This window comes from Mytilus trossulus, chromosome 14, assembly GCF_036588685.1.
Source record: "Mytilus trossulus isolate FHL-02 chromosome 14, PNRI_Mtr1.1.1.hap1, whole genome shotgun sequence".
In the NCBI taxonomy this organism is placed as follows: domain Eukaryota; kingdom Metazoa; phylum Mollusca; class Bivalvia; order Mytilida; family Mytilidae; genus Mytilus; species Mytilus trossulus.
In genome coordinates this window covers 14537812-14609900 of record NC_086386.1, presented here as the reverse complement: position 1 = coordinate 14609900, position 72089 = coordinate 14537812, and the positions used below count along the sequence as shown (strand labels likewise).

Below are 72089 nucleotides of genomic sequence, written 5' to 3'. Positions count from 1 at the left end.
AGAAACGAGTAACATGGTACCAAACCTTCTACTTTTTTCTGAAAAAAATAGTATAACACCACAACATAGAAAAACACACTATAAAATATCAACTGGAAGGCTTAACTCAATCAAAAAACGCAAATTAACACACAATGAACGAATAAATATGATCTTCGATACCTGAATGCATGTTTATAGTTAATAGAATTGCAGAGTTCAGTATGTTTGTTGGTTTACTTTTTTTATGTAAGGGAGTATTCTTTATTTTTGAGGCCATCTGTAGCCCGTCATCGGCCAGTGTCAGAACTTTCTGATTGTGAACTGGCGCTTTTTTGTTGTTCATTACTTTTGTTCATTACTGTTGTTTCTTTGACACACTTATTATCTTTCACTTCAAAGCAATAAAATTCTGAAATGGCCTATATCTGTACTCGACTCTACTGATTTGAAACCCGACCAGTCTGAATTGGTCTTAATTTGGCTGAATTTCACTCGATATTATTCTATCAAAATCTTAACCATGCTCGAATTTATTGATTTGTACTGAACTTTTATCAACGATTTTGAAAATATTCTGTACTGTACTTCTACATATCAAGTTCTCGACCTTTATTTCAAGTCGGGACCATTCTCGATCAACAGCCTGAACAATTCTTTACTAAATAACCTCTCTTTTTTTAATTTAAAATGTTTAGGCAATTTTCTTTTAAAACAACATGACAACGTTCACAATAATAATACAATAACGATATGAACATTTAGATTTGTGCATATATACATGATCATCAGATTTTTCGAATCGAGATATATAAGTTATCTAATTGTTTCACAAATGATATCGGATATGTTCCTTACGTCGTAACTACAATCCCCTTCCCTTTCATGAATTTGACCTACCGAATTAGACTATTTACCGGATTTGTAATCACATAAGCAACACGACGGGTGCCGCATGTGGAGCAGGATCTGCTTACCCTTCCGGAGCACCTGAGATCACCCCTAGTTTTTGGTGGGGTTCGTGTTGTTTATTCTTTAGTTTTCTATTTTGTGTCATGTGTACTATTGTTTTTCTGTTTGTCTTTTTCATTTTTAGCCATGGCGTTGTCAGTTTGTTTTGGATTTACGAGTTTGACTGTCCCTTTGGTATCTTTCGTCTCTCTTTTAAACAAATTTTTGTTTTAGATATAAAAGACTTTCTTTTTCATAAAACAACACCTGCATTGATGGTGAAAAAGATTATTTAGGTTCTTCTTGTTTAGCTTTTTATTGTTTTTTTTATCGTTTCTAAAAAAAACTTATTTTACAAAGTCCTTAAATATGAACTACTTAGGTTAAATACAATAGCTATATTATATACCTATCTTTTTAAATTAAGTAACAGCAGCAAACAAAATTACTGCAATTGTTATCCTTGCATCAGAATTATTGATACTAAAAAGGGATAAAACAAAAAGCCAAGAAACGATTAGAGAAAAACTATAAAGAAATACCTCCTGCTTGGAGCACAATCATAAAAATGATCACATCTGGTCAAAGGGTGATAAATTGTATATAATATCAATAGAAAAGTGAACTATATACTGTAAAACTTAAATCACAAGGACTTTTCAGTTCACTAGATAAGTAAAATCGAATTTACTTTTTATCTGTAAAACACACATGCACTGAAGGTCATTAAACCTTGTCAGATAAACTCATCATAGATACAAGGATTCAACTTTGTCTTTACGCCAGACACGCATGTCGTCTACAAAGACTCACCAATGAAGCTCGAATTCAAAAAAGTTAAAAAGGCAAATTAAAGTACGAAGTTTAAGATTATTGAGAACCAATATTCCTAAACGTTTTGCCAAATTCACCTTAGGTAATCTATTCCTGAGGTAGATAAACCTTAGTATTTAAAAAATCAAGTTTTGTAAACAGTTAAATCATCAATATGACCATATCAATGATAATTCTTTTCAGAATAGAAGTGCTAATTACTGGACTGTTGATATCCTCGGGGAATTTAAACTCAACCAGCAGTAACAACGACTAACTTATCATAGGTACTAGAGTAACGTTTGTATTTACGCCAGACGCGCGTTACGTCTACTTAAAATAGTTAAACAGGCTAAAAAAAGTACGAAGTATAAGAACATTGATGACCAAAATTCCTAAATGTTTTGCCAAGTTCACCTAAGGTTATCTATTCCTGAAGTAACAAAAGTGTTTCTTATAAACTACATCTTTAATTTTGACATAACTCAATTAATCCACCTTAATGATTACTGCAACTTTGGAACATTCATCCTTTTGTAAAGGTTAGCTAGGATTGATATTATATTAAATTACTAGTTTTACAAAAATGGTGTCATCATTATTTTAATTTATATTTAGCATATAGAAAATACCCATATACGAACCAAATTAAGACCTTTTTTGGTGTTTTATGATAAAGTTGATATTTTAGGCCATTTTGTGCCATAAGTGAACCTGGTCGAGTATAAGTCAAGTAAAAATGATAACTACTAAAAATACAGATATAGGTCATTTCAGACTTTTACTGTTAAAAATAATAATTTATGACTAGTCATATAAATTTGAAAACGTTTACCTGCATAAAAACCCGAATTAATCCAAGTGAATACCATCATCAATAAGTAGGTAACACAATAGATATGATGACCTGATATATCGTGCTAAATGACAAAGACAAGAATTCACTATTTATATATGATATATATACTGATAATAATAAATCTTAAGATAATCTCCAAATTCCTCGTTAGTCAAAATATTAAAATCCAGGAGTGTTCGCCTTCATCATTGACCTAATATTACGAATTAGATTCCTACGTATGCTTTTAAGATAACAACCTATATATTTGGAAAGTATTTCGTTTTGTATGACAAATATTTCGCAATGTTACGACACTAAGTAAAGATATGAGAGTACTCATATACAAGTGTGATATCCAACATGAACATTTTTATTGACAATCACAACTTGAGACTTTTTTTATCAGAATCAACTTAACACCTATTATAAATTCAAACATTTGAACAGAACACAATACCACTTTGAATTAGTTGTATTCGTATGGTTTCAATTTATACATTGTTATAACAATTCTGAACAGCAAAACCTTGTATTTTACTTTTTTAAACCAGTGTTGTTTTAACTGTGTTGAAAATGTATTTTTAATAATATTATTCCGAAATGAAAAATAAAACTTATTTGTTATAATTTTATAACTTGATCTTTATTTAAAAAGACATTCTGTTTTCTTTCCAAAAAATCTGGGTCTGATGAAAATCATATAATTAACAGCGCAGTGCTAAAAGAGATGTAATCAACAAAGATTTTAAGATCCCAAAACAGATTTTGAAATTACAAGTAGAAAAAAACAGACTCAATAAATTAATGTCGAAAGAAAAAAGACGAAACATATAAATACACCCAAGTTACTTTTGAGAAACAGAACCCGCTACATTCGAACATCTATACAGATGTTTCGGGCGAATTAATAATTCCTGTTTCACTTGTTACATCCATCAAACGTGTTACAATCCAGTATAGAAAAAAATCCGGCGAATGGTCAAAGATCGTCACTCTATACCAGTTAGTTAATGAAATGACTTTTCTGTTATATTCGTGTGTTATGGTAAATATTATTGAAAGCCCAGTTCATTTATTACATTTTAGTTTGGGTCAACGAAATTTATACGATATATTTGGTTTACAGCTTGCTTCAGAAGAAACACCGACGTAGCTAGATAATACAATTGATTATCTACTTACTACCACAATTTGATATTAAATAGTAATATATATTTTCATTGTTATTAATAAATGTTATATCAGTATTACAAATTTAATCTTGAATTGTATATAAATCCTACTTCTTTCTTATTTTGGGGATATTTTTTAAAAATTCAAATGTGACGTCACTTTATGCGTTAAAGTCTTTGGCTCACACGGCTGTGTATTTGTTTGTGCTGTTTTATGTTGTTTAATGTTATGTATCCGTTTAAATTCTGTTGTTAGTCACCACTTCGGTTTAATAATGTTTATGTATTATATAGTCAGTCTATAAAATTTACTGTTTGCAAAAATATAAATTATTCCAAATAATAAGGATGACTTTTTGTTATTATCCCAGGCAGAAAACCCTAGCCGTATTGGGCACTATATTTTTGAACTTTTGGCCCTCAGTGCTCTCCGACGTTGTACTGGTTAGTCTTGTTCATATTATTCGTGTGTTTCTCTGTTCTATGTGATCTCCCTTCTATTTGCATTGTAATATTGTCATGTAATCTTGTCATTTTAATGTTATATTTAACATTGCCATAAAAGCGGAAGTTTTGGCATGACACAAAACCAGGTTCAGCCCACCATTTTTTTCTTAAAATGTTCTACACCAAGTTTAGAAAATTGCCATTGTTATATTAAAGTTCATTTCTGTGTGTGTAACATTTCAATGTTGTGTTTCTGTTGTGTCGTACTTCTCCTCTTATATTTGATGTGTTTCCCTCCGATTTAGTTTGTAACCCGGATTCATTTTTTCTCAATCGATTTATGAATTTCGAACAGCAGTATATTACTGTTGTCTTTACTTATCCTCCATAAAAATATTATCATTATATGTTCAAATTCTTTGTTCATATTACCAGATTCGTCAACATTTGGTACAAGTATTTTGTTTTTCTACATAGTGCCTTTATTGGTCTATTGGTGGTAAGGGTATCATACTATCCTTTCATTTCTTTAACTATGATATAGAAATTGGAAGAATAGCCCTCGCATTTACATTACGAAACAAAGCGAGGGTAAATCTTGTTTGATTTATTAATTTAGATTTTATAAACAATGAATTGTCATAATTAGCACACCATATGGATTTAAGACAAAAACTTATCCTGCTTCAAAAAACTTAACTAACACTATTTACTATGAAGACATGTGAATTCTTGTAGATATGTATAGTGTTTAATATTGCATTTAAACGAGAGAAAAAATAACGAGTGAATAGTCGAATATCTCTGAGAAAAAGACGAATAAGATTTTACAAAACGGATTAACATTATCGCCAATGAATCAATGTCTCTTGTTGTGAGAACTCTGATATTCAATGATATACAAAACAACAAAACAACAAAATTGTAAAAGATTGAATAGTCATTTAATAAATTTACTGTTTGCAAAAGTATAGATAATTCTAAATAATAGGGATGTTCTGGTACCTAACAGGAATCCCTGGCCGTTTTTTGCACAACTTTTTTTGAACTTTTGGTCCTCGATGCTGTTCAACTTTGTACTTGTTTCGGCTTTCAAACTTTTGTATTTAGGCGTCAATAGTAAGTCTTATGTGAACAAAATGCACTTCTGGCGTATTGAAATTTTAAACTTGTTGCCTTTTGTTAGCTAATATTCGTGTGTTTCTTTGTCAATCATGTTCTCCTTTTTATTTATATTGCAGTCCTATAATGTTGTGTTGTTATTTCAATATTATAGTTCACATGGCCATAAAAGAAGGAGGTTTGGCATGCCACAAAATCAGGTCAACCCACCATTTTTTTCTTTAAAAATGTCCTGTACCAAGTCAGGAATTTGGCCATTGTTATATCATAGTTCGTTTCTGTGTGTGTTACATTTTAACGTTGTGTTTCCGTTGTGTCGTTTGTTTTCTCTTAATTTTAAGTGTGAATTCACATTACTATAAGACGTGTCACGGTACTTATCTATCCCAAATTCATGTATTTCGTTTTTATGTTATATTTGTTATTCTCTTAGAATTTGGTCTAATGCTTAGTCCGTTTCTGTGTGTGTAACATTTTAATGTTGTGTCGTTGTTCTCCTCTAATATTTGATGCGTTTCCCTTAGCTTTAGTTTGTTATCCCGATTTTGTTTTTTGTCCATGGATTTTATGAGTTTTGAAAAGCGGTATACTACTGTTGCCTTTTTTTAGAAAGATAGAAGTAATTAATTAAACAGAAAGGGTTCGAGGGTTTACCAAAAAAATGACAAACTGACAGACAGGATACAGAGAATAATTATTTAGGAGAAAATTTAAAAGCAATTACCCAAAATAATGTAATTTGGAAACTATCTAGCTAGGGTTTGAAATTATGGACAGATGGATGACAACACTATTTTTAAGTAAATGCCTTTAAAATTGCCTCTATACAAATGACTACCGCAATGAACTGGTGTGAATGAATGAGGCAAAACAAAAATAAAAATCGACAGGAAAACGGAAACCAAATGATTGACAATAACAAGAAACTGAACAAACAAATCACATAAAAGAAATTACAAATAAAAGCAACCAAAATTATGACACAACAGCCGAATACACAGATTCCTCTTAACAACAAATAGTCATTATAGAATAAAACACGTAACTACAAAATATCAGGCCTAAGAATAGAAAAAGAAGAAAAATATATGGCAGAAAACAAAATAAAAGAATTTAGTAGACTCAGAAACTAACCATACTGATAACTAAGCTCAGGGAAATACAAGTCAGAAAAAAACTGTACATAAATATATTCACACACACAAAAAAGTAGATCTGAAAGTACGAACACCACCAACATCACCAGACCAAGATTGGAAAAACAAGGCTTCAAAATACGTGGACATATAGTTGTTAATTTCTGTGTCAGATTGGTCTACTGTGGAGATTAGTCTTATTGGCAATCATACTACGCCATCTTTTATATATAAAAAAAAATAATCAATTAATTAGCATGTATCTTTCATCTTAAAATAAAAGTGAAGAACAAGAAAACAGTGGTATTGTATATAATCTTTATAATCTTTTTGATAATCAATTTATCAAGTTTACAAAAACATAATAACACAAAAGCAATTTAAAGGGAAACTTCGCAAACAAATGAAAATTTTATATTATGTTTATTCGATATAAATAATCATAGATTTGTTAAAATCATTGTTCAATTCTTCTAGATGAGTGATTAAAATCAAAATCAAAATCCCACTATCACTTCTCGACTTATCGCCATTTTGACGGCATCTCCGATACAAATTGTCACGTGGTGAGTATATTTGAATAAAATATCTGAATACCACAAAGCGAAAAAACAAGCATGGCATATCGTATATTCAGTATCAAAATGACTTGTCAAGCGTACGGATGTTCAACTCGGATGTAGTTCAGTGTTTCGACATTCATGATTTTGACAGATTTTGTTGTTTACAAGTAGTATTTTAGTAAACGGGTAAAAAGGTCACAGACAAAAAGTCACAATAAATTTGTTGATAATTTTTGAATATATACAAGAAAAAAATCTTCAAATATTATATTATTTATTATATTTATTCAATTTAAGTTTATGAACTTGTTTATAAGCCTTAAAATAATAGATATTTGATTTCAATCATGCAAGGGGGGTTATATTTCTTGGCACAATGAAGCCATAAAAGGTACATAGCCACTTCGGCATTTTGATTTTATAACAATCATGTGATGTCATTTATATCAATTTAATAAATTCTGTTTAAAACTTGCTTTAAAAATAATATTTCAGAACAAACCAAAAAAAAGAATTAATTAATTTATACGTTTACTCGTTTAAAGAAAAATAAACTCGAAACTGAATTATATATGACGTTTTGTTTTGTGACTTTCTGTAGTATCACAAGTTCAATGAAGTATAATTTTTTATTAGGTGCAAAAAAAACGTATGTGTACCAGGGACGTATATAGAGGGATAGGTAACTTCTTAACAGTCCTTGTGATAAAAAAAATATGCGGAGAATCATTGGAGAAACCACACTGTACACCTTAAAACTTTAAAAGTTGATGATGGATTTTAATGAAATAATGATTTTCTTAAACTTAAATGATTCCTACATTGATAGAATTAACTATATGAGTCCTTGTGTGTACATATAAAAATAAGAATTACGTAATACATTTAAAGGTTCATTTGCTTAAAATAAGAATGGTTTAAAAATAAGACTTTATTTACATGTAGTATAATTACAGATGCTGTTTAACCCCCCTCCCCCCCCTTTCCCGCCTTTTCCATATTGCCCCATAGAAAAGGTTGAAAGGGTGATGGGTATATGGGAGCGTATGTCTTCCCCGATTCGTGTGGAAACGGAAACTTAATAGATCTTACCACCCCCTTGTTATGCTTTTTATTTGTCTACTAGGTCAACCCAGTTGCGTGGTCCTACAAGTAAGGCTAAGCAGTTTCGGGATATAAAATGACGACAGCTAGGCTAACGAAATTTGTAATGATTTATTGTCAATTGTATGAGTAATTTGTCTTACTATATTTATGATAGGAATACATCTAGTGGGTGGACACTAATTTGGAAGTTGTTAAAGCATATAATTATTATAATGATTTTTTCGAAAATAATATGCAAAAAAAGTCTTTTATCTGTTATAAATTTTATTCATTTCGGGTACTTTACTCTAATATGAAAACCGACGATCTTTCGAATTATTGCCAGAGGTCGTGTAATAGTGTCACATTCAGGTATTCTAGATACTTCCTGCAGGCTAATAAACTGGTGACATTACACAATTCCGGACCCAGCTGTTTTACCCAGGTGTGCACAGGTAAAAGTGCCATCAAAAATATAGTCAGGTGTATTATACATCCTGTTAACAATGTATGCCCCTAATATGAATACACAAATCCGTCCAAATATGAAATTAAGAGTTTGAAATTTATATCCACAGGCTGAATAATTCTGACATGTGCAAAGACAGAAACAATAACACCGTAAATGAATAATTTTGACTTCGGCTTCAAAATTAATGTGTAGAAGATTATCTAGTACTGTACACGTACCATGTAAAATGATTTCTTTTTGAATTTTCAATTGTACAAGAGATTTACTTTTCGGGATGGATCCAGTCACATTAAAAAGGAGGGTTCCAACTACATGTCTCACTTCAAATGCATTGATCGGCCTAAAAACAAGGGGGGGGGTCCAACCCCGAAACCATTCCCTCTGGATCCACCAATGCTTTTGTACACAATAACTTTCATTATGTTTTGTCAGATTGTTTTATTTGCTTATCAAATGTTTAATTTAAGTTATGGTCTTGATTTGTAATGAATAATTTAAGAAAAAGAAAACTTCATCATTTTACAACATTGTTGGGAGTAAATCCTAGAGAATTTAACCGAGAATTATGGATGACTATCTTATACTTTCTTGTCCTATTTCCGATATAAGCGGGCGCATTTACGAAATATTTTGCACTTAGGAAATTTGCGTTTACTTGTATGTGAAGAGACAAGCATGCGCAATTATGACACGGAGATGATACTTAGTTTGTGGTTGTCTCTAGATACGGTATTCGTTTGTCTTTCTGTACATGTACATTCAATAATTCAAATGAGTTGTCATTTTTTCAATATAAGGTTTTCTTACAAACTTGTTGCATTGTGTAGTAGCATGATACATTTCCAATGTTCAGTTTTAATGTCTTGTTTGTAAAAAGGCAGAAGGTACCAAAACGGGAAGCCATATTTAGTATTAAAAAACACACTGACAACGTCATAATAAAACATAACCAATAAACGATCAAAAGACAAAAAAAAACAAAAAAACAGATAAAAAACAGATCATCGGAAACTGGTTTAGGTTGCCCAACAAGAACCCCACCAACATCTCGGGAGGATCTCGTGTCAAATGATATCAACGCTCCGTGGTACTGTGGTATACTAAACCTTCATGTTAATATATACAACAAGCAACTCTATAAAATTAGACCTCAAAATTAAATAGTACATTATTAATACACAAATAATGAAATGAATCTGAAACATTCTGTGAAAAATTGTATTGGTTAATCGTGAAAATGATTTTATAACTATTCAGAGTCTGAATTGTCACTTTCACATTCTTTGAATCCTTCGTATACCCCATCCAACGATGGAAACTATTTTCTAATGACATTAACTACACAAGCCGGTAGGGTTATTCTGTGTTTCTTGCCAAGTGGTTGACCTTTCCTGACCCAACACAAAAACTGACGATAAGCCATAAGCCTGCTTTGTCTGTTAGTATATATAAGTACGTCTGGAGCTCTCCCTCTATGGCGCTTGTATCTCAGGAAACTTATGTAGCTTGTTTCAAGAACAACGGGGTTTAGACAAACTATTCTAAAATCTGTATTTTCAGTGACACATTCACCCAAATTCATTTTTTCTTCTAATAGCGTAAATTCGTGGCAGCAGAAACACTCCGCCGGCAATGGCATGACTATACAGTTTTTTACATGAACACCAATTGGTGTCAAACTTGCAAGGATTATTTATAATATCCTGTTGTCTAGAAGTTTCTTCAGCTTCAACTTGTTGGAGTTCTTCTTCAGTGTACTCCGGTTCTAATATGTATCCAAATTGACCACACTCGTCAAAATTTGTCTCACTTTGGGAGCTGGATACATAAGAACTTTCACTCTCTGAACTAGACATTTTAGCTTATAGTATAGATTTATTAAAAAGGCTTATATATCAAACTTTTTTTCTTTTTACAAAAACAACCACGCTCCAATCATTAGAAAACAAGGAATTGAGAAAAAGTTAATTGATAAAGTTAATTTGACGTCTTTTAATCTTGGCTAAATATTAGGTAGAAGTTAAAAGTTACATTAGCTTGTGTATTTATAACAATGGTGATTCCATTATTTGAATTCAAGGTTATCCAAACAAATCTCTGGGTATTCATGTTAGATTTTGAAGGCCTCGGGGTTGAAACCATACACTGATTGAAATAAAATAGAAAGCTCATTGCAAGATTTAATGGTTCATTCTGGCTATTCCTACATTTTGAATTTTATAGGTAAAATAGTAAAATTTTATGTAGGAGTTCCCAGATTTTTTCTGTAAACAATGGGATTAGTTAGGATTATGTTGTAACAACATTAAACTAATGAGATCTAATGAATCAAGGTAAATGCAGATAATTCTTGTAGAAAATAAAGAAAAAAAATAATTTATATTACAATCTTTCATAAATAATATCATTTGAAATATGTTCCAATAAGACAAAGTTGACCTTTCAATTTTCTGTCAATATTTTTGATATTCTCGTTCAAATAGCTGAAGAATTAGTACGCGGAATTAATCAAATTATTTTGATAAGGACGTTTCTTCCTGAATATTTCGCTTTGAACGACCCAATTATATAACTGCAGTTGGTAATTATTATCTATTTCAAAAATTCAAGGTCGCCGATTCTTATTTTTTTTATTAATTCATTTACTCGTGTTTATAAGGACATCATTATTTATAACTTTATTCAATTAAATTAATTAAGTATTTCTTATTTTTTAACAAGAAATATTCAGCGTTAATAATATATTTAATTAAACTGAGCTCATGGAAAATATTAAGATTCCCTCGTTTATCATTCATACAAAATGTTGTTCACACCTAGAAAAGTGAACCGTGACGGCTTAAATTCACCGAGTAAAGATCAAAAGATACAAAATGTTAATCTTTTAATTAACTTGAATTTACCCACGCATTCAACAGGTAGTAACTTTATGTAAGTGTCAAAGTACAATACACATTGTATTTGCAGGCCGTATTTGCACACTATGTAAATGTACTAGCAGCACATATTCACTAGACTGACGTAAAAGGTAAAAAGTACAAACATGCATTTTTAAAATACTTTCAGTTATAAATGTTTGTTCAAAATATTCGTCGGAAAAAAAATCATAAAAAAATATTTTATACGATTCACTTGTATCACTTTAATCATTACAGAAAATATTAAAATATAAATCGTACATTCTAATTTCGAGATGAGCGCTGTTCCATCTTTATTATTAGTTGGTTAATAGCTACACCAAACGTCGTCGATGCGCTTTAAATAGAGTTATAAGATGATTAACGATTAAGATTTAAAATGAGATTATTTTCACTCCCGGCATGCTTAAAGACTTAAACTACGTCACATAAGTCAGGAAGTTTGAAGAAATGAAATTAATAATTCTTAATTTTCTCCTTTATTAGATTTCATATCAAAATAAAACTTGGTGAATATGTTTTTTATGGTAGTTTGAACATAATAAGATGAAAAGTGAAAAATCGCGAATTATCCCTTTAAATGTTATAAATGCAAATACTATCTTTATTAATTAACTAAACAAATATTAGAATTGATGATACATTTTAGCACTTCCATTACAATAGCAACATGTGTACTGTGTAATTCCTTCCCGTTGCTGGAGATATTAAAATCATCATTGTTTTACAACTCGAAAATTCCTATATATAAACCATTATGTATTGGTGTCCTAAAAAAGCACTCAAAATAGAGATAGGAAGATGTGGTGTGAGTGCCAATGAGACAACTCTCCATCCAAATAACAATTTAAAAAGTAAACCATTATAGGTTAAAGTACGGCCTTCAACACGGAGCCTTGGCTCACATCGAACAACAAGCTATAAAGGGCCCCAAAATTACTAGTGTAAAACCATTCAAACGGGAAAACCAACGGTCTAATCTATAAACAAAACGAGAAACGAGAAACACGTATATATTACATAAACAAACGACAACTACTGTACATCAGATTCCTGACTTAGGACAGGTGCAAACATTTGCAGCGGGATTTAACGTTTTAATGGATCCAAACCTTCTCCCTTTTTCTGAAACAATAGCATAACATCACAACGAAGAAATACATACGATAAAATATCAATTGGCAGACTTAACTCAATCAAAAAAAGTAAAAACACGCTTATAACAGCACAATCAAAACAAATAAACGACACTTTTTGGAAGATATGATTTACACAGCATTACAGAACTCGTTGAAAGTACTTGTTGTGTTTGAGGATATAATAAGTAAAATGTGTTTGTCTTTTTAATCAATGTGGTCAAATCTATAACAACAAAAAATATAGCGAAAACTGCCTTGCTTTAAATTTATTGTAGTTATTGTCATATTTTTTTCATAGCTATTTTATTCCAGATGAACATTAAACTGATTATGATAAGGTACATTTCTTTACACATTTGAGCCGATGCATTTGTGCAAAATGGATTTTCCTCTAGTTGTAATTTCATTGATTTTTCATAGTTCATACTTATAGTACCACTGCAGTTCGAAATCTGAATCAGCGATAACATACATCGAGACATTGTAGTTGATGTTCTGTAAGAATAAAAAAAGTAATAAGATTACAAAAAACTGACATTTATATGTTTGTAATTTCATAGATATGCAATAACTATTTTAGTATGGAGGTCCAGCAAACTGTTTTATTTGCTCATATTTTTTTTGTCCTAGGTGTGTTTTTGCATCCGATTGGAACCTGATTGTTTGTTTTTGTTTAGCTGATACTTAATATAATACCAGCTGTTTGTACATGTATTAATTCCAACGAGCAAACAGTCCATCATGGTATTTGTCAACACTCAAATAGAAAAACGATTGAAAGGTTTGTTCATGTTCCTTCAGTTGAAACATATGTGCAGCTACATATACAAGACATCAATCGCTCAATACCTTCTGACCACTTCTGTATTAATAACTACGAGTAACGTGTTTGTTCACTTGTAATGACTGACAGATTCACTCTTAACATGTGTGAAGCTAAATATATACGACGTATATCTGTTAATGTATAAAACGTGTATTTTCTGCCATTCATTTTGTACCTTGGAAATCTTAATTCGAACAATCAAAATTTCTAAGGTCATTTCTTTTACGGTTACGTAATTACCAGTTAAATAAAGCAGTGTTGAAAATTAGTGATGTCTAAGCTCTTCTAAAAAAGAAATAGTGTAGCTATTTCGAAATGATAAAGTAACACTGTTGCATCTAAAACTCTTTCTTGTAATGCAAAATTTTTATTACGGGTGTCGACTTTGGTCAAGCATGACTGACAACTGACAACTTTCTATACAAAATTAAGACGTACTTATTCAATCGATAATTTGTAGGTAGGCTGGTACATGTATGTGGTATGTATCAAAGGTAGCAAGATAGATATTTTGAATTTTCACAAGACGTGCGTTTCATCTACAAAAGGGTCATTCGTGACGCTAAAGCAAATTAGGCAAATAAAAGAGATAAAAAATTCCTAAAGTTTTGCTAAATACAGCTAAGGTTATCTATTTATTTCAAGTGAATACCAAAACTTACTAACGTTTTGCTAAATACAGCTAAGGTAATCTATTAATGGCATAAAAAACCTTAGTGTTTCAAAATTTTAAAGTTTTATAAACAGTTGATAGATGTACTTACTCGCAGATGTCACTATCTTTATCCTTTAAACCATTTATATAAGGTGTACTACATCTATCTATAGCATCTGGTTCCATACTACTGTTTATCAAACAAGACTGTAAATCTTGCATTTCTGTTATGATAAATGATAAACAAGTAAAATCACAAAAGTACTGAACTTGGCGGAAATCAATTCGGAAAATCCATAATCACATGACAAAATCAAATAACGAAACGCATCAAAAACAAATTGACAAGAACTGTCATTTTCCTGACTTGGAACAGGCATTTTCAAATGTAGAAAATGGTGGATTAAACCTGGTTCTATAGCGCTAACCCTCTCACTTTAATGACAGTGTCATCAAATTCCGTTATATTTACATTGATCCGTTAAATAAATAGACACAATAAAAAAAATAGTCAAAATATTGGTACACCGGTCATCATCGTATAACAATTTTAAAAGGAACAATTTAACAGAACACAAAAACATCTACTATTTACATACACATTGATTGATTTGAGTGTCTGACGTGGATAAATGTGTTTCCCTTGGTTTTAGTTTGTATCCCAGATTTTTTTTCTCTCAATCGATGTTTGACTTTTGAACAGTGGTATAATACTGTTGCCATTTTCTACGTTGAAATCCTTCAAATCGTCAGAAATATTTGGGAATAATCTGACAAAAAATACGATGAATGTAGTATAGATAAAAAACACTAAAAACTTCGTAAAAGATACAACAAAAATATATTTTAAATCGTCGGAATAATCCGGGAATAATTTGACAAAAATATAACAAATGTAGTATAGATATGAAATCACAAATAACTGCGAAAAAAGTATAACACACATACTCAACTCAGTGCAACTAAAAACGCCCATTAAACAGAAAAAATATAACACTTACAATCAACGGATCAGGTGAGAGAAAAAACTGCAATAATCCTGACTTGATATGTGTATTTTCAATAAAGAATGGGTCGTTTAATCTGTTTTCATAGGTATCTAAATCTATGACGTGTATGACAGTTGTGAAAATGTTAAAAAAAAAAAAAAAAAAGTCTACAGCTGATAATGTCCTTTATTATAGAATACATCCTTTATCTTTAATCGTATTTTTCCCACAATACACATGTACATCTCTTGGTTTTCTTTTACCGATTTCGTATGGTACATTTTTCCTCGATATTCTCATTTCCTTGTGTTATGTCGTAAAAACATTTAGTAAGCATGTTAATATTCTTATTATTTTACATACAGTGTATCACCCCCACTCTTGTATCTTCATTTTATAAGAATATAGAAATCAAGTATTTTACACAAACAAGAAGATATATAGCATGCTAATAATTCATATGCTTACCCTCCTTTTGTTTACAGAATTTTTTAAAGTCTTCTGCAATATTATCAGGAGATGGAATTTTGGAGACAAGTTTTCCCATATAAGAACAATGGTTCAAGTTATGCTTCGTAAAGCAGGTTGGTAAAGTAGCGATGCTTGTCTTGCTGAAACAAATCAAAGTGTTATTGATGTTACTTTGCTTTCCTCTTATAGTTAATATGTTTTCCTTGGTTTTGGATTGTGACCCGGATTTTTTTTCTCAACCGATTAATAAATGTTGAACACCGGTACACTACTGTTGACCTGATGTACAGAGGAATACTATGTCATTGGTATCTTCGTTGAATGTTTTATTCGTTATTTTAAAAGCACGAAAACAGAAAAACTTATTTTGTTAAAATTTTAATTTTAATCTGATTTGTCGAAGAATTGTTTATTTGCCAAAAACCTTATTGTATATTTAATAAAATTGCAACTGACGAACAAGTAATTGTATTTCTAATGTTTTATAAGAATCGAAACTAAGAACTGACATTACCTGCACAACAATTCAAAGATGTCGCCTGGAATCGTTTTACCAAGTCCCATGCAGGTTAGAAGATCACAACAGTCTGTACAAGTATAGTTATCTGGATATGGTATGGCATATAACGTCGTTGGCAATGAATGCGTTTTGTCTATGGCTAAGAATACTATCAGACATATGCTTCCTAATCAATATAAAACAACAAACTCATTATAATTAACATGATTCAAATTTTGAGTAGTTCACGATCAAAGAGCAAATATACACAACAGATATATCAGTAGGGCATAAAAGTATATATTAAATACTGTTTAAAAAATGTCTCTTTCCTGACCTGAAGATAATTCTTATTCAACCAACGTTTGCTTCATCTAAATTTGTATTTGTCAAAACTCGATATTGAAGTCAAACTTTCTTGTTTTCCTGTGAAATTCTGTTTGTGCCGTCATGTAAGGTACACCAAGGACAACATTCGTTTTTCCATAGAAGGCATGGCGCATGCACATTAACATGCGGCGATGATAACCAAGACTTCCTCGTTTGTTATCAGTAGAATAACTTAGGGCAATGGCAACCAGTTCAAGAATCATTTAACCCTCTATCATCAGTAGTATCAATACTAAGACAACCAATAGTTTAATTAAAACATACCATAGAATTCATTTTATAAGAATGTCCTGTACCTAGTCAAAAATATCGCAGTTTTTATCTTTTAGTTAGCTTTTATGTATTTTGCATTGTCGTTTATTTTTTGTTGCACTTGTTGTTCTTTCGTTAATTTCCTCTTGTTGTGTTTTATTTGGTTTTAGTTGTAAACCAGATTTTGTTTTCTCTCAATCGATTTATGACTTTTGAACAGCGGTATACTAATGTTGGCTTTATTTTTAGAATGTTTGAATTTTGTCCTGAAGATTTATTTTGCCTTGTCATTTTTTTTAATTTTGAATAATTTTGTAAGCCTTGGCCAAATAACCGAATAAAACATCGCTCAACGTGATAGTTTAGCAAATTTTCAGATCTAACATTGTTGGGTTGATGTTCAAACGAGTTGTATATATTCATGTATATATGTTATATTAAATACGAGCAACAGCTTAAAATAGAAATTAATTACTTAGTCACATAAATTTTAAAAAGTTTACCTGCATGAAGAACATTATTAGCCTTGGAAAATGCCATCATTATAAGGAAGTTGTGAAAATAAATATGATGACCTGATATAAACTTATCAAATGATGGACACAAACTATCACTATAGTTTCTAAGTACAATGTTTATATAAAGTTGAACTGATAATAATGTGTTAGGTCATCACCAAATTCCTCGTGAGTCTGGATATTTGAAATCAGTGCGTGTGACCTTTTCGATGCCTACTTAAAGATAACAAACTACTTATTTGGAAAGTATTTCGTTTTGTATGACAAATATTTCGCAATGTTAAGACACTAAATACAGATCTGAGAGTACTCATATATTAGTGTGATATCCCACGTCAACACTCTTATTGACTTTGAGATAATGAACTTGTGTATTTTTTATCAGAATTATCTTAACACTTTAGGTGGATTCAAATATTTGAATAGTAACACGGTCGCATCAAATCATCTTGTTATTGGTCTTATACATTGTTATTACAATTATGAACAGCAAACAACGTTCATCTTCTATTTTAACCCAGTGTTGTTTTCAATTTTTTGACTTTTTTTTAATGCTATTATTTTCGAAATAAGAAATGAATCTTATATGTTATAATTTCATTATCTTGATTTTAATTAAAAAAAGAAATAATGTGTTCGAAACATTATCAAGATACTACAGAAGGAAAAAAAATGCTAGTTTAAATTCTGTATTGCGTAAGGTACCAGATTGATCAACTTACGGAACTAAATTCTTTACCCGTAATTCAAGATCAATTATAAAAGTTTAAAATGCAAATCAGTGCAGTATTTGTACACTAGATAGATAAGATACCACAGACACATCACACCCATATCAATGTGGAAACGTTTCACTGAATATTTAGTTTTCTGTGTGTGTGTGTGTATGTGTCACTTTGTTGATTTACTGATGTTTAGTGAACCTTGTTGTTCCTCCTTTTGAATTCAATGATATAGAACCCGGAAGTAAAATCACGCATTCACATTACACAACTTAAATTTTGACAAAATACTCGAGTTTGTATTCTATAAATTGATGTTAATAGCAAGCCGAGATTCTTTAAATCACACGTAATTAATTAGTACGCCATTTTAACGTCATAGCTTCAAATCCTAACATTTTAAACACATGTAGACTAAATAGTAGATATTGCATGTAAAAAACGAACGAAAAATCGAAGGAATAGTCAAATATCATGCCTACAGGTAGAAATAAGTTTATGTAAACATGTATAAAGAAAAAATATAAACAACGAGGGAAAAAAAAGTTGAAATTGTTACGTTAATCGGAAAATGCCAGTGGTTTAAACCAGGATTATGATAGTTGATTTTCTTTATAGTTGTTCTGTAAGTTCATGTAATCCAGTCATCAAGTTTGGCTAAATTTATATACTGATTGTTCAATACAGAATTTTACAAACCTACAAAATATAACATTATACTAGTCGATATTCAATGTTTACAACTCCCAATACCTATGTATAATGACAAACTGAACTCGAGGTCTCAATATTTGTTTTGTTTTTATAAAAGATGATTAAAATCTTTTGCCTTTTTCAAGAATGTGTAAAAATCAATTACTTTTGTAATGATATACCCCTTTTAAATTGTACAATATTATTTTTCAGATAGACTAATGAATATTTCATTCTTCTTATATGAATAAATAATCAATGAACGATGTATTTTTCACACAAGTTTACTGTATGTCTATATGCAGCGTGTTTGACATAAACGTATTATGTTTTTTAGAGAACTTATTTGGTAGCATACCGTATATTTTACAATTCCGTATGTAAAGACTAACAACAAATAAATAAATCAGTCGGCTCTGATTAACTTCTGATCAATTCAGACGGCGTCATCATTTTGCCTTATCAACTGTCAAACGAGTTTGCCACTGTTTCGGAGTATTCTACAGAAAAGTAAGTACAAAAAAGTCAAAAAGATTTTCAATCATTTTATCATTGATATTAGTTTTTCATTCATTTGGTGTAAAATTTCTGATTAATTGTGTTTTAGACAACTACTTAAACAATGGATAAAACCAAAATTGCAATATAAGCTATAAAAGGCCACGAAATGACAGTTGTAAATACAGTACATACAGTTTAAACTGACAGCCTTGTGTCTGTGCAAAACCAAAATTGGGAAATACAGCAATAAAAACAACTACTGTATTACATTCTCCTCAATAAAGACAGGGTTGAACATGCTTGCTAGTGCAACAACATGATATGTACCGTACAGTAGGTACGTGAATAGGACAACTATCAACACACCAAAGGACAACAATGAACATGATTAATGCCTTCAACAATGATCAAAATCAACACAGCATCAAACAAAAAACACTAAGCTTTATATTTTACATTTAATAGCTGACTATACAGTATGATATTTTTTTCATTGAGATGGATGCCATACAACCACTTCATTCGAACTTTGGTGGATAGTTTGCAATCATATCACATCTCCTTATAATACACCGATTAGATTAAATGAAATTCATATTTAACAACAAAACAAAACTATATATGCTGAAATCATGTAGATCTGACTTACTAAAGATTTCAAATAGTCATTTTACCTTTCGTTTTGCCTTGTTTCTGATATAAGCACTTGTAAATTTTATCGAATTCAAGGCGACTTTCAATATAGTGGGAGCTTTAGCTAGATATCAAACCAGCTTTAATCCACCATTTTCTACACATGAACATTCTTGTACGAAGTCACGAATATGACAGTTGTTATCCATCTGTTTGACGTGTTTGAACTTTAGAGTTTTGCTTTTTGATAACGGACATTCCGTTTTTAATTTTTCTTGGAGTTCAATATTTGTGTTATTTAATTTTCAGTATATATAAAAAAAAAAAAAAAAAAAAGGGATGAAAAAGACAAGAAATGATAAGGGGTGAACTATAAAAGAGGGACGAAAGATACCAAAGGTACAGTCAAACTCATAAATCGAAAATAAACCGACAATGCCAAGGCAAAAAATGAAAAAGACACTTAGACAAATAATAGTACATACAACATAGAAAATTAAAAAATAAGCAACACGAACCACATTAAAAAAACTAGGGGTGATCTCAGGTAATAAAGGTATAAAGTAATACTTCATGCTTCGGGTTTTTGTATTGTTCATCTGCAAGATTCAAACTAAAGCTATGGAAACATTAGCAAAACAGTCTGTGACTATAGCTAGCACCTAAGAAACTAAGACTATACTTGGTCAGTTTTACTATGTTAAATATAGCTCTAGTTAGAACATAAATGGTGACTTCATTTGACGGTTTAAATTAATACTAGAATATACAGTACATTGTAGTTCATCGTTATCAAAATATATAAAACACAAACTTATTTACGTTAATGTAAACAATTATTTTTCTGTGATGATATGTTTTAATGGCGAATTAGTATTTTCAAACCAACAGCATAATATCTAATTCTATTTTAATTTGTTTTCAAAGGCAATGAAATGGAGAATGATCTTAGCCATATTGTATCAGTTGCAATATTTAGCATACTCACATTACAATGGAGTTTCGACCTCTGTCTGTGAAAGTATGACACCAAATCACTCATATTTACCACAAGAGACGGGAAATCCTTACACGCTTTCTGTAAATACCACAACTTATACCAACGGTTCAGTTATTTCAGGTGAGATTTTATATCTTTAATTACAGAAACAAGTTAAAAAATGTCTATGCGGTTTTCATGTCATTTTGTCTGCTTAGCTTAAACAACAAAGGTGACTTGAATACTGGTATATTGCAATGTACAGCTAAAACAATCCTCCTCTTTTAGATTATAATTATGACAAATATGTATACTCGGTAACTTTACCAAGAGGAGGTATGGTATTTTAAATCTTTTGGGTCCAGCCAAACAACAATAATACTTCATAATCTTTTGAAACTGTTATATAGGAAACACGCTGTACTTGCATTGCTATTTCTATAAAACAACTACTCGAAACTTGAAGACCGTACCTACAATAGTTTACTTCTATTATCAGTTTATAGTATCAAATGTACCAGGATTATAATTTAGAACGCCAGACGCGCGTTTCGTCTACATAAGACTCATCAGTGACGTTCATATAAAAATATTTGTAAACCCAAAACAGTACAAAGTTGAAGAGCATTGATATAAATTGTGATGAAGAATTGTCTCATTGGAACTCATATCACATCTATCTTTTATCTGTGATTATTTTTCTTATTTATCTTAATGATCTAACATAAACTATTTAAACACCAGTTGAATATTGAGTCGTTATAAGTAAAGCAAGTTATCCGAATGAAAGTAATTACCGTTAAGGCTGCTGACTTTGTAGTATAAGCCATTCATCACATACATTTATCAAAAAAAAATTGTTTCGATAAAAGAAAACTTCAATATCTGTGCAATAGAGAACATGTAGCAAGATCAAATAAACTTTTTAAGGAATATATGGTAAAAATAAAACTATACAAAACTACAGTCACTCCGAGAAGTCAGGACAAAACCACGTTAAAGGAACATCTGATACAAATAAGATAACTAACCGTTACAGTCACTCTAAGTAGCCGAGACAGTGCATTGTTTACAAACATATGACGTTTATAAGATCATAAAACATTAGAGTCACTCTTAGTAGCCAGAACAATACCACGTTTAAGACATTATGATACAAATAAGATTATAAATACTGCAGTTACTCTTTTTAACCAAAACAATACAACGTTTAAAGAATATAGGATACAAATAAGATCATTTAACATTACAGTCACTCTAAGTAGCCAAGACAATACAACGTTTAAGGGATATATGATACAGATGAGAAGGACAGATAACGACAAAATTGTTGGTAGATTTTCTGAAGTAAACAATGGCAAGTTGATGACATGTGGTAATATGGTAGGTTCGAAAGCAGTCATCAAATATATAAGCTTTACAATTCAGTATAGTATACGTGTACATAGTTCTCGTCGTAGGAGCTGGAACTTGTTATTATAATGAACAGGTTAATGATCTTAAAGGGCGCTAAAACAAAAAAATAAAAACAAACAAACAAAACAAAATCTGCATTATGCCACTATGCCAGGGGATAGAACCCATTATATATTTCAAGTTATTTTTAAAACAAAAATACACGAAATAATAGAATCCATACTTTTGACTATAGATTCGTTCCTCAGGTGAATTTACAAGATAAATACAATTCGGTTAAACCAATAACGCACTCATATGTCGAATAACCTAGCAACGCACCCATATTTCAACCATCAAAAGCCACGGTTGATCATAATGTGGTCATTTGAGCGATATGTTTAAAGATTGCCATATAAGCTGGAGGTTTGGCTAGTCAAAAAACCATGTCTTCTTCAAATGTCCTGTACCGTATAATTCGATTTCCTCTATCGACTTTTGAACATCGGTATACTACTATTGCCTTTACTTAAGCTCTTTGGTTGAGTTATTGCCTCTTTGACACATTCCCTTTGTTAATTCTTTAGTCTATATTAAGTTGTATATTAAGTTGTAATATAATAAAATGGAAAAGAATGTAGAATGAAAGTTCATTTATTACCAACTGATGTGTTCATGAATCATTTATATTGTTATAGCATCTATCGTCATGAACACGAACTTATCAATTTCATATACTTTCAAAATATATATCATGTAACTCAAAGTAGTAAATGATTTTTCAGATCAACTCAACTGTTACCCATTCAGAAAATTCTGACAAGCAGTCAGCGACATTCAACTGGATATCTCTGTCGACAACTGTAGGACAAATACGTATCGTGTAGGTACATTAATAAAGATAATTTAGGTAAAACAAACTGGGTTGAAATATTAAATCACCTGAAAAATAAGAGATTTGGTTTGATGGCAAATGAGACAAATATTTACCAGATTATATGGGGAAAATAAAAAAGAAAGTGGGCGCCATTGCTTTCATGCTTTATGCCATTCCTGGAGATATCATGAACTACCAACAATCGGCAATCTGCGGATGAATCCGCTACTTTCCTTCAATGAAGGAACGGAATTGGCCGAGTTGTGACGGATGGAAATACAAAATGACATCTACAGGTCAACATTAAATATTTAACAAAAGGTGCGTGTACCCTCTCACTTTTCCGGAATATGATATAAATAGATTATTCAATCAATGATATGCAATCGACTTAAAAAAAATTAAAATCAAAACACGTTTTAGGATAAAGCTGTACTACTTTGTTGCAAATGTTAGTAATTCTATATGCCCTAACAAGAAAGACAAACATTATTATTCACGTCAAGACAAAACGAATCGCATAGACCTTCATGAAATAAAATTTAAATTGTCATTATGTTTTACAACCGTTAACCGTATCAACTAAACTAATATACAACTGAGTGCAGGGCGATAACCTATTCTGAAATAGATTGATTCTCATAATTGGCCAGATTAACATTAGTTATTTTAAAATTTGTTATATTAGTTAAGATATCGTGAATCCAAAGGGATCCTTCAACGCAATTTGGAAACATTGTCAGAAGTAAATTCAAACCAAAATAAAACTGATAAAGTTAATAGAATGCGAAAAGACGACAATCGAAAAATATTTGCAAACCGAAAGAGTTTGTATAATCTATATTTGATTCATGTTACCCCATGCGTTGGTGGTGGTTCGGGAACTGCTGTCGTACAAATACATTTTTGCATCTGTATATGTATTCATATATGATAACAAAATTTAAATTGTGTTTATATTTATGTTTATTTAAAATAACATTATATATATTATACATTAGATCCACTGTTGTTCAGCGGTACGATGTGTATTGGACAAATATACAATCAGCACCACTCAGTTAACAAATGGAATCACACACAGCAGAATAATAAAGAACTGAGCTGGAACTGCAACAGACCCAACATACTAACAATTTATGTATTTATTTTTTATTTCGAAAATATTATGAAATTCAATTTTTTTCTCCAAACAGTGTCATTTTTTTTTCTCCAATTTGTTCAATTGTATTAAAACGATAAAACATTTTATAATGTATTTTTGTTTTGGCCAAATATAAGAAAAAAGATTGCAAAGGAGCAACCGATAATCATAAGTGTAATAAAACTGACAATACCCTGGCAAAACAAACCGAAAAAAAATCAACCATAAATGCATATGGAAAGTAAAATCACAAAAATACTGAACTTTGAGGCAAATTATAGATTGATTAAAACAGACGTTTGAAATCATTTGAAGAACTAAATCCTGAGATGTCAATGCTTCGATGCTTAAATTTATTCTTGAACAGGATAGGTGTCTCAAAACGCAAAAGATAGTATGTATGTCCATGTAGACACACTGAATAAAGTAAAATCACAAAAATACTGAACTCCGAGGGAAACTCAAAACGGAAAGTCCCTAATCAAATGTCAAAATCAAATAAAAGAACACAACAAACGAATAAACAACAACTGTACAGGCCTTTTTAAATGTAGAAAATGGTGGATTAATCCTGGTTTTGCATTTAAACATATTCATACGCACTATATTCCTGATCTAAACGCGTACAACGTTTTCTAAAATAATGTGATTCGATATTTACGCGATAGGATCTTAAGTTTTTAGGAAATTAAGGCACTTATCGTTCGTTTTGTTAATTCATTAGTTGTTTGTTGTTTGAAATGAATTATATCCGTTTTCACCTAACACATCTCTAGTGTTAAACTCCATAATAACATGAACCCATAGAAATGTCCTAGATGTTTTAGACTTGCTCAACATATGAATCATAGCAAATGCCTTCATATTACGTGATGAATTAAACAATAAATTAAAAAAGAGGTACCCTGCAAGAGTTACCGGATTAACAATTGGTTACTATTATATCATTGACATTTGATGTGATATTCTGTATCTTTTTAGAAGAGTCGGTCTAAGTTTCGTATCAATAATATCATGAATATAAGGGGATGGGAAAAGATAGTTTGGAAAAACGTGAATTAGACAAAAACTACATGACAGAAACAGAGATCTAGGTACAAAGTATCTGTTCTGCATTAGACAGAAGTAATCAATGAAATACTTAACAAATTTGCAACATCAACACTTAAGAATTTCAGTTTTATTTGTATTTTCAAATGTTATAACCGTCTATCCGATCAACGACTGCACGTATTTCAACATTTCACATGTCTGCGTTAGTCCCTTTTCCTGCATAGAGCGATACGTATTTACATATATTGGGTTGCAGTTGGTCCTGGTCAGTAAGGAAATAGTACAATTCACCTGGACCTTGTATACCCTGTAGAAAGTGTATAAACCGAGATGTTATTTTTATATTTGTTTATTAAACATAGGAAAATATAAGCACATCAAAACTAAAACTATATTAAAACCACGTGCTAAGAATAACATCTTACAAAGATCTGTATGTGTTGTACACGAATCATTGACATGAATGCGTCGTATTAAGGTACCGATTATGATTCCTACTTTGAACCGATATCAAGCTACATGTATAAAAGATAGCTTTAAGCATATTGACTATTTGTGAATGCTTATATGTAGAGCTATGCTAGACACCTAAATTGTTGTTCATTGAACTATGGCTTAAATGTTGTTGATTTCAAAAATAAATAAAACGAACTAAACAACATATGTTTTCTAACTGTATGATTGTTAGGTTTCGATTTCGTGTTGATTAGTCTTGTTTTGAATTTAATGTAAAGAGGACGCTTTGTCTTTTCGTCCTCTTTTGTTTGCTGTTCTTTCCATGGCGTTGTCAATTTCTCTTCATAGAATAATCGTTTTGAGTGTCTCCTAGGTCTGTTTTAAACATGATAGATAAAAAAAAAGATATCACACCACTCAACTTACTGACATAAATCAGCTGTCTTATCACTCAACGCAGCTATATATGGAGCCGTACAGATAGTATAGCTGTCCACAAACGATTTGGCTGCTATGCATGATTCAAGTCCAAGGAAATCTGCAAACCAAAACATGAAATAACAAACTGTTATCGAATTTTGACCCATCATTGTTAGGTCTGCAAATATTTGATTCGTGTTTATAATAAAACAGAGTTCGTACTACTTTCTTAAAGATAACGCGCGTACGGTGAACTATTGTGTCTTGTGTTAATTCCCTACGGTCTTTTTTGATAGATATCTAATTGCCATATACCACATCTCTGTTTTTAATATTCGTTTATGTTTATGAAACCATACTTGGATATAAAGCATTGTTAGATGATTGGTACAGGTTGTTTGACATATCGCAACATGATTACAATAGATTGGGTTTAAATCACACCGAGGGAAGATATGAATTTTCTGCGTCCAATTTAAAGATCTAAATTTGCATTTGCTAATAATGATATGCGGACCTCCTGAACTCTATAGTATATCCGAATGAAAATATTTGAGGTGTATTATATTATCACCTAGTATATATTAATCAGAAAGAAATACTAAGAATCAAACCAATCAAGTTTAGGAGGACTGGGTACTTACACCATCGTGTATGAACAAGACGTCAAAAATAGGTCCACAAGAAACTTCGGTTCATATTATGATCAACACGATCCACCCTTATAGCCACAAAATCCATCCCAAATTAAGCATAGTTTTGACCCATTTACCTTCTTTGTGTGCACACATTTCCGTCAATTGCTGCTTCATGGTCTGTTGCCCAGGAAGATAGGAAGACATGCGTTTTAGGTAGGAACAGCTTTGGAGTTTCTCTGGAGAATAACAGGACAACATTTGCTGATTCCCCATGTCACTGAAAAAATAAAATGAAAACAAAATTGAAAATTAAATGGTTTTGATAATAAGGTATTATATAAAACGAAAACAACACTTGATAAATAGTGTGCGTCCGGAACGCTTTACTAGATTGTATTTCATTCGGAACACTCAAAACCGGAGTATCCAACGAAGTTATGTAATATATACACAGGTGAAAAGTTATAAGACCCAAAATTTAGCCATATCTATTTAAGGTAATATTTGCTGGGGAAGATTTAATATTTTGATAAACCCTGTCTAATTTGGTTTCCTTTGATTTTGTGTTGTTCCTTTGCATTTATCGTCTAGCTACACAAAGTGCATGCTTATCAAGGAGAGAAAATTGTAAATGTGATATGCATATGCACCCCAGAACAACAATCTGAACCAGATTTTAAACGTGCTTCTTAACAAAGTTACAGGAATGTATCTCCCTCATGCAAAGCTCTGATTCCTTTCACGGATTTGGCTAAATTTTTTGGACCTTTTGGATTATAGCTCTTCATCTTTTATATAAGCTTTGGATTTCAAATATTTTGGCCACGAGCATCACTGAAGAGACATGTATTGTCGAAATGCGCATCTGGTGCAAGAAAATTGGTATCGTTAATTTTATTTCTACCACTGGGTCGATGCCTCTGCTGGTGGACTATTAGTCCCCGAGGGTATCACCAGCCCAGTAGCCAGTACTTCGGTACTGGCATGAAAATACGGATTTATTGTGTTATTAAATTTACTGTTACAAACTATTATAAATTTTATAAATTAAGGAATGTATCTTCCTCATGCAAAGCTCTGATTCCTTTCACGGATTTGGCTAAACTTTTTGGACCTTTTGGATTATAGCTCTTCATCTTTTATATAAGCTTTGGATTTCAAATATTTTGGCCACGAGCATCACTGAAGAGACATGTATTGTCGAAATGCGCATCTGGTGCAAGAAAATTGGTATCGTTAATTTTATTACAGCCCATCGGGAAACATGCTGTTCTACCTGGGTACACTATTTAAACCCCAAAACAAGTAGTTGTAATTTGATTTTACTCGTAAATGACGTGTGCTTACCGGAGAAACAATTTGCTATTCTGATGCATTTTTTTTAGTTAACCAGGCGATGTCGGATTTATTAATTGTTGAGATTGAAAAGTGGACTTCAGGTGGAATTATTCAATATCTTTTTTATTACATATAGGAAACGGATATGGTAATCCAAAAGGTGTTTTAATAACATTCAACTTACTTGCAAGCTGCTTCAATAAATTGAATTCCACCAGTAGATATGTTGATTTTGCCAGTAAATTTTTCAGTACACTGCAGAAATTCACAACAGTCAGTACAGTTCTGGTCAGTTAGATGTATGCTGGTCAGTAATGGCGATCTAGATGTTGGCAATGTATGTATGACCAGGAACAAACAGCACAAACACCCCAAAAACGCTGTAAACAGATGTGTAATCTTTTACATTCACGACTGATTGTCAGATATTGGTGATTTATACCCTGACTTAAACATATGAGAAATTGATCTTAAAAAGAATAACGGGTCTGATGCACACCGACATCTGAAGTGTATATGTGAAATGTGCAGATTATTGTTATAGGCCTATAAAACCATATTTATTTGTGAAATTATATTTGCTAATGTTAATTGTTGAAATTCATTAAATGATCGATACTGTATATTTTTTAAAAAGAAAAAAATCATGTTCCTTTTCACTTATAAAATATAATTGTGGTTTACCTGTTGTGTGATAACGACCCATCGCTTCCTCCGTTGTGTCTGTTTAGTCATCTTCTATTGCATAAGATATATAAGTATTTTATCCGCCTATGTTGACATTTCGCTGATTCAATGATTTAAATGTATATGTTGCTAAATAATGACGTTATGAGTGAATTTGCATAAAGAAGATATAAAATAGAATACCAATGTACAGATTCGCTCCTCAATAAAACTTTAGTTTGTCCTTTCTCAATTACCTGAAGTTGTATTTAAGATAAACGCCTATATCTCGAAAAAGTTTACGTTTGTATATAAAGCAGAAAAAATTAGTTGTAAGTAAAGGAAAGTCATTTTATTTAAATTCGGGTATTCATATATACATGTAGATGACGTAAAACATTATCCCTTTTAAAAATCATAGAGCTCTTTAACCGTCTGATGTTATAAGCACATAACAAATCAATCATACAACGAATTGAAGTGTTAAAAGCAGTATGTACCAGTAAATACAAATTACATGCAGTATAACAAGCTAGCAACACAAAAATACGACAACAAAAAAACTCGGACAAAGTAAAGCAGAAGATAGTTGTACGAACGACGAACATGCACTATACAAAGAAATCTAACAGCATGTACATATAGCAACAATAAAAGAGCAGAAGATACGACATTACAGACAGAGCATATGCATTGTAAGAAGCAGGCTGGTGATAGAAGATTGGAAAAAAACTCTTGTTGAAAAAATATATACTAATGAATCTATCAAAAGCCTTCGACTGTTTGCCCAAAGATTTACTTTTATTAATATTATAGGCTTATGACGTCTCTGAAAGCTCATTTAAATTATTCAAAAGTTACATTGAAATAGAAGCCAACGTATAAAGATCGGAAACACTTACAGTGACTGGGAAATACTGATAAAGGGGGTTGGTTCCCCAAGGGTCGATTCTTGGTCCAGTGTTGTTTAATGTCTTTTTTTTTATGATTCTTTTTACTGTGTTCAAGATAGTACAATGTATAATGTATAATTATGCAGGTGATAATACCCTGTCATACTGTGACAATAATGAAGATAATTTAGTAAAAATACAAAATGGTTTTCACAAAATTTAATGAAAGCTTATCCAGGCCATTAATATTGGAAAAAAGACAAAAAAAATAATTTAGGAGGCAATACTATTTCATGTGATGAAGATGTTAAACTCCTTGGTGTAACGATAGTTTTTGAACAAAAATTTGATAAACAAATCTCACAAATTTGTAAAAAAAAGTTCTAAACAACTAAAATTCTTAAACGTATTGGCAAATATGTAAACAGGTTGGGACGTCTTACATCTTACTACTCCTTCATTTTTTCAAATTTTAATTATTGTCCGGTAATTTGGCATTTCTGTATTGAAAAAAAATCTCAAAAAAATGAAAAAATACTGGAAAGAGCTCTCCGCTTCATATATTAAGACTATATAAACAGCTATGAAAATTAACTTTTGAATTGAAACATTTAAAATTGCACACAAGAAAAGTCCCAGTTATCATCATGACCTTATAAATATCAAAACTCAACGTTATAATTTAGATCTAAGGCTGACATACCTAGAGTTAAAACTACAAGATATGGATTAAAATCATTTCGTGTCAATGCTGCACAATAATGGAATGAACTGCCAAACCACATAAGACAGGAAAATTCTCTAACTCAATTTTCCAATCTAATACAGACCTGGAATGGCAGATCATGTCATTGTTATGCATACCATTAGTGCTTTGTTCATCTTATCTTATGGTGTTTGATTTGCTCAATCTTCAGTTTTCTATGTTGTGTCTGTTGTACCATTATTTGTCTATATGTCTTTTTATTCCGATCTGTGATATTATACTATTGTTTCAGGTAAAGGTGAAAGTTGGTACCTATATTAAAACGTACCAACTTTCACCTTTACCTGAAACAATAGTATAATATCACAATATAGTAAGAGACACTGTAAAATATTAACTGAAATGACTTAATTCAATCAATAGACATGTATATAAAATTGAGAATGGAAATGGAGAATGTGCCAAAGAGACAACAACCCGACCATAGAGTAGAAGGTCACCAATAGGTCTTCAATGTAACGAAAAATTCCTGCACCCGGAGACGTCCTTCAGTAGGACCCTAAACAAATATATACTAGTTCAGTGATAATGAACGCCATAATAAACTCCAAATTGTACACAAGAAACTAAAAGTTAAAATAATACAAGACTAACAAAGGCCAGAGGCTATTGACATGGGACAGGCGCAAAAATGCGGCGGGGTTAAACATGTTTGTGAGATCTCAACCCTCCCCCAATGCAGAAAAGTAAACGCATTACAATACGTACATTAAAATTCAGTTCAAGAGAAGTCCGAGTCTGTTGTCAGAAGTTGTAACCAAAGAAAATAAACAAAATGACATTAATGCATAAATAACATCAGACTACTAGCAGTTAACTGACATGCCAGCTCCAGACTTCAATTAAACTGATTGAAAAATTATGTGTTCATCATATGAACATCAGCCACAATCCTCCCCTGAGAGGTTTAGTATCATACCATCATAACATATATGAGAAGAACATAACCCGTGTCATGCCAACAACTGGTTTTTAAATAAATGCGTTTAGTTCCGATTTAAAGACCCTATAAGTGAATTAATATTAACGCCAAAATAAGCAAATTGAATCTTTAATGACCTGACAACAGTATCGTAACTTTATCCCTTCGTATTGCATATAAACACAAACAAGTGAACATACACTAAGCGTATAAATTTGATCTTTGACACACTACAAATCAATAAGATCAAATAAAATAAGGGATGAGATTTTTACAATTTCAGAAAGACAACCATAACCTTGGACTTAATATTGTTTTAGTTTACAGAAGATTATGATGTTTTCCTTGTTGTTGACGTTTATAATTGCTGACATCCACTTCATATGCACTTAGGTGGGTAGTTGCCTCGTACGCAATCATACCACATATCCTTATTTTCATATCTATGGCTTAATAATTGGCGCAAAAGTGAATTATAATTTAAAAAAATAAAATACTTATAGTTTCCATGTTTCCTAAATTTGTTATTACACTTTAAAAAAAAACGTAAAGAATCGTGTTATTGAAATATTAATGAAATTAGATAAAGTGTAAGCAGTTTCTGAATATTTCTCAAAAGTTAACTTGTACAAATCAATAATGAAGACATTTGAAACCGTTTAAATTATTTATAAGAAGTAACCCTTAATGACACAGCGTAGCATCTTATTTCATATCATAAAAATACTAACTTTGCCTGAAAACTTAGTAGATCAGAAAAATACTGTATAAAAGAAGAATTTAAGAACGGAAGGCTTCATTTCTTTACATTTATCTTTGGCAAGAGATAGGTAAGTTTGACAATAATAGAAAGAAAAATGAATTATAGAATGAATGGTGACTTTCTACATTATGATGACACGGTTAGATTGCCAAGATACAAGCTGAAAGAAGTTAGACTATTTCTAAATAATCTTTGGCAAGAGCAACATACTTAGATTGAAAACAGATATAAAATTGCTTTTTAATCTAAAATATATAAAACTGGTTTTAAATGTGGAAATATTATGAAGATTGATAAATTGGAAATAAGATCGTTAATATTTCTTTTGAACTGTATTACTTTTTCTATATATATATAACATATACTGCAAATGTCGCGATTATTTTCCTTTCTAGATCATATCCCATATAACGGTTGTTACCCAACGTTTGTCACTTATAGGAAAAATCTTTCGTAAATTAAATGTGTAAAGATTTAGTAGAAAATAAAAAATAAGGAGATGTAGTATGATTGCTAATGAGACAACTATCCACTAAAGTTCAAATGAAGTGGATGTAAGCAATCTTAGGCAACAGTGCAGCCTAAGGTTAAAATCCCATACCCGTACTATACTAGGCTATAGCTATAAACGACCATGCGAAATCTAACAGCCTAATTGATTACAAAACAATTCACAGAAATCAAATTACTAGTAATCAATAAACACCATTGAACTACAGGCTATTGACTTGGGACAGACACATAATGAGCGTGTGGCGATGTATTTCAAGGCGCCAACCCTTCTCCCTGATTGGAACAATGATTTGCGGTTTGAATGTTGTAGGAGCTTGTTGACCGTCATGGAAAATCTGTTTCACAGATGAAAATGAATATGTTCAAATTGACGGAATCATAATACTTTAATCTTTTTCTCGAATGCTTCTTACAGAGTAGTACTTATCACCGGTTTTGTGCAATACAACGGAAGACACACGTGGGGCTAGATCTGCATACACATCGGGTCTCATGAAACCAATTTTTGTTTGGGTTCTCGTGATGCTTTATGATTTCTATGTTTTGTTTTGTTAAAACGAAAACGGTATATATTTTTCGTAGCGCTTTCTGTTCGTTTAAATATCTATATTTTGCCTCTCTTATACTTCCTCTAATAATTATAAAGATAAAAAGTTGTGACATGGTTTTGACAGCTCTCCGCTTAAGACTAAATGGCATAGATGTAGGCAACACACTAAGTCACCATACGGCTTTCAAAAATTAGCAAAAACACCATACTGCATAGCAAGCTCATATCAATGCTCATGTTCCTAAATTATAACAGTAATATTCTCTGTCAGAATCTTGGAGTGACCCTTTCGAATACTAAAAATCAAATATTTGAATGGCATGATCCTTGATTTCTTTAACATGCTTATCTTATTTAACAAAAACAATAGTTTCAAATAACTTGTAAATCAGATGGTTTAAGTGTAGTTATTTTAAATAATTCTTTTTTTTTTCTTCAGGAATGAAAATGAACAAAAGAAAATTACTTGAAGTTGTTTTGGTCGTACATATTTGTCTGTGCTTGCAACATGTGACATACGGTAACCGTAATGGAGCACCATCCTCGGTCTGTGACAGCATGATCCCAAGTCATGGTCCTAATCCTCAACAGACACCAAATCCCTATACTGTCACTCTTAACACAACGTCATATACATTTGGAACTATTGTTAATGGTAAGAATATCAATTGTGACAATGCTAATCAAATACAACTGAGTAGGAGTATAGTGAGATTGCTTGAACGGCCGATCTAATGCGACTTATCTGCATATATGATAAATGCCAAATGATTCAAACGCACGCAAACATTATTGTAAGCTCACGATCTCGAATTTTGCACATACCGATTTCGACACATGTTCATTCACATGTTAAAAATCCAAGACCCTCCGGTGTTTTCATCATTTCTATCTGTGATCTATTCTGTTTGAAGGATGCTCTCTCCAAACCATTTTAGTATATGTATCGTAATTTCAGCATCATAATATAGGCCTAACGTCCACTCACTGAAATAACCAAAAATATAAGATACTAGTAGCACACCAAACAAATCCGACAGCTACATTCGACTTCCGAGGAATAAAACTTAGACATACAACGACGAGCACATATATATTTCAATTCTCAGACAGTATAAGTATTTTGTATATTTATTTGTTTTTAACATTTCAGTGACACTAAGCAGTCCTGTAGGTACATTGTTTAAAGGGTACATGATACAAATGAGACGAATTGAGGATGACGCAATGGTCAGTGGATTTTATATTGGCGATAGTAGACAGCTACTTGCATGTAATAATGTGGTCAGTATCATAGATATCACTTACTGTCATTCATACAATATATTTTATGGCCTTTTTCAATATCACATCTGTAAACCTAAACACCAATATAATCCAGACAGCTCAACTCAAGGATACGTGTTGAGAATTGATACCAAGTGTGGTTTGAAAAAGGTAATATCATATACACGTTTTCACACTTAAACCTATCGATTATGTTTGGTTAATATTTTACAAAGCCTATACAATAATGACTCATTCCGATAAAATGACTGTTAGAGAACTATTGCCATAAAATGTTGCTTGTTTTTACTGCGGAGCATTACTGCCTACGTGAAACTATAATTTCGTCCAGCAAATCAAGTTTTTTAAGCGATGCAAAGCATAATCAAGGAAATAATGACGATGTTTTATATCTGATCAAATTGTTTCTGTATTAAAGGGACCTTGATATTTAAATGGTCTAAATTTTTCATTTCATTTACTTTCCTGTCAACACTTTTAAGCTGTAAGTTGACAGGTTTTCCACACATTTTCTTGATAATTTGGATAGTCCGTGTACCTCCGAAGATCGACGGTTACCTCTACACACTCACCAGTGGCAGATCCAGAACTTTTCATAAAGGGTGGGGGCGCTGATCGACCGAAAGGGGGGCCGTTCCAGTCATGCTTCAGTTTTTCCCTATATAATCAACTAATTGTTTTTCTACGAAAGGGAAAGGGGAGGTCCAGCTTCCCCTCCTCTGGATCCATCTATGCTCACAAATAAAAACTGTCCCCTATTATATGACCAATAGTGCCGAAAACAAACAATCAATCAACCGAAATATATACTTTAACCTTCTTCTTTAATGACATAATAAGAAATGTACATTCCAAATTTTATTTGGCATGGTTTAAATTTATAATCTATTTCATGAATGTTCTTGAACAGTCAATTTAGGACACAGCAACTTAACATAAAAGTTCCATATAAATAAGCACAGAATAACTACTGTCTAGATATCACAAAGATATTAAAACAACCTTTATTAATTCAGGAATACAGTGCAGTAACACATACAGAAAATGGAGATAAAAATGCATCCAGTTTTCTGTGGATTGCTCCATCTGAAGCAGATGGACAGCTTAGAATCGTGTAAGTGATAAGAACAAATATATCGCACATTATCTAAATTATCATAGAATTTTAAAATAAATCTGGGGAATTACTTTGTTATTTGTTACCGTCCCAAATTTCAAGGCTCCGTGTTGAAGGCCGTACTTTAACCTATAATGGTTTAATTTTTAAATTGTTATTTGGATGGAGAGTTGTCTCATTGGCACTCACACCACATCTTCCTATATCTATGAACTATTTGCCACTGAACGTTATGTGAGCAGCAATCATTGATCAATAACGTCATAAACTATTCATTTATAGTTTTAGATACATATCTATTGGTCCAAGCTCTTCTTAAACAGATGTCACATATATATTGGTCCAAGCTTTTCTTACATATATGTCACATATCTATTGGTCCAATCTTTTCTTTAACATATACATATATCTATTGGTTCAAGCTTTTCTTTAACATATGCAAATATCTATTGGTCCAAGCTTTTCTTCAACATATGTCATATATCTATTGGTCCAAGCTTTTCTTTAACATATGACATATATCTATTGGTCCAAGCTTTTCTTTAACATATGACATATATCTATTGGTCCAAGCTTTTCTTTAACATATGACTATATCTATTGGTCCAAGCTTTTTTTTAACATATGACATATATCTATTGGTCCAAGCTTTTCTTTAACATATGACATATATCTATTGGTCTAAGCTTTTCTTTAACATATGACATATATCTATTGGTCCAAGCTTTTCTTTAACATATGACATATATCTATTGGTCCAAGCTTTTCTTTAACATATGACATATATCTATTGGTCCAAGCTTTTCTTTAGGGTTCATGTGGACCCTATGGCTAAAATGGACGTGTTTTCACCTCAAAATTTTCTCTGAGTACAGGCAAACCTGTGCATCTGGAAAAGTTTTAAGGCATAGCATGTCCTAGATAAATAGAATGCAAATGCATTATATGATTTAGAAAATCCATAAATTAACTGGATTTTGCCGTACACTTTTTTTCGTCCCTGCAGAAGATGATAAAATAAACAAACAGTTGAGTTTACCTTGATATGGTCCACTCAGGTACACAGTTTAAATAACCAATTATTGCCAGGTATCTATTGTCCATCTGAATTCCATGTCAATTAAAAATGCTCACTTTAATTTTTACCTGAGGGGAAGTTCTCAAACCTGTTTCCAACTTAGTTTATTTTGGCACCTTCTTAAGGAATAAAAAAAGTGCACAGCAAAATCCTGGTAAGTTTTTATTTTTCTAAAACATAAAAGATACTTACAATTCATTTATCTAGGGCATGCTATGCCTGAAAATTTTTACAGATGCGCAGGTTTGTCTGTACTCAGAGTAAATTTTGAGGTGAAAATCGGCCATTTTAGCCATAGGGTCCACATGAACCTTAATATATGACATATATCTATTGGTCTAAGCTTTTCTTTAACATATGACATATATATATATTGGTCCAAGCTTTTCTTTAACATATGACATATATCTATTGATCCAAGCTTTTCTTTAACATATGTCATATATCTATTGGTTCAAGATTTTCTTTCACAGATGTCACATATCTATTGGTCCAAGCTTTTCTTAAACAGATGTCATATATCTATTGGTCCAAGATTTTCTTAAACAGATGTCATATCTACAAAACGGTTAGACGTTTTTGTAAATGGTCAAGATTCATTACGTGATCGTGTAAACAGTAAATCAACGCACCGTTCGATTCAACAGATTACGATCCGTACTAAAATTATTACAATATTACCAACTTTTTATATCTATACAAGAAGATGCGCACAAGGTAGGTGCAGTTTATGAACTATCATTTATAGTTTTTAAAGGACTTTATTGATATTAAGGTTTAGATTAACATGAATAAAACGCGACTTGGTTGTGTGTGTCTGAAGCAACCATTCAACAACCAAAACAACTTCAAACCTTAGTGGGCTTTATGCGAGGTATGATGATGGACATGTGTCTATACAAAGAAACATTGCTTGTGTAAGAATACAAGTATAGGGCTTTCAACAAAGAGAGAAAAATAACTTAGCTACGTTGTTTAATCGAGTTAGCTAAGTTGTTTAAACGAGAAAGCCAAGTCGTTATAACGAGTTAGCTAAGTTGTTATAACGATTAAGCTTATTTTTTATTAGGACTTAAAAATAAAACACCAACCTGATATTTACCGGCTTCCCTATTTTGCTATTTACTTAAGTTCACCCTATCGTACGTGGCGGACAATGATTTGGGTTTTTTTTATAATGATGTCTAACAATGTCATGAATATACAACAATGTCAAGATGATATGGGTTTTTATAATTAAGTCTTACAATGTCAAGATGATGATACGGGCTTTTATAACGTCTTTCAATTTCATGCTGATATAGATTTTATGATGATGTCTGACAATGTCATGAATGATTTACTTTTGATTCTAAATATTTTGTATATAATTATCTGAAAATTGAAGATCCTTTGGTGGCCTTATGCTGTTGTCTGCACTTTAGTCGGGTTGTTGTCTCTTTGACATATTTCCTATTTCTGTTCTCAATTTTATATTTTTGTATATTGCTGTTTTAGAGCAACAGTTGTAGAAAGCCATGATGTTTTCTGGACAAACATACAGTCAACAACACTCAACAAACAGGAACAACATGATGAAACAACATGGTATCAGAGATCTTATGACAACATGACTACAGATCAACAACAAGAACAAGTTCGAGATCAACAGGGACAAACAACAACGCCTGGAAACATCGCCAGTAGTCCAAATTTATGTATTATTTCTGCCCTTGGAATTATTTTGAAACTTTTGGTGTAGTCACATATACAAGTTTATCACAAAAAACACATAGCTTTTCAGCATATCAGAGTTATCAGATCTTATATCGCTCAATAGCTGTTCATTTTACGCAACGTGTTAGTACTTAAATGTCATCATAGCTTTCGCTCTCAATTATTCTAATATATCAATCTATGATTGTCAGTACTACAATGATAACATGACTGTTTCTCTCTAATTTATATTTCTTTATGTGAATGTCATGTGTAAACATTAGCTTTAAAGTTCGTCGTTTTAATGGTCGCGATTTTTTTTTTGTTTCCTTCACGGAAGTTAACATCAATAGGAACACAAAACAATGTACGCATCTTTGAAAAATCATATAAGGGCGGAAAAACTTTTCATTGTAGTCTATTTTTGACGTTTTTGTATCTTTATATTTATCTCTTTGTTGTATAGAAAGAGAAAAAACAGTGGTCCTTTATACACCATTTCCGTGTAAAACGCATAGCATTTCCTTGTTTGACTATTAAGTTAAGAAGAGTCATCTAAATTTATTTCATCGATACATTTCATATCGGATAACCATTGGCAGGTAAGGAAATCGGTATATCACAGTTAGATATAAAAAAAAATTAAACAGAAACTAACACCATTTGGTTCTATAATGGAAGGGGGCAGAATTTTTATTTTGGTGGATGGATTTTCGACCGGTTTTTTTAATTGTTTTTGTACACAATTGTATTCTGCATTTTGTTAGGACAGAATATTCATTAGCACCATATATTCTTTGTACATTGTTTGTACATACCTTATCGAGACTCGCGTGGATAGTTGTCTGAATGGCAAACATACATGTAATTATCACTTCTTTTTATTTGTACATTGAACAAGGTTGTTTCTTTTCAGCTCTTACCAAGTCATTATATTGATATTCAAAATCCTCTTGTTAAAACGCTCACTCCCAACCGTAAATGATATCACCTTCCCTTAGAGTGATACAACAAAATGATGTCACCTTTAATTCCTTTGTTTTTACAGTAACTGTACTTTGTTTTACTGTTTTAAAGATTTTAATAAAAGTAACACTATACCATTTAGAAATATTTTATGACACAGTTGGATGGTCCGTCAAAAATTAATGTTTGTTTTAACTAGGGTTTCGAACTTTTGTAGCGTTGTCGTTTTTGAATGCATTCGTGTTTGTCGATGTGGTAGCGTAAATTACGTAAAATCCATGTTCAAATGGCACAAAGAAAACAAACCACAGCACTAAGTTTCAAATCAAATCACTTAGTAATCTGTTTAAATGTATATCAGTTGGACATAATAAAACAGTTGAACAATAATCCTAAGTCACTAACACCATATCAGTCTCAAGTCTTCTAGCTTACTATCTCCACTCTATCACTATCTGATCTCTCTCACACCCCCATATAATTCCAGGCGATACCCTGACGGTTCCAAAGATGGGATACCGAGCGGTTCTGTAGATACCGGGCGGTACCTTAACGGTTCTTAAGATAGGCTACCGGGCGGTACCCTGCCAGTTTCAAAGATTGGGTACCGTTCGGTACCCCGACGGATTCAAAGATGGGGTACCGGGCGGTTCTTAGGATACAGGGCGGTGAATTTAAGTAATATAGATACCGTTTAAATAAATAAAATACCAGGCTGTGTCCTATAGAAATGTGATTTAACCCTAATGTATTTATAATGAGACATGTTACTTAATAATAAGTATACTGTCAAACTAAAGATCGCTACACTATATTGTACATTACATCAATATAAGGGATTAAGCCTAGTGATTTTATTTTCTTAGTTGAACATGTTTGTCTGTATGTCTCTCTTTTTTTGTGTGTCTTTTGCCCCCTCTGTAAATCCAGAAATCGAGATTGTAAACTGGTTAACACATTCTAAAAAATATTTTTACCCTGATATATTTATCAAACCCAATACAAGAAATTCTGCAAGTTCTCTCGTGTTATTTCTGAATAACTTGTGGTTCTTTTTACATTTCTAGTATTTCAATTTAATTAATCCATAAAATTTCATACTTTGGGCGATTGTTTGCTTGACATAATGTATATTTACCCATTTGTATAGAAAAAAAAACCTCATCCCATATACCAGGATAATAAATTTGTAAGCCAGACGCGAGTTTCGTCTACAAAAGACTCAGCAGTGACGCTCGAATGAACAAAAAAGTAGAATTAAAAGTAAATGTGGTGCGCTCTAAGTGTCTCTTTGGTTCGATTGTTGTCTCATTGACGTCAACCTATTCATATCGAACTTATTTATAGAAATTAACGTTAAACCAAAATCGAAAGAAGAACGATATCATATATAGCGAATACTCAACACCCTCCATGAGACAATACAATACACAGTGACACGAACAAAATTTATAAACAGATATATACTTGTGACACACCGACATAAGTAAGGCTGATCTTTTTAATCATTTTCCGGACGTGTAACCCGGAAACTACCGAACATCCCCTAATTATATATATTTTGTTGTTAATTTGAGATTAAAGTGAAGTAAGTAAACACATTTTTTTACTTTCATTCTTCATTTCCTTAAATAGTCACATTTTGTCTATTTAATATATTTTATAATATTTCATTTCAAAATCAAAAGCTAGTTTGGTTTATTTGTTTGAGTTTTAAGGTATAGCAGATTTATGTTTTATTTTGTCTTCGACTTTGTACAGTTATAATTATTATCTGCACTTGAACCAATCTTTACTTTGTCGAGACGTAACCAGTAATCATATATATTTAACCTTAAATAATCAAACTTGATGGCAGATCTTTTAAATGTCTCTATTCAATTTATTCACACTTTTTTTCCAGGGGCGTAGCCCAAACTCTCGTACTCGCAGTGTGTATTAGTTGTTTTTTATTATTCATACAAAATAATTTGACATTTTTCCAATGTAAAGAGTGTATATAAAATGAAAAACGTATGAAATCATGCCTTTAGTTTTTAATTTTTAGAAACACTATCGATTTTTTTGAAAGTTTCTGGTTCACAAATGACCATGGGAATGTTCACCTTATTGTAGCTATAATCACATCCTTTTTTCCAAAATTGTGACATTACTAATGCAAATTTTCACCGAATTTTCAATTCCTAAAAGAGACATCAACTCAGGGTAAGTTCCACTTCCTTATCCCCCCAGTTTCTTTTGGCAGGTTCGCTTGCTATATCTTAGTTTTGTTTTTTAACTTTGTCGTCGTATTTATATCTTGTTGAAAAATCGTCACCTATAGTAGAATCGAGAGAAGACACAAATGTCCATTTAACCTAGTTATAACTGTAACAGAGAAGTTTTACTTTAAATACCAATAGACTGTGTAAAATAAACATTCCTTTTAATTTCAACAGAAATCTATAACATTGTTAATTATATACACCCTGACAATGCGTCAAACCAGTCGTCATTTTCTATTCTGAAGTAAGTATTCAATACCGAAAATATAGTTTAATTGTTAAATTGCCAAATAAAATAATTCTATTTAACAAAAAAATAATATTGATAGTTTTCACAATCCGAAGTGAACTTTGTGTACACTACTTTATATATTTTGAACTGTTAATGTGTAACGCTAGCTGAGTAGCTGCCATGAAGAAGGGAAGGTAATACTGCATTATTTACAAACTTTATCTTATTTGAATATTTACCAGAACCTTTGCACGGTCGGTATTATTTGTATTGCATCGTCCTAACAAAGATCATGGACGTAATATGTATGTAACATCAAGCAAAGCTCTTCAATGATTGTAACCCTGAATTCTCGACTATTAATCGAATGTCAAATAAGTTCAGCGACAAATATTTCATTGTTAGCAAAGTTTTCTCCTCGATATAATAGGAATAATTATAGTTAACATTCAATTGTTTCTAAATAAGCTTTATTTATAGTCAACAATAACAAATAGCATAAGGTCTATAAGATTTTATAACCGACAAATGTCACATGTTTTATATTTGTTTATGTTTCAGGCCGGCGTAAATAGAACTCTTGACTCAAGTAGTGCATGCGCACTATATATGGAACATCTTAAATATATCTTCTCACATCAATAGTGTCAAATGTACCGCACACAATGCTCACATACAAAGAATGAGTATATGAATAAGAAGATGTGGCACGATTGCCTATGAGACAACTCTCCAAATGACAAAGATGTTAACAACTAAAGGTCACTGTACGGCCTTCAACAATGAGTAAAGCGCATACCACATAGTCTGCTATTAAAGACCCCGAAATGACAAACGTAAAACAACTTAAACGAGAAAACTAACGGACTAATTTATGTACAAAAAAATAATTAAAAATATATATGTAACGCATCATCAAACAACAAGCACTGAATTACAGAATGTGGTGGGTTAAACATGTTAGCAAGACCCCGCCCCCATCCCAAACATCTACAGAAAAAATGGAATTTTATTTTTACATATTTACTTCTGGATACTATCTTATGAGTTTATGTCAAAGTTTGGTACATATCAAGGATAGTGTAACAAAGTTATCAAAACTGAATAAACTTTAACCACAGAGTGAGTGTAATGTCTCCTGGCAGAAAAAAAACTAAGTCCATTTATAGGTCAAAAACGGAAAAAAATGAAATTTTATTTTTACAAAATTTACTTCTGGATACTATATATCTTATGATCATAAACTAACTTCTGAATAAGTTCCGTAGAAATTTAGAATGGTTTAAGAAAGTTATTAAAATCTAAAAAAAAAATAACCTCAGCGTAAATATTTGTGGACGACGCCGACGGATTGTAGGATCGCTATGTCTCGCTTTTTCGACTAAAGTCGAATACTCGACAAAAATATCACATACTCATCCAATCATTTCGGCAACTATCCTCCTCAAAAGACAGTAACAAATGATAATTTTTTCCACAAACCATAATACAATGTTACCACAAGTTGTGGTAGCATGTAAAACAATTGAAACCTTAAGGGTTCAGTTGCCATAAACTTAATCAATACTAATGTGTGACACAACACAGGGTTATTAGGAAAAACAATTTATAGTAGCTGGTCTTGACCAGTGTGCATAAAGAACGGTCTCCCCTATAACAATGCAAGCAATAGTTTATATACAAATTCATTTGAATATAACAGATTATCAAAATTTCTTTTACTTTAATACTAGTTTTTTCACATAGTGTTTTATGGATTTCCTTTGTCATATCGTTCTCTTTTTCTTTGTAAACACGATAATTTTGTTTTCGGGATTACGAATTTTACAATTTTACAGGTAGAGATGAGCGGACTGGGGACCTCTTTGAAGATTGTAGGGCTGCTTTGTTGTCTTTGTTTTGTCCATGCTTATCCGGACGGAGCTCCCGCTGTTGCTTGTCAAAATAGGACTCCACAACATAACGGAGCAACCGCTTCAACTAGAGCCAAACGCTATACAGTGACTGCTAACTCAACATACTATACTGCTACAGAAAACGTTTTAGGTAAGGTGTATTAAATAGATTAAATGCAGTTACTCTGAATTATTGGTGTAAAACCCAAAAGTCTATAAATATAATGCAAAATGATATAATTTCTTGCTTTTAAGGGAAACCCATGGCACAACTGAAAGAGATATAGTTTTGATTGTACAAGCTTTTCTCTTGCACTTGAAAATTTACTCTTACAAGCATATATATATACCATCATTTATGGCGATTTGATGGATAAATCTGTTGTAGAGTTGTCACTGACTCAGACGTACTTATAAATATAATTATTTTCTGTGACTGTATCTTACATTAATTTGTTGTTGTAGAGTTGTCACTGACTCAGACGTACTTATAAATATAATTATTTTCTGTGACTGTATCTTACATTAATTTGTAGGATCATTTACTATAAATAATTTAGCTGATCTGTAACAATAACATCTCCATGCCTTATATATCATGTACTGTAGTACGCCGCTAGATTAAAACTGACGTGGAAAGGTAACACACGGCCACTGAAAGCTTTATTTTTGTAGAGCCCAGGTGGTCGTGTGGTCTAGCGGGACGGCTGAAGTGCAGGCGGTTTGTTGTCACGATATCACAGTAGCATGGGTTCGAATCCCGGCGAGGGGAGAACAACAAATGCGAAAGCAAATTTACAGATCTAACATTGTTGGGTTGATGTTTAGACGAGTTGTATATATATATAATCGCCTGCACTGCAGCCTTCCCGCTAGACCACGCGACCACCTAGGTAGAACTGCACTGCAGCCGTCCCGCTAGACCACACGACCACCTAGGTAGAGCCTAGGTGGTCGTGTGGTCTAGCGGGACGGCTGCAGTGCAGGCGATTTGGTGTCGGCGAGGGAAGAACAACAAAGGAGTAGGACCAGTAAGACCTTTTTTTGGCCCCAAAATATAGCACTTTTACAAAATTGTTAAAATGTAAACTTTTAGTTATTTATTGGACAGTAGAATGCTTCTGCAACATAATTTGGGCTGATTTTGACAATACAATGCACATTTATCGGGAACTAGCACCATTAAGTCATGCTAAATTACTGAAATCTTCACAATTCTAGCATTTGAGTTAAATTTTAGACGGTTTTCGTGTAAAACGAAAGTGGCCGCATTCGTGTTCATCCTTTATATTGAAATGTAAGTTGTATTTTATTATAATACATAACATATATATAAATGTTGAAGATGAACATGGATGCGGCCACTTTCATTTTTGACAAAATCCATCTGAAAAATGACACTTTTCGGCATATTTGGTAGATTTTTCATATTTCAGCTTGAATCGGTGCGTTTTTATATGACTAAATCAGTTAAAATCTTTCACATCAACTAATTGATTCAAATAAAATAGACACTTAAGTGTTAAAAAAGAGGTCAAAATCTTTCGTCAGATGAACATGAAATTTGAGGCCAAAATCGGTCCTTACCGGACCTACTCCTTTGCGAAAGCAAATTTACAGATCTAACATTGTTGGGTTGATGTTTAGACGAGTACTAAATACATTATGTACACAGCCATGTATCACCATCATTGATGGATAAATCTGTTGTAGAGTTGTCACCGACTCAGACGTACTTATATATATAAATATATATAAACGATCCTCGTGTAGTTTTGCAATAGATATCAGAAGATGTGGTATGAGTGTCAATGAGACAACTATTAATCCGTGTCACAAATTGTAAAAGTAAATCATTAAACTCAAGTCGGTAAACCAACGGTCTGATCTTTATAAAAATAACAAGAAACAAGAAACACTTATGAACCACACCAACAAACGGCAACCACTGAACACCAGGTTCCTGACTTAGGAAAGGTGCAAACAAATGCAGCGGATTTAAATGTTTTAATATGAACATGTACCAACCTTCATCCTTACCCGACAAAATACCCTTAAGTGTTACATAACAACATAGAAAGACACAATATAAAAAAAAAATTGAAATAATGGCTTACATGTAACTCAATCAAAGACATATTAAAACACAAGTAAACATACACTGAATCTATTGTGTATGTAATGAAATATGTTGGAATTGTGTGACTTTCAAGTTGCACACTACGAACTCAGATCAAACCACCACCCGACTTTTCTATGATAGAAAAAAAAAGAAAAAGTAAAAAGTAATGAACGAATTTAGTTTTGTGAATTTCCAATCTTTGTCAGCTTTTTCACTTTACACTTACCGGACTTCATAATCGGTTACCTATAGAAGTTGTCGTCTTCGTCGTTCAGTAATCAATTATTATTACTTATTCATTTTTATGAATTTGTTTTTCAATTACTGTCATGGTGTAGTTAAAACCGGGTTGTGTTATAATCTTGATGAATAGTTGTCTCAAAGTCTGCATATTGCATATCTTCGTTTGTTATTGATAGATTTTTTTTTTATTACAGTGACTTTGAAGGGTGTTAGTGGCACGACATTTAAAGGTTTCCTGATACAGATGTGGACTGAAAACCGTCAGCAAACAGTGGGAACTTTCACCGTCATTACAACTGCTGAAAGCCAACTTCTACAGTGTGGCAATGTGGCAAGTTAACTACTAGAGTGTAACCATGTATTTAGTTAACTTCTACAGTACAACCATATCAATTAAAACTGTCTAGATAAATTGAATTTATCGACGATTCTATGACACTTTGTTTGCTTGTACATGCGTTGCTTGTACATTTGTTTTTGTTAAGTATTATACCGTTTTAAATAGTATGAAATGCGCTTTTTCTATACTTTTTTAGCCCACCTGGCCCGAAGGGCCAAGTGAGCTTTTCCCATCACTTGGCGTCCGTCGTCCGTCGTCGTCGTCCGTCGTCCGTCGTCGTCGTCGTCCATCGTCGTTAGCTTTTAGAAAAATCTTCTCCTCTGAAACTACTGGGCCAAATTAAACCAAACTTGACCACAATCATAATTGGAGTATCTAGTTTAAAAAATGTGTGGCGTGACCCGGTCAACAAACCAAGATGGCCGCCACGGCTAAAAATAGAACATAGGGGTAAAATGCAGTTTTTGGCTTATAACTCAAAAACCAAAGCATTTAGAGCAAATCTGACATGGGGTTTAATTGTTTATCAGGTCAAGATCTATCTGCCCTGAAATTTTCAGACGAATCAGACAACCCTTTGTTGGGTTGCTGCCCCTGAATTGGTAATTTTAAGGAAATTTTGCTGTTTTTGGTTATTATCTTGAATATTATTATAGATAGAGATAAACTGTAAACAGCAATAATGTTCAGCAAAGTAAGATTAACAAATAAGTCAACATGACCGAAATGGTCAGTTGACCCCTTTAGGAGTTATTGCCCTTTATAGTCAATTTTTAAACATTTTTCGTAAATCTAAGTTATCTTTTACAAAAATCTTCTCCTCTGAAACTTTTGGGCCAAATTAATCCAAACTTGGCCACAATCATTATTGGGGTATCTAGTTTAAAAAATGTGTGGCGTGAATCGGTCAACCAACCAAGATGGCCTCCATGGCTAAAAATAGAACATAGGGGTAAAATGCAGTTTTTGGCTTATAACTCAAAAACCAAAACATTTAGAGCAAATCTGACGGGGTTTAATTGTTTATCAGGTCAAGATCTATCTGCCCTGATATTTTCGGACGAATCGGACAACCCTTTGTTGGGTTGCTGCCCCTGAATTGGTAATTTTAAGGAAATTTTGCTGTTTTTGGTTATTATCTTGAATATTATTATAGATAGAGATAAACTGTAAACATCAATAATGTTCAGCAAAGTAGGATTGACAAATAAGTCAACATAACCAAAATGGTCAATTGACCCCCTAAGGAGTAATTGTCCTTTATAGTCAATTTTTAACACTTTTCATAAAATTGGTAAATTTTTATTAACATTTTCCACTGAAACTACTGGGCCAAGTTCATTATAGATAGAGATAATTGTAAGCAGCAAGACAGTTTATTACAGTAAGATTTACAAACACATCACCATCACCAAAACACAATTTTGTCATGAATCCATCTGCTTCCTTTGTTTAATATTCACATAAACCAAGGTGAGCGACACAGGCTCTTAAGAGCCTCTAGTTCTGTTGTATGTTCTTTTTTGGTTTAAATATCAATTAGTAGTCACCCAATGGATTAAGTGTAAAAACGTCGTTAAAAATCAGAGAAAAACACTATCTGCTTCAATGCCAAAACCTTATTATCGATAGACCGTACATTTTGGTAAATAAAAAAGTGAAAATTTGGTGTGACTTGCAAGCCAATTATACATCAACAATGTGTTGGGGATTATTTGGGTTTATTTTATTATATCAAACAGATTACTATTAGCGAAACACCGTTTCTATAGTGAGCCTTTATAAACAAAACTTATTCGTAGCTAAATTAAATGTTCATTCAACTTGAATTTTGCTTGTTTTAACTAACACCATGAATGTGTTAACACGGTGCGATTCATATAATTTAATTGACTTACAGAATGGTGCTGCAATAACCCATACTAGTAATGATAGTAAGACAGATATACAAGCGATCTGGACTCCCCCGTCGCAACCTGTTGGAAACGTCATAATAACGTACGTATCTTTATGAGAATAGTCACCACAGACACTTCAGAAAAGAATTTCTATAAACCTTAATATTAAAAAAATCTATAAAAGAAGGGCGAAGCTACCGTAGGGAAACTCAAAGTCATAGCTCGAAAATTAACTGACGATGCCATGGCTAAACAAGAATGTGTCCATAGTACACGGATGCCCCACTCGCCCTATCATTTTCTATGTTTACTGGACCGTGAAATTGGAATAAATTCTCTAATTTGGCATTAAAATTAGAATGATCTTTTCAAAGGGAACATGTATACTAAGTTTCAAGTTGATTGAACTTCAACTTCATCAAAAACTACCTTGACCAAAAACTTTAAGCTGAAGTGTAACAGACGGACGAACGAACAGACGGACGGACGGACGAACGAACGGACGAACGGACACACAGACCAGAAAACATAATGCCCCTCTACTATCGTAGGTGGGGCATAGAAAGAAGACAGACAAAAAAAAAGTACACAAGACACAACATAGAAAAGGATCTGTTTTGCATAATCCCTGAATATAGATATAGGAAGATGGGGTGTGAGTGTCAATGAGACAACTCTCCATCCAAATACGATTTTTTAAAAAGTAAACCATTATAGGTCAATGTACGGCCTTCAACACGGAGCCTTGGCTCACACCGAACAACAAGCTATAAAGGGCCCCAAAATTACTAGTGTAAAACCATGTCTTTATTTAATCATTTGAAAAAGCTGATGACCACAACATACGATTTAAGTACACATAAAGAGAGTTTTAAAACACAATGTATTCAAAAGTAAAATCCCAAAAATACTAAAAAAAATTCAAACGGAAAGTCCTTAATCAAACGGCAAGTGATCCATATTTTCACACTTTTTGTATATGTACCTTCAGTTTGCATTAAGGAAAGAAATTTTGACAGAGAAAAATTGAATCGACATCAAAGTCCGACACGTGTTAGGGGTCAAAGATCAAATGATTTTCTGAAACCATGTGCCTTAAACTTCTTCTGTCATAGGGTTCATTCAAATAACACATGGATATTAAATATGAAATACCTCTATAAAAATCCCACAGAGTCCCTACCAAGGACTTAGAAACACGAATCACACCATAAACTTGGGCCGATCTCAGGTGATCAAAAGGGTAAGTAGATCCTGCTCGACATGTGACACCCGTCGTGTTGCTCATGTTATTATGGGAAAACCCGGTAGATATTCTAATTCGGTAGGTCACATTCGTGGAAAATGAACGGGGTTGTAGTTATGACATAAGGAACATATCTGATCTCGTGAAACGGATATTCCGTAATGATCAACCAACACGTGATGGCGTTTCAACTTCGATTCACCAATTGGAACCCTTTGTCTAACAGCTGTCTTGTGTTCAGCATCCCTCTACCGAGGAAATGATGATAACCTAGAGAATGCAAGCCCGGGAACATCATATTCGTTTAGAGATATGCACTCCGTATACAGGCGCTGCTGGAATGTTGCTACATAGAAATGTAAAGTTCACAATTGAGAAACTGAATCATCTTTTGTGTCGTATATTTTTTGTTTTCTACCTACCTTCATTGTCAATTTCTAGATGGATGTCAAGATATGAGGCAGACTTACTGTATATGTTGTATCCTTTGTCTCATCTTCGATTAGAAAGATGTGTTCAACAGAGTCACCAAATTTTGAATTATTAGTGAGAGAACATCATCTATTTAGCGGAATGTGTTCAACATAGTCACCAAATTTTGAATTACTAGTGAGAGAACATCATCTATTTAGCGGAAAGTAAAGTTAAAGGATATTGCTAACTTCTCTTCTTTCTTTCCTAGAAGTTCTTGTATGACGTCAACCTGATAAGAATAAAGGAACTATTCGGCAAGAAGAGGGGCACAGTTGCGTATGATGGGAATGTCGATTGTCTGTTGAAAAAAAACGTCCTCCAAACGTAACAAATATGTTGTCAATATTCAATTCAATTCTTTATTACTTTGAGCAAATGATGCTCATCAGTACAAATATAATATATATGCAAATACAATATATCATAAATAAATACACAAAACATATACATAACTAATAAATGAATACATCCGAGAAGAGTAATACTCTATATTAAGTATTGGTAACTTATAACATGTCTGTTCTACGTTTAAATGCATGGAAAAGATATTTACAAAGGTTACATATGTCTTTTACATTTTCTGTGCCCAACAACTGTATAAGCTTAAATGACGATGGACGCTTATAATAATATGGCTTAATATACTGCCTCCTAATTTCATTATAACAATCACACTGTAAAATAAAATGAAACTCGTCTTCTATCGTATTTAAAGTACAGAGAGTGCATTTTCTTTCTGATCTATTAACCCCGTGATATCGTCCTGTTTCAACAAGTAAGTTATGTGAAGACAATCTTATTCTAGTTAGATACACTCTAAAATTCACATGTTTAGTAAGGTAAAATTGTAAACGAACATTATTTACACAGTATTTATATAAAAAACACTTTGGCGAGCCATCCAATAATTGATTCAAATATTGATAAGCTTGATCAAATATTCTAGTTTTGACAAAATACTTAAGAGTGTCATTTACAACTAAATTATCTTGGTTATACCAGAAGTCATTCAGACCCAAATTAAACAATAAATACTTCAGTTGATAAATCCAACTATTTCTGTTATTACATTGATTCCGTACCTGCTCTTTGTAACAATTTTCAAGAATACAATTATTAGTTGATAAAAGTTTAAACCAGTATCTTATAATATTATACAATCTATAATATATCAAAGGATATCTACCAAGTTCATAATACACCATTACATTCGTTGTACATTGTTTGACACCTAAAATATTTTTGCAAAAATCTAACTGAACTTTTTCAATATTCGGAGCTTTATGAAAGCCCCATATCTCACTGCCATAGCATAACATACTACTTATATATGTATCAAACAAATTAAGGTACGTGAAAACATTCAAATATAAAGATGAAACTTTTGATTTCAAGGCAAATACAGCTTTCCTGCCTTGCTCAGCTAATTGTTTTTGAGTTTTCAAAAATTTTCCGTTATAATTCAACAGAATACCTAAATAACAAAATTCATCAACAATGTCAATAACACTACCATCAAAATACCACTTTTCTTCAACCCTCACATTACCACCATTTCTAAATACCATAATTTTTGTTTTAGCATTGTTCACAGTTAAACCCCATTTTTGGGTGTACAATAAAAGTGTGTCCAACATATCTTGTAAACATTTTACAGAATCAGAAAATAGTATCATATCATCGGCATACATAAGCAAAAATAGAGACAATTCTTGTACTTCATACGGTACATTACCGTTATTTAAAAATTCCATTTCAAAATCGTTCACGTACAATGAAAAAAGGATTGGAGAGAGTACTTCCCCTTGCATTAAGCCAACTGTACTCGTGAACTGCTCTGAATAAAAACCATCAATTCGTACACATGATTTTACATTTGAATACATTGATTTTAGTAATGATAAAAGTTTCCCTGTTATACCAATTTTTGACAATTTCAACCATAAATTCAGTTTACTTATTGTATCAAACGCCTGTTTGTAGTCTACAAAACAGCAATACAAACGATTCTTACTGGAGAGTGTTTTTTGAATGACAGTTAATAAACTAAACATCGCATCAACTGTACTGTTGCCCGGACGAAATCCAAACTGTGCATCAGTTATAATGTCATAGGTATCGGACCAAAGTAATAATCTCATATTCATAATGGATGTGAACAATTTGGCCAAATTACTAACCAAACTTATGCCGCGATAATTTACAGGATCAGACGGATCGCCTTTTTTAAAAACTGGAACAAGTATCGCAACTGTCCATGTTGTCGGAAAGTAACCAGAAGACAATACCCTGTTGAACATTTCCTCTAAGAACGGAATCAGCACATCCTTATATTCAATTAACATTTCGTTCAGAATTCCGTCAATTCCATGACTTTTCCCACGTTTCAATTTGGAAATACATTTCAAAATTTCGTCCTGCGTGATAACACGGTCAAGTTCTTCGTATGTAGTGTCTTGTATACTCTGTGTGTCATTGACTATTGGAGTGTTACTTGATAACTCTTTAAAATGAAGCATCGAAAAAAGAATTGTTAAAGATTGACGTAGCATAGATACTGATAGACCATTCAGTTTCTCAATTCTGATTTGAATCAACGATCTCACAGTCTTAATCCATTTAGATAAGAGTATCTACTATTTCGAATTCATTCTCGCGTCTATCCTTTAACATAACAGGTGTCGCATTATATTGGCTATTTATATAATTGTGTATGTCTTAAGAAATTGAATTCTTTCAATTATTATAGTTTTTTTATACAATGTCTAAAAGTTGTTTTACAAGGAACAATTTACTTGAATAAAAAACCTCATCTGATATTGATTTATTTGTAGAGCCACAGTGGTGCAGGACTTTCAGACTTTCTGGAACAACATTGTATCAACATCAATTCAACAATCTACACCGTCCACCACAACAACTGTTGCCACAACTAAGACTACAAGAGCGACAAGTGCGTCTTCAGCGCTGACTACAGGCTACGCAGGACTCATTGGGACAATGTTTGCGCTGTATATCATGCACATTCTAAATTAATATTTCCTTTTCAAGATAGATCGGGGTCCAAGTTAAAAAAAAAACAATTATTTTAAATGATATGGTGTACATTTTTTTCTGAAATTAACAAGTTTGATGCAGACATGAAAATTATTTGTAAGAATTATGATTTTTCCAAATTAACATTATATCTACTTTAATTCATTTATTGAAAAATATATATGAGGGGATATAATTCAAAATACATATTGTTTTCATGGAATTTCATTATGGAATGTACAATAATTTTTCATGATTTGTTATCTAGTTAGGAATCAAACCTGAAAATATTGATGACTTTTTTTTTATTAAATTCTATTCAAGCCAAATGTGATTTGCCATGTATAATCTATACAAAATCTGACAATTTTGCACACAACTTGTAGCTTGAGGGAAAGCTCGGTGGCCGATACTCTTTTATAAGATTTATATAAACTACATTTAAAAAAAACTATTGATATATATATATATATATATTGATATTGGTAATCAAGATCGAACATGTCCTTTAATTGTATTACTCAGATAATTGAAAAAGTACAAATGATATGATAATAAAATAAATGACATCATCGGGGGGATTTACAGTACAATGTTGAATCACACACAAATAAAGGTTCAAAGGATTTTTATGATACATTTGTACGTTTCTGAGTGAATTGGTCCAGTTTTAACGCCAATAATTTCCTATAAAATGATGTTTAATCCGTATACATCCTTAAAATTGGAGTAATGCATTTGATTTCTCCCCGTCCTATACCTCTTTTGCACGAAAGTTGTATATTTTTGTCATTGAATTGACAAAAAACTATAATAATATCTTACTATCATTCGAATGAATATTTTGTGTTTATTATTTAATTCAAAGGTGAATGCGAAGTGAAAATAAATATTTTAACGTTAGTGTATTCCTACTGTTTATGCCTAAGCGAGATGAATGGTGAGACTTCCATATTGATAAAAAATATTTTGTCCGATATACATTTGTACGTTTATAATATAAAGAAGAAGATGTGGTATGATTGCCAACGAGACAACTGTCCACAAGAGACCAAAATGACACACAAATTAAGAACTATAGGTCACCGTACGGCCTCCACCAATGAGCAAAGCCCATACCGCATAGTCAGCAAAAAAGTGGACAAGACTATTGTTTTCAATCCAGATACGGCCAAAACTTTTGTTTAAGGAAAGAATCAGAAAGTCATTTTTTTTTCTCTCAAATATCTCAGACTGCCTCCTCAAATCAAATGGTTCGTACCTGAGATTTGAAATCTTTCTAGAGCTTATACTGACTGGGGATCATTATTCAATTTGTTAAACATGTTTTCGTAGGTAAATAATATTGTGGAACTTTTTTTTCATGAGAGTGTAATAGTCTATAGAGTATTTACCATTACTTTCTGTTTAGTGGAATAATGAAATAGAAGTCAATACGTTCTTGTTCAATCCTGTGTCGCTTTGAAGGTTTCCTGATTGTCATGACAACCTCAGCCTAAGCAATGTGTATTACTGTAATTTGAATTTCAAAATGACTGAGTGCCGTTTTTTCAACGCACTGGTCAACTCCACCATAGCAAATCACATGACTTTGACAATCAGTAAATACCGGCCAGCGAAAAATGTCTTTATAAGTAAAGAATTGTCGTATAAAAATTAAATACTCGGGAAATGGCAAAGTTCACGAAGTCTAGTCTGATTAATCATTTTACAAAAAAAAAAAAAAAAAAGTCCGAGCAAAATGGGGGGGGGGGCGTACGCCCTCTACGCCCCCCTCTGAATCCGCCACTGAAAATCATTCAACAGTCTTCCTATTTTTATATTGTAAATAAAGATGTCTGTGAAATATTTGAATTTCTATTTTATTTTGGTACTGGCTATGGTTACATTGAAATGTAAAAGTCGTAAAAAAGTTATTGTTACAATGAAGTTTAGGCTATATCGCCGGAATGCAGACAAATGGTTGACTAAGGAACTACATAGAATACTTACGAGTGTAACAATGATATTTATGTCTACGGTTACATTGTGTTATTGTTACGTAAATGCACTCAAATGAAAAATTATTTTTTACAATATTTTATACATTATTTTAATTTTTATTTTAATTGTCAGTGTACACACAACCAGTATGTTGTTTCAGTCCGATGCATTTTTGGCCCGGTGTAACCACTCTCAGTGGCGGATCCAGAAATTTACATAAGTGGGGGGCCAATGACTGACCTAAGAGGGGGCCGGCTCCAGTCACGTTTCAATGATTCTCCTATATAAGCAACCAATTTTTTTCCAAAAAGGGGGGGGCGGGTCTCCAGCCCCCCCCCCCCCTAAATCCACCTCTGACTCTAGGCAGCCCTCACAAACGAGTAATTGGAGTGGATGGGTTGGGTGGCTCAGTGTTGTATTAATATATAAGAAGATGTGGTATAACTGTAAATGAGAAAAGTCTCCTGTTCATATAAGTCGTAATTTGTAGAAGTAAACCATTATAGGTCAAAGTACGGTCTTCAACACCGTGCCGGCATGAGCTCTCACCGAACATCAAGGTGTAAAGGGTCCCAAAAGTGACTAGTGTAAAACCATAACTTGAAAACCAACTACAGAATACCAAACTCCTGACCTAAGACAATAACCTCTTTTGTATTGTTACAATCTCAAAAACGTGTCCGATAATTTAAGAATGTGTCCAGTTAAAAACGCCAGAATATTTCAAAACTCATATACCCCCAATGATACTCTGTAAAGTAAAAACGCAATTCAATATTAATGGTGTGGGATACGATAGAACCCGTATTGTTCGGTTGGATTATAAATGATTAGAAAAAAAAGTCGAAGTAGGTGCCAAAAAAAAATCTGGAGGAAAGGTTTAGTAATCCGTACAGACAAATGTCCAAGGTATGCTACACTGTGCACGCTTTCTTCTGCTTGCAGACACAGACTACACTACCAACAATTTGACCAGCGTTTACATGTACATTAAATGCCGCTATAAAAGCAGTACTTTTAGGAAACAGTACTAATCAGTACATTAAATGCCGCTATATAAACAGTACTTTTAGGAAACATTACTAAACAGTACATTAAATGCCGCTATATAAACAGTACTTTAAGAAACATCACTATTCAGTACATTACCTTTTATATCATTTTCAGTAATGTTGGGAAAAAGTTGATTACAGTACTGAAAATTACAGTCATTTATCAGTACTGAAAATTTCAGCCATTTTTCAGTACTGAAAATTTCAGCCATTTTTCAGTACTGAAAATTTCAGTCATTTTCAGTACTGAAAATTTCAGTCATTTTTCAGTACTGAAAATTTCAGCCATTTTTCAGTACTGAAAATTTCAGCCATTTTTCAGTACTGAAAATTTCAGCCATTTTTCAGTACTGAAAATTTCAGTCATTTTTCAGTACTGAAAATTTCAGTCATTTTTAAGTACTGCAAATTCAATCATTTTTAAGTACAGAAAGTTGTAGTCAAATTCAAGACCTAATAAAAAACTCGGTTATGCTATCACAAGGGGACCTTTCACAAATATCATAAGCCCCAAGGGTGAGTTGGGAATAGAAATATGCTCACTTGGTCCTGTTCCGATCGGCAGTAAAAAGCTTGTTAAAGTGGGGTGTCCGTCTGGCTGTGAAAGATGTATCAAATGTGCAGCTACGTCCTGTCAGAATGCATATATCGAGGTTTAATCCAATGCCTCGAGTAAAGAGAGTGACAAGATCTCTGCACGCTAAGAACCCTTGCAACAACTCTTCTTGTTGCATGGCAAAATTTTTGTCCCTTACTTATATACCTTTATTTTCCAGTGGAAGTCGAAATTCCCCCTGATCATCATCGGGATGGCCCTCTATTATTAAAAGACCTACTAGTTCCTGTTGTATTTATTTTTAACTTGTTTTCGTCCAGAACCATCGTGAAATATTTGCCACTGGACATAAAGCAATCAACAATCAATAAAAATTAATCATCAACAAATATCATAAGTTGGTTTGGGATAAAAACAAGAATTTTATTTTAAAACTCCATGGCTATATTTATTCTTTCATTTCAACACATTAATACATTAAAGAGGATTCTTTTGATGGACTTTATGACCACATTCGTTATGTGCCTGTTTCAAGCCACGACTTTTTTTGATTGTTGTTATTTGTTGTATGTCATAACTGGTGTTATTCAATTTTTTTGGCGTAAACCAGTGCGGGTTTTTTCCTGACGATTAGTTTCGCTAGTTATCAAGATGACTTTTACAGCTTTCCATGAGCAATGATGTTTTCATTAATGATTTATGTGAAAGGCGTAAAAGGAGCTGTCATAAAAACAGTCAAATTCAATCACATTAGCAACAAAATTATACAAAACTATCAGACAGGGGTCACCAATACAGTTTTTCAATATTAGGAAGTCCGCACCATACAAGAAGTTCTGAATAGGTCCGAGAGAAAAAAATAGATGTCATCTAGATGTAAAGCACAATGTCAGAATATCGTTCATCAAACTAAATGTATAACTACACAAAGACATATCTATAACATGACTTTGTCCGACTTGGGACAGAGGTGCATATAAATATGGCGGGTTAAACCGATTTTGTCGACGTCTGACGTTGAACATTATGGTTATTTATATAGTATCCTTGTTCTGTTGTTGTTAGTTGGGAGGCATACCACATCTCCTTGTTTTATTAATAGAACTAAATATGTAGATTATATATATATGCAGTCGTCTATATTAAATATTTCATACTTTCTTGTAGCACTTGAAATGCAATGACGTCTTTAATATAGTTCACGTTTCTCTTATAGATAGAAAAGATTCTTTTGATACCATGACAGTTTGTTATCAGTAATAATTTAAAAGAATAAGCACATGTTTCAAGATATTTTTATAACATTAACCTTGGATCAAGTCAGGAACCTGTAGTCTAGTGGTTATGGTTGGTTCATTTCGGTAATATTTGTTGTTTGTAAATTGTTTTGTTATACATGTACATTAGGCAGTTAATATTCTGATATGAATTGTTTCATATTCATATTTCACATGTTTAAACCTTTTATAGCGACTTTTACTCACTCTATGAAGGTCGTACAGTCGACTATAATTGCGTATATCTACCTAAAACTTTGGTGAATTATTATAGTTGTATCATTGAAAATTATAACAACATTCCTTATTTTTACCAACACTGCTATTTTCTATTCAACGGCAAGAAAATAGAACTTTGCTTCGTATTGTTCTTTGTGTGGTTTTAATATAGCATAATAATTTTGACAGCAGTAGATTTTGATTTTTAGGGTAGTAAGGCAGAATCCAATTCAAATACTTAATTCTAGATATGAAAAGAAATGTTAGTTAAATCTCCACAAAACAGTAACACTTCATACAAAAGATATTTCAGTCTATTACTAATTGGAGTCTTATTCGGTTTTCTTCATCTTTTACGTTACAAGTAAAAGAGTGTTCAATTGCAAAAAAATGATTTTTTTTGTCCTTGACCTAAAGCACTTTCAAAAAACTACAGACAAATTTTCTACCTATGAACCCAAAGTGAATTGATCTAGCACATGATTTTTTTAATTGGAAATGAACACGAATCGAGTCTTCACAAGAATTTTTATATACTAGTATTGCTAAAAGAAAAAGACAAAAAAACTAAATTTAACATTGACTAATGACCTGTGCAAATTAGACAAATAATAGTTCACAAGACACATAGAAAACTAATGACTAAGCAACACGAATCCCACCATGGGTTTGATCTCGGGTGCTCCTGAAGGGTATGCTGATCCTGTTCCACATATAAATGTAGCACCCATCCTGTTGCTCATGTTATTACAAACCCGTTAAATAGTCCAATTCGGTAGTTCATTAATAGGTTAGTGAGGAAATAACATAATAAAAATAGAAATTTGTTTTCAAGCAGTTGCTTGACAATAAAAATGAGGTCAAGGCCAACAGACATAATACAGACTTTCGTTATACATGTATTAGCCACAAGGTATGAAGCCTCCAGTTAAAGTCAATTACCATATAAAATACCAAGCTCAATACAAATAGCTAACGCCGTAGGATTGTTATCTGTATCTTTCGCATGTCACAGGCACGACTATAAAGCAAGAAGACAAGCAAAGTCATGTACATCGATGACTCGCATCCTGGATTTTAGTTGTATTTGTTGATCAACTTTGAAACAAATTACTCAGGGGAAAGGGTCTTACTGGCAAAAGACAGAACGAAAGATTTTTTTCTAATCCATTTAACAACTTAATATTCTAAAAATAATTTATTCAAACGCCTGTACCAAGGTAGGAACCTTCTCATTGCTTGTCTCATGTCAAAAAAACATTAAAAAAATCTTTGTTGATTTAGTTTTCATTCACAATGCAGAGCATGCTACATGTATCAAGTGTCGATGGTATGTTTCCCTTTTGATTTTTGTTTGGTGTTTTTCATCGATTGATTGCTGTCGGATACGAATGCGTTTTTTTTGGGGGGAGGGGGACAGGGACATTTGGAGCTACATGAATGGTGAAAGCATAAAATTTCTACATGTCACACAACATGGAAAGGACTATTTCAATGTTTTGTACTTAAATGTTTCATTTAAAACTAAATTTTCTCTTTTGAGACTTTATCTGGAAAATATACACTCATGGCAAGTTATTATAGGTTCTTGTGGTCTCTTTAAAAATACACCACCACTGTATGTCTCTTACAGTTTTGTTTAAATGTTCTTCCCTGCACATAATTACTTATTTGTATGTTATCTTCTTGTAGGATGTTGATTCAATGATAAAATCCTGTTTAATAAACGTATTAGACTCTTGGAATTCTTCATTCTGTTGCTGAAATCTAAAAATAAAATTCAGGGTACAATTTTCTTAAATAATCATCAAATACTACGGTAACCTTACCAATCAGGGTTATTATTAAGGAATTTTAAGACGAGTCCATATATTTAGCATTTCTGACACGTGCAATGGTGAGATTAAGGATTTTTTGTGATTTATAATTTATCATTGCAGTCTCCATGATAAACTAGAACAAGAAAAACAAGAGTGCACACGCTGAAATGTCTCGCCTTCTTTACTTATCATTGATATTATGTTGATAGTCCTAAGTAAAAAGCTTTATTAAAGACTGTCACAAAAACCTTACATTAACCAAGATAACAAAAAAAAGACCAATGAACCATGAAAATGATGTCAAGGTCAGATGAACCATGTCAGGCAGACATGTACAGCTATGCTTCCATACAACAAATATAGTTGACCTATTACTTATAGTTTAAGAAAAACAGACCAAAACACAAAAACTTAACACTGGGCAATGAACCATGAAAATCAGGTCAAGGTCAAATTAAACCTGCACGACTGACATATAGATCATAAAATATTTCCATACACTAAATATAGTTGACCTATAGCATATAGTATTAGATAAAAAGACCAAAACTCAAAAACTTAACTTTGACCACTGAACCATGAAAATGAGGTCAAGGTCAGATGACATCTGCTCGCTAGACATGTACACCTTACAATCATTCCATACAACAAATATAGAAGATCTATTGCATAGATTATGAGAAAAACAGACCAAAACACAAAAATCTAACTATAACCACTGAACCATGAAAATGAGGTCAATGACATCGGCCAGTTGGACATGTACACCTTACAGTCCTTCCATACACCGAATATACTAGCCCTATTGATTATAGTATCTGAGATATGTACTTGACCACCAAAACTTAACCTTGTTCACTGATCCATGAAATGAGGTCGAGGTCGAGGTCAAGTGAAAACTGTCTGACGGGAATGAAGACCTTGCAAGGAATGCACATACCAAATATAGTTATCCAATTAAAAATTGAATGCTTCTTTTTGTAAATTTATTGGGGTGTAAAAGCGTTGACCGAAGTACATTTTGTATGAAGCGCGGAAGCGCTTTAAACTAAAAATGTGCGCACGGTCAACGCTTTTACAACCCTATAAAGTTACAAAAAGAAGCATTCAATACTTATAATTACATTTTTTAGTTATGATCATGAAAACACGAATTTTATACATTTTGTATTTTATTCACCTGTGCACTTTATTGTGGGACCACGTGCTATCATGAATGAAACGTTTTATTGAGTGATGCAATTGCTCACGGAATAACACGTAATGTGCAGTTAGTCAATCAAAATAAAGTATAATGATGAAACATACATCAAATGTAATTATTTAGTTATAATAAGAGAAAATTTAACATTACAAAAAATATTAACTTTTTTTCAAGTGTTCACTGAACCATGAAAATGAGGTCAAGGACATTGGACATGTTACTGACCGAAAGTTCGTAACATGAGGCATCTATATACAAAGTGTGAAGCATTCAGGTCTTCTACCTTCTAAAATATAAAGCTTTTAAGAAGTTAGCTAACGCCGCCGCCGTAGCAGCCGCCGCCGCCGGATCACTATCCCTATGTCGAGCTTTCTGCAACAAAAGTTGCAGGCTCGACAAAAATTTAATAAATACATTAACGGTACCATTTTTTCTGCACCAGATGCGCATTTCGACAATACTTGTCTCTTCAGTGATGCTCGTGGCCAAAATATTTAAAATCCAAAGCGTATATAAAAGATGAAGAGCTATAATAAGTTAACCCTTAAAATAAGATCTATGAATATTTTTCAGTCATTGATATAACATTGTTTTTATTATCCATAGTTCATGGATGGAGTATGATGCATGCACATATATTATTTTTTAAATTCTGTATTTTACTGATAAATATACTCACTTTTATAGTCAACATCACACTTTTACACTAACAGCAACAACTGCAGGTGAGACACAGAGTTCTGTGGATCCATTTAGAAAATGTTCAATCCATGTATCCCTATGAAGATTTCTTGTTCCCTAGTTTGGTAAAATAATTAAGCTCATTAGTATGCAGAGGAAACCAGTTTTTACAATTTTAGAAAAGTTAACGGACAATGATAACGGATAAAAATTTATGAATATAGCAAAGTGGGCTAAAACAAATATGACAACCAATTCTTTTAAATGGATTTTTTAAAACTTTGCTATAGGCTGATAAAACTTGAAAGAAATTATTTTGCCCAACATGCCCAGAGCATGAAGAAAATTAACTCTCTGCAACCTAAAATGCAGGAACTAAATTGTGTACAAATTAAAATAAACAGCTGCGCCATGAGCGCATGATACGCCTTGCGTCTTGTGTGATAGTTTAATGCAATAATCATAAATATTTTTTTAGAAAGTTTTAAGCAATAACCAAATATTGTTTTTGAGATACAGATGAACCCCAAAAAACTAAATATCACTAAAATAAAATTTTGAATTAAAACCAAAAAGTATATAGATCTTAAGATTAATGTTACAAAGTAGTATGTAAAGTTTTAAGCAATGATCATAAATTGATTTTGAGATACGGCGTGACATGCATGTAAAAATACCCTCCCCCTTTTTTACAAAATACTAAATAACTGAAAAATGAAATTTTAAATCATCACCAAAAAGTATACAGATCTTAAGATCAATATAACAAAGAAATGTGTAAAGTTTTAAGCAACAATCATAAATAGATTTTGAGATACGGCGTGACATGTAAAAATACCCTCCCCCTTTTTTACAAAATACTAAATAACTGAAAAACGAAATTTTAAATCATCACCAAAAAGTATACAGATCTTGAGCTTAATATAACAAAAAAAGTGTGTAAAGTTTTAAGCAATAATCATAAATCGTTTTTGAGATACGGCGCGACATGTAAAAATCCCCTCCCCTTTTTTACAAAATACTAAATAACTCCAAAAAAAAATGAAATTTTGAATCATCACCAAAAAGTATACAGATCTTAAAATTAATATAACTAAGAAGTGTGTAAAGTTTTAAGCAATAATCAAAAATTGTTTTTGATATACAGTGCGACATATGAAAAAAAAAACAACCCTATTTTAGTTACAAAGTGCCGTAACGCAAAAAGTTTTAATCTTATTTTGACCGAAAAGTATACAGAGCATTTGACTATCATAAGAAACAACTACAATAAGTTTCGTGAAATTTGGATAAGTTGTTCTCAAGTTACGGCGCGACATGTTTACGCCGAACAGACAGACAGACGGACGGACACCGGACATTTGTATAACATAATACGTCCCGTCAAAATTTTGACGGTCGTATAAAAAAGTAAAAATGAAGCTTTGCTGTAGTAAAATATAAACTTGCGTAGCAACAGATCAAAATGATTAGATCTATTCGTCAACTCCTCCCCCCCCCCCCCCCCCCAAAACCATCAAATTATTGTCCCCTTAAAACCAAACAACCCTTACCATGGCAACCATAAAAGAACCATTGTAGTAAAGTTACAGATTGCATAACAATATACACGGAGACAAATTATTTTAAGTGACACAGTTTTGATGGCAACATCCAGTGGCGGATCCAGTAATTTTCATAAGTGGGTGGGGGCCGCTAACTGCCTAAGAGGCGTCTCGCTCCAGTCAAGCTTCGGTGATTCCCTTTATAAGCTAGCAGGATTTTTTCCCATAAAGGGAGGCTGGACCCTCCCCCCCCCCTCCCCCCTTAATCCGCATCTGACATAATTTCGGCAATTCGCAAGAGATTCACTTTTTATCGAGTATTGAGTTGCGAGTTAAGAAAGTCGAGTTGCGAGTATTGAGTTGTGAGAAACGAAAGTCGAGTTGCAAGTTACAAAAGTCGAGTTGCGAGTTACAAAAGTCTTGTTGCGAGTTTTAAAAGTTGAGTTGCGAGTTATAATAATAATATAATAAAAACTCATTAGGATTAAACCAAAATTCAATAAGGCTCTCTACATACAATATCAACTACATAAATGAATAATTTACTAATATACAAATGTAAACAATAGATCTAAATAAACAAACTATAATTACAACAACAACCAGGTGCTCCGCAGGGCACATCTTTATACGACGCCAGTGGTGCAACCCTGAACGGTTGGAGCAAATTTGGTCACAATATTGAAGCTTCATACTGTCTGAATTTGGATTGTGATCGAATTTTTGTCATAATTAAGGTTTTTGTCACAAAATAAATGTGGCCAGAGATCTAACAAATCTACTATACAATACTGCGCAATTGAAGGCTTCTTCTTGAAATTTTTCAAAATTCGAATTTCGAAAATTTTGAAAAAAAGGAATCCCTTAAAAAAATTAACCCCCCCTAAAAAAAAACTTATTGAAACCCTCTTTTTAAGCAATAACCCTTCAACTCAATCCCATCATTTCCCTTGTAGTATGGAACCTTGTGTTACGATTTCAGAGAGATTCATTCACCTAAACAATTTTTGTTTGGAAACTAGAAACATGCTTCTTTTTTGCCCTTTTTTGGCCCCACTAATTCCTACATATTTTGGGCAATTATTCCATAACTTAATCCTAGCCTCCCCTTTGTTATGTAGAACATTGTGGTACAATTTTAGAGAAGTCAATACAATAACACAAAATTTATTGTCTTGGAACTAGAAAAATGCTGGCTTTTGGTCCCTTTTTGGTCCTTTATTCCTAAACTTTTGACCCATAACCCCGTAAACGAATCCAAACCTTCTACTTGTGGTTTTAAACATTGTGGTACAATTTCAGAGCAAATGAAATACTTATACACAAGTTATTATCCTTACTAGAAAAATCCTTGTTTTGGGCTTCTTATTCCAAAACGGTTGGACAACCATCCCCAAAATCGATCCCAACCTTCCTTTTGTGGTATTGACCCTTTAGAAAAAAAATCATTAAGATCTATTTTTTTTTAACTAAAGAAACTGTCCGGAAACCAATTGGGCTTCGGACGATGCAGACGAAAACGACATCATACCATTATCCGATCCAAAAAAATGTTTGAGGTCGTATAAAAAATACCTATAGTATAATTGGGCCACTAAAAGAACCAGATGCTCCGCAGGGCACAGCTTTATACGAAAACAAAAACTCCCAAAATCAATCACAACCTTCCTTTTGTCGTCATAAACCTTGTGTGAAAATTTCATAGATTTCTATTTTCTTATACTAAAGATATTGTGCAAAAACTAAGAAAAATGCTTGTTTTGGACCGTTTTTGGCCCCTAATTCCTAAACTGTTGGGACCAAAACTCTCAAAATCAATCCCAACCTTCTTTTTGTGGTCATAAACCTTATGTTAAAAGACGTAGGTTCGGTAAGAGCCGATCTTGGCCTCAATTTTCAAGTTCATCTGACGAAATATTTTAGACACTTTTTAAACACCTGAGTGTCTATTTCAATTGATTCAATTAGTTTTTGTGAAAGATTTCAACTGATTAAAAAAATCTATCAAATTCGCCAAAAAACGTCACTTTTCAGATGGTTTTGGTCAAAAATGAAAAATGCCGCATCCGTGTTCATCCTCAACCTTTATATTTATTATGTATTATCATCAAATACAACTTAAATTTCAATATTATGGATGAACACGAATCTGGCCACTTTCATTTTAGACCATCTTCGCTAGCCAAGGGTTACGATCCACTCCCGCTCTCTCGTAACCCTTGGCCAGCGAAGATGATTTTAGACAGAAACCGTCTAAAATTTGTCTAAAATGCTGAAATTGTGAAGATTTCAGTAATTTAGCGTGACTTTATGATGCTAGAACCCGATATATGTGCATTGTATTGTCAAAAACAGCCCATATTTATGTACCAGAATCATTCTACTTTCCAATAAATGGCTTAACGATTACATTATCACAATTTTGTAAAATTGCTATATTTTGGGGCCAAAAAGGAGTCTTACCGTACCTACTCCTTTAATAGAATTCTGTTTACTGAAAGTTCTTGTGCGAAACCAAGTAAAATACTAATTTGGGCCCTTTTTGTCCCTAATTCCTAAACTGTTGGGACCAGAACTCCCAAAATCAATCCCAACCTTCCTTTTATGGTCATAAACCTTGCGTTTAAATTTCACGTGTTTCCTTATACTTAAGTTAAAGTGCGAAAACACCAAATGTTTTCGGACGACGACGACGACGACGCCAACGTCATACCAATATACGACCGAGACCACAATTGTCTGTTCTTCTTCGCTTCGTTGTAGGTCGTGATAACGTCGATGTGAGATCGTAACGCAATCTCTCCGAATAGAAACACGCTTTCGCTACGCTCTCGCAACGATTGTACAGCGACCTTTGCGATCTTACTACGATCTTAATGCGCTTTCACTACGCTTCTACCACGACCTAATTTCGCCACGACCGCACCACGATTGTTTTGAACATGTTTAAAGATGGCCACGCTCTTCACGATCTTGAAGATCTCACCACAACCGTGGTACGACCTTACTGCGACCTACACGATCATCAAAATTTGCATTTTTTCCACAGATCGTAGTGCGATCGTGGCTTAGTGGGACTGGGGTATAAGAGAAAACTCAATTCGGAACATCCATAATCACATGGCTAAATCAAATAACAAAACGCATCAAAAAAAGGATAGACAAGAATAATCAATTCAGGTTTAGATTATCAGAACTTAACTCATTTGGCCTTTCATTGCTTATTTCATCTGGCTTATCAGAGCTTTGAAAATGCTGAATCAGATCTTCCTCGGTCTGCAAAGAACCAAGAATCTCTTGAGGTAGTGATGATGATGATAGTCCTATCTTAGCATCACAGCCAAACATTGCCTTGTATGGTGATCTGTTTTTACCAGAATGATGACTGTTGGTTTTTTCAAACTGAACAAATTTCAACCCTATATTCCACTTTTTACTGTTGTTCTCTCTCATTCAGATAACCAGCATGTCTTTGATATCTGTATTTCCTCTTTCAACACTTCCTTGTGACTGAGGATGTCGAGGTTTTCCATGAACTTTTGTACAATCTGCCCACATGTCTTTCAGTTCTTTTATAATATTGGCCGTAAATTCACGTCCGTTATCCGACTGCAGGATATGTGGGGCACCAAAAAGTAAAAATATATCTAGTAGCTGATAGGCGACTTCTGATGCGTGCTTTGATGTAAGTGCTCGCAATATAGCAAACTTGGTCAGATGATCTTGATAATGCATGATAAATCTGAAATCACCATCTCTCATAGACTGCATGTCTACTAGATCAACCTGAGCTCTACTGTTAAAGTCCTTACTTATCAATGGCTTAACAACTAGACCTTAACTGGCAATTTTCCTTTTTTTGAGTTGACATTCTTCGCACATTTCTTTAAACAAATTCAGAGCATGCCTTGTCACATTCGCGTACTTCTTGTTGACATCTTTTAACATTTTATCTTTTCCACCATGTCCACTAGTCAAATGTGCTCTCATTATAATGCTGTATATTTCCTCTGCATATGCATAATTTAGGATAGGATCTGTCAATGACAGTCGCTTTTTAATCAATTTTTCGACATCACCACAGTGTAACACATCAAATCTGCAATTTCAAAGTATATAAATTTGTTAATTTGTAATTTTTCAACGGTTGCCTTATACAATTAGATTAAAAAAACAATTTAGTAGCAGAAAAAAAGAAAAAAAAACAAAAAGTCTCAATGTTTTGTCAATGAATTGGTGCATGCTAAATTTCCAGTGGCAAATATTTCATTCATATTCAAGAGGTCTGTGAGGTAACTTAATGAGAGTTGTCTCATTGGCAATCATATCACATCTTCTTATTTATAATTAACGTTATTACAAGTTGTCAACTTAATTTTTATATGTGATCATGTACTTTTTCACTTGTCCATTTGTTAGAATGAGTGCATCATATTTTTATTTTCAATATTTTGCAAGATGAGCATAGGAGCCTATAGCTTTTCTTATTAACGCTTTTATGAACACTTTAAAATAAATTACAGCTCAACAGTAGAAATGCACCTACCTTTGCATATGATAATAATCCGATGAATGTCCTTTTAATCCAATCTTAATTTTGTTCAAAATAGTTTCATATTATTCTCTGTTCCATAATATACTTTTCTGATTAGAATCAGAATTTTCAATTAATTGGTTTGTAAATCTTTGTTCTGGTGTTAGAACATCATAACATTCTGCCATGATGAAAAGAAGATCATTAATGAAATACAGAGTGAGTACTTACTCAAATTTGTTGGAGTTTCTAATTATAGACACTAAAACTAGTAAAACATAAAAACTTAACCTGCAGGCTAGATTTATAAAGAATAATCTTAAATATATTTAAATCAATACTTTTTTGTAGTTTTACAATATATTTCTATCATCTAATTCATGTATTGCATATTTACACAATTTGCCTGAAATAGACCAGGCATTTTGTGTAATTTTCATTAAAAATTTCAGGCATTTTACAAAATGACTAGGGTTTTTTAGGCATTTTACAAAATGCCTGTCAACTTTAGGCATTTTAGAAAATGCCTAAAAATTCAGTCATTTTACAAAATGCCTAAATTCAGAAAATGCCTGTAACATATACAAAGAGGTAACCAAAGATTTTGCGACGATGCAAATATTAAACTTTACAATATAAATAAATATCTTTAACCAACGAATTCAAATAGCAAAAGCTATGCAATTAACAAATATATACTCATATGCTTCATGTAAATTATTTAACAATGAAATACATTAATTATGAAACTTGAAGTTTTACCAAGGGCGCTAATATTTAATTAATAACACTGTCTACCACACAGCATTTCGGGGACACTCCCTCTGGTATCTTTCCCCCTCTTTTATAGCTGACTATGCGGGGGCTTTTTCTAACTATTGGGGGCATTATGATGACCTATAGTTGTTAATGTTTGTGTCATATAGTCACAGAGTCATCCTCATTGCTTCCCTCAATCTTTATTCTATCACCAATAGTTTCAACACCTAGTCTGGTCAAGTCTTGATCAGTAAGGTACTGAAAAGTGTCATCTTCTATCCTATCATCTTTAAAAAATTTAATTTGAAAGATTTGCAGATTAAGCTCTACAAGAGCACGTTGTATAGCAGACGACATGTTGCCAGTATGAAAATAAACCCGAAAAAAATATACATGTTTTCGGTTATTTTCGGAAGTCTACCACCACCACATAATGAAAAAAGGCACTGAAAGTAATTGATTAACCACCTAGTATAATATTTGTTGAACCAAACATAAAACATTTTGACCACTGATCATAAAGTTGTTTGAACTGAACATAATATTTATTTTACTGAACATAATGATCAGTCTACAGAACATAATATTTATTTCACTCAACATAATTATAACAGTTCTGATAATAAAATGCTGCACTTTAGCGCATGATACGCCCGTTGCTCTTTTAACTTGTTTTTAAAAGTGTTAGTTATTGTCCCAAAATTGGAAAATCCCCCCTTTTTTAAGCATAAAAATTCATAACACGGAAATGTAAAATCTTAAATTTATAAAAATTGAAAGGGAGCTTACATCAATAGATATAAACAATTCACCAAAGTGTCATGGACATTGGTGAAAGCCTTTTTGAGTTATTGTCCGAAGTGTTAAAAATCTCCCTTTTTTTATGAATAAAGCCCCATAAATCCAAAACTTAAAATCTGAAATTTATAAAAATTGAAAGGGAGCTTGCTTACATCAATAGATATAAACAATTCACCAAAGTTTCATGGACATTGGTGAAAGCGTTTTAGAGTTATTGTCCGAAGTGTTAAAAATCTCCCTTTTTTATGAATAAAGCCCCATAAATCCAAAACTTAAAATCTGAAATTTATAAAAATTGAAAGGGAGCTTGCTTACATCAATAGATATAAACAATTCACCAAAGTTTCATGGACATTGGTGAAAGCGTTTTAGAGTTATTATCCGAAGTGTGGACAACGGACCCCCTTTTTTATAAATAAAGCCCCATAAATCCAAAACTTAAAATTTGAAATTAAAAAAAAACGAAAGGGAGCTTACGTCAATAGATATAAACAATTCACTTAAGTTTCATGGAAATTGGTGAAAGCGTTTTTGAGTTATTGTCCGAAGTGTGGACGACGGACGGACAGACGGACGGACAACGGTATACCATAATACGTCCCGTCTAAAGACGACGGGCGTATAAAAAGTGTGACCACTGAATATTTCGGTTTCTGTAATCAACATAATGAGAAATTTACATAATATATTAATATGTTGACAGAAGATATTTTTAAAAGTACTGAATATAAAGACAAAAGTATATTGATTAAAGTGCTGAATATAATACCAGATCTGCACAATTTAATAATAATTAAACTGATCATTATGATGTTATTGCACAACATAATTGTTAACTACTGAACCATGTGAACATAATAAAAGGGCACTCATAATCGAGAAAAAACGCTAAAAATAATTAAATTTTCACAGCATATACTAAATATGAACAACGAAAGACAGCTATCACAAATAGATTATGGGTGTATCTGTGACTGGGAAATGTGTTGGTCTGGAACCACACACACACAATAAACAGTACGGACTCTGACTCTGGGACTAGCTCTTGTAACAAAAGACGACTCTGGTTAGCGCGATGTGTAATTTAATAAGTTCAGCATGGAATACAATTGTACAGAGTTTAGACTGCTCAGTGTAATACTAAATCCAATTTGCCACATCAAAATAACAACATAGTTTATATAACAAACCAAAACTACTTGTACTTGACAAATATTTCTCTAAATGAGTGAGAAAATTCAAATAAGGGATAACAGAAAAATTAACACATACATGTAGATAATAATTATCAATTATAGAACATACAGACTTATTTATGTGATTAAAGCCTTGGCTTGTCAAATACGAATAATCTGAGACTACTATAACATGTGTTATAGTAGTCTCAGGAATAATAGATCATTTTGAAGTAAAATGTCGCCATTTAAAAAAAAAAAATTAAAACATGAAATTATAATAGCTTAATCTTCTAAACTTGACTTAAATCTTGCACAATAAAAATATCAAAATCCCTAGTGAAATATTGCAAATATAACAAAATCACTGGTTTTACAAAATCTTTAACAAAATGTCCAAAAAGTATCAAAATATATTTTTGTCCATTTTTCCACTGTGACACAACTATGGCGTTCCATATTCCTTGTCTGTCCTATTATATTCATACATGGTATTTGAAATGAAAATAAGCACAAAACCAGTCATTTTAACAATTAAGATCCTATCAAGGAACCCTTTTAAGGTGACTATATCAGAGACAAAAACAAAATGTATACAATAGATATAAAAAAAGAAGATGTGGTATCATTGCCAAATAGACAACTCTCCACAAGAGACCAAAATGACAGAAATTACCAACAATAGGTCATCGCACGACGGTCAACAATGAGCAAAGTCCATACCGCATAGTCAGCTATAAAACTTTAAAGGCCCCGAAATAACATTGTAAAACGAGAAAACTAACGGCTAACTCATGTACAAAAAATGAACGAAAAACAAATTGAACACATAAACAACCAACCACTGAATAAGTATACAAGACAAAAAGAAAAGGACAGTACAAATTATGTTAAGAATCTAATCTAAAATAAAAATGAAAATAATCCTCGTACAAAATAAATATTTATATATATAAAAAGGTGACTAGATGCTCTGCAAGGGTAATTAGCATATTTCGAATTTTACTTAATATGTTTTTGACCAGCAATTTAAAAAAAAATAATAAATACATATTTGAACAATAAAACAAAAAAAAAATTCATCATAGGATCGGGATATTGTAACTTGATAAAGGAATTCGAATGTGAAATGGTGGTAGCTAACCACGGATCCAAGAAAAGACACGTATTAGATGTCAATAAACACGATATTAAAATTAGAAGATGTGGTATAATTTCCAATGAGATTTCTGTTTACTACAAGCTATAACTACTGGAAGAAAAAGCTCAAGTAAAATTAAATGTTATCAAGGATTGGAGAGGCCTTGTTATCTGAAAGACAGAGAAAACAACATGTTTTTTTTTATATCGGGAACTTTTCAATATTCCTAACTATAGAATCCGAAAATTTTTTTTTTTAGTGAGAACAACATTTTATCAAACCATAATTA

General features: G+C 32.4%; 3 protein-coding genes and 2 long non-coding RNA genes across 5 annotated transcripts; 3 read left to right on the top strand and 2 right to left on the bottom strand.

The window, feature by feature from the left end:
* The first annotated feature begins 19054 nt into the window (after positions 1-19054).
* Positions 19055-22144, top strand: LOC134696119 (uncharacterized). The gene is made up of 3 exons (XR_010102899.1): positions 19055-19164; positions 20716-20908; positions 22020-22144. It is a non-coding gene; the product is annotated as an uncharacterized LOC134696119 (long non-coding RNA).
* A 3203-nt stretch (positions 22145-25347) lies between these two features.
* On the bottom strand, positions 25348-29015 carry LOC134696118 (uncharacterized). The gene is made up of 5 exons (XM_063557737.1): positions 28773-29015; positions 28273-28468; positions 26885-27027; positions 26119-26230; positions 25348-25543 (listed from the first exon to the last, which is right to left on the bottom strand). The coding sequence occupies exons 1-5, from the start codon at positions 28792-28794 to the stop codon at positions 25393-25395; spliced, it is 624 nt and encodes a 207-aa protein (XP_063413807.1). The 5' UTR covers positions 28795-29015; the 3' UTR covers positions 25348-25392.
* Positions 29016-41976: 12961 nt separating this feature from the next.
* On the top strand, positions 41977-46436 carry LOC134697059 (defense protein l(2)34Fc-like). The gene is made up of 3 exons (XM_063559078.1): positions 41977-41994; positions 43639-43846; positions 46255-46436. Exons 2-3 carry the CDS (start codon positions 43645-43647, stop codon positions 46398-46400), a joined length of 348 nt encoding a protein of 115 aa, XP_063415148.1. The 5' UTR covers positions 41977-41994; positions 43639-43644; the 3' UTR covers positions 46401-46436.
* A 1845-nt stretch (positions 46437-48281) lies between these two features.
* LOC134696995 (uncharacterized) lies at positions 48282-52916 on the top strand. Its single transcript, XR_010103046.1, has 2 exons — positions 48282-48398; positions 52853-52916. It is a non-coding gene; the product is annotated as an uncharacterized LOC134696995 (long non-coding RNA).
* A 13927-nt stretch (positions 52917-66843) lies between these two features.
* Positions 66844-67161, bottom strand: LOC134697498 (KRAB-A domain-containing protein 2-like). The gene has a single exon (XM_063559779.1). The coding sequence runs from the start codon at positions 67159-67161 to the stop codon at positions 66844-66846; it is 318 nt and encodes a 105-aa protein (XP_063415849.1).
* Positions 67162-72089: the final 4928 nt, after the last annotated feature.

Bases quoted from the DNA above. Each gene is read 5' to 3' on its own strand.
- LOC134696118 (XM_063557737.1), bottom strand. From the start codon at position 28,794: ATGGGTCGTTATCACACAACAG. The intron at 28,469-28,772 runs GTAAACCACAAT...ATCTGTTTACAG, and splicing joins GGGTCGTTATCACACAACAG to CGTTTTTGGGGTGTTTGTGC. The intron at 25,544-26,118 runs GTAAGTTGAGTG...CACTTTCTACAG, and splicing joins AAGACAGCTGATTTATGTCA to GGTATACAAGGTCCAGGTGA.
- LOC134697059 (XM_063559078.1), top strand. From the start codon at position 43,645: ATGAGCGGACTGGGGACCTCTTTGAAGATTGTAGGGCTGCTTTGTTGT. The intron at 43,847-46,254 runs GTAAGGTGTATT...TTTTTATTACAG, and splicing joins TGCTACAGAAAACGTTTTAG to TGACTTTGAAGGGTGTTAGT.
- LOC134697498 (XM_063559779.1), bottom strand. From the start codon at position 67,161: ATGCAGTCTATGAGAGATGGTGATTTCAGATTTATCATGCATTATCAA.